This window comes from Bombina bombina, chromosome 7 (genome assembly GCF_027579735.1).
Source record: "Bombina bombina isolate aBomBom1 chromosome 7, aBomBom1.pri, whole genome shotgun sequence".
Taxonomy (NCBI): domain Eukaryota; kingdom Metazoa; phylum Chordata; class Amphibia; order Anura; family Bombinatoridae; genus Bombina; species Bombina bombina.
In genome coordinates, this window is record NC_069505.1 from 456,192,876 (window position 1) to 456,264,964 (window position 72,089).

At 40.2% G+C, this 72,089-nt stretch overlaps 1 protein-coding gene across 1 annotated transcript; it reads right to left on the reverse strand.

The window, feature by feature from the left end:
* Positions 1-17,031: 17,031 nt before the first annotated feature.
* LOC128666712 (transcriptional regulator Myc-A-like) lies at positions 17,032-51,963 on the reverse strand. The gene is made up of 3 exons (XM_053721454.1): positions 51,288-51,963; positions 17,678-17,999; positions 17,032-17,308 (listed from the first exon to the last, which is right to left on the reverse strand). The coding sequence occupies exons 1-3, from the start codon at positions 51,961-51,963 to the stop codon at positions 17,032-17,034; spliced, it is 1,275 nt and encodes a 424-aa protein (XP_053577429.1).
* Between the last annotated feature and the right edge of the window lie 20,126 nt (positions 51,964-72,089).

Genomic DNA, 72,089 nt, shown 5'->3' on the forward strand with positions numbered 1-72,089 from the left:
TTAATTGTAACTTAGGTTAGGATTTATTTTACAGGTAATTTTGTAATTATTTTAACTAGGTAGCTATTAAATAGTAAATAACTATTTAATAGCTATTGTACCTAGTTAAAATAAATACAAAGTTGCCTGTAAAATAAATATAAATCCTAAAATAGCTACAATATAATTATTCGTTATATTGTAGCTATATTAGGGTTTATTTTACAGGTAAGTATTTAGTTTTAAATAGGAAGACTTTAGTTAATAATATTTAATTTATTTCGTTAGATTAAAATTATATTTAACTTAGGGGGGGTGTTAGGGTTAGACTTAGCGTTAGGGGTTAATACATTTTATTAGAGTAGCGGCGAGGTCCGGTCGGCAGATTAGGGGTTAATACTTGAAGTTAGGTGTCGGCGATGTTAGGGAGGGCAGATTAGGGGTTCATAATATTTATTATAGGGTTTGCGAGGCGGGAGTGCGGCGGTTTAGGGGTTAATACATTTATTATACTGGCGGCAAGGTCCGGTTGGCAGATTAGGGGTTAATAAGTGTAGGTAGGTAGCGGCGACGTTGGGGGCAGCAGATTAGGGGTTAATAAATATAATATAGGGGTCGGCGATGTTAGGGGCAGCAGATTAGGGGTACATAGGTATAATGTAGGTTGCGGCGGTGTACAGAGCGGCAGATTAGGGGTTAATAATATAATGCAGGGGTCAGTGATAGTGGGGGCGGCAGATTAGGGGTTAATAAGTGTAAGGTTAGGGGTGTTTAGACTCGGGGTACATGTTAGGGTGTTAGGTGCAGACTTAGAAAGTGTTTCCCCATAGGAAACAATGGGGCTGCGTTAGGAGCTTAACACTGCTTTTTTGCAGGTGTTAGGTTTTTTTTCAGCCCAAACTGCCCCATTGTTTCCTATGGGGGAATCGTGCACGAGCACGTTTTTCAAGCTAGCCGCTACCGTAAACAACGCTGGTATTGAGAGTTGAAGTGGCGGTAAATATGCCTGTACGCTCCTTTTTTGAAACCTAATGCAGCCCTTCAGAGAACTCTAAATACCAGCGTTGTTTAGAAGCAGCGTTAGAAAAAAAAAACATGCGTAGCTAACGCACCCCTTTGGACGCAAAACTCTAAATCTAGGCGATAAATATTAAGGTTTGAGGTTTATTAACATTTTGGATTGTCTGAGAGCACTATAGTTGTTCAATAATGAAATGAATCCTCAAAATTACAACTTACCTAATAATTGTGCACACTGTGTATATGAATGTGCCAGTATGAGTGTATACACTGTCATACATACAAATACACTAGCACACACATACAGGCCCATGCATATACACAATCATACATACAAATGCACTAGCACACACACATACACGCACATGCATATAGACAGTCATGCATACAAATGCACTAGCACACACATACAGGCACATGCATATACACAGTCATACATACAAATGCACTAGCACACACACATATACACACACATACATACAAATGCACTAGCACACACATATACACACACATACAGGCACATGCATATACACAGTCATATATACAAATGCACTAGCACACACATATACAGTCATACATACAAATGCACTAGCACACACATATACACAGTCATACATACAAATGCACTAGCACACACATACTGGCACATTCATATACACAGTCATACATACAAATGCACTAGCACACACATACAGGCACATGCATATACACAGCCATACATAAAAATACACTAGCACACACACAAATACTGGCACATGCATATACACAGTCATACATACAAATACATTAGCATACACACACATACAGGCACATGCATATACACAGTCATACATACAAATGCACTAGCACAGACATATATACACACATACAGGCACATGCATATACAGTTATATATACACATGCACTAGCACAGATACACACTCATACTGGCACATTCATATACACAGTCATACATACAAATGCACTAGCACACACACACACATGTATATACACAGTCATACATACAAATACACTAGCACACACACAAATACACACATGCTGGCACATGCATATACACGGACATACATACAAATACACTAGCACACACACATACTGGCACATGCATATACAGTCATACATACAAATACATTAGCATACACACATACTGGCACATGCATATACACAGTCATACATACAAATACATTAGCATACACACATACTGGCACATGCATATACAGTCATACATACAAATGCATTAGCACACACACATATACACACATACTGGTACATGCATATACAGTCATATATATACAAATGCACTAGCACACACATATATACACACATACAGGCACATGCATATACAGTCATATATACAAATGCACTAGCACAGATATACACTCATACTGGCACATTCATATACACAGTCATACATACAAATACACTAGCACACACACAAAACAAAATTTATGCTTACCTGATAAATGTATTTCTCTTTTGGTGTATCCAGCCCACGGATCATCCATTACTTGTGGGATATTCTCCTTCCCAACAGGAAGTGCAAGAGGATCACCCACAGCAGAGCTGTCTATATAGCTCCTCCCCTAACTGCCACCTACCAGTCATTCGACCGAAGACAAGCAAGAGAAAGGATTAACTATAGGGTGCAGTGGTGACTGTAGTTTAAAAATAAAAAACACCTGCCTTAAAATGACAGGGCGGGCCGTGGACTGGATACACCACAAGAGAAATAAATTTATCAGGTAAACATAACTTTTGTTTTCTCTTGTAAGGTGTATCCAGTCCACGGATCATCCATTACTTGTGGGATACCAATACCAAAGCTATAGGACACGGATGAAGGGAGGTGACAAGGCAGGCGCTTAAACGGAAGGAACCACTGCCTGTAAGACCTTTCTCCCAAAAATAGCCTCCGAAGAAGCAAAAGTATCAAATTTATAGAATTTAGAAAAAGTATGAAGCGAAGACCAAGTCGCCGCCTTACAAATCTGTTCAACAGAAGCCTCATTCTTAAAAGCCCATGTGGAAGCTACCGCTCTAGTAGAATGAGCTGTAATTCTTTCAGGAGGCTGCTGGCCAGCAGTCTCATAAGCTAAGCGGATTATACTTCTTAGCCAAAAAGATAGAGAAGTTGCCGAAGCCTTTTGGCCTCTCCTCTGTCCAGAGTAGACAACAAACAATCTTTAGTAGCTTGTAAATAAAACTTTAAAGCGCGAACCACGTCAAGATTGTGTAATAGATGTTCCTTCTTTGAAGAAGGATTAGGACACAGTGACGGAACAACAATCTCCTGATTGATATTTTTATTAGATACCACCTTAGGCAGAAAACCAGGTTTGGTACGTAACACTACCTTATCTGCATGGAAAATGAGATAAGGGGAATCACATTGTAAAGCAGATAACTCCAAAACTCTTCGAGCCGAGGAGATGGCTACTAAAAACAGAACTAAATTTAAACTCCATGGCGGAGCAACAAGTTTAAAAACAGGCTTAATTCTAACCAGAGCCTGACAAAACGCCTGAACATCTGGAACCTCAGCCAGACGTTTGTGGAAAAAAATACACAGAGCAGAAATCTGTCCCTTTAAGGAACTAGCTGATAAACCCTTCTCCAATCCTTCTTGGAGAAAAGATAATATCCTAGGAATCCTGACTTTACTCCATGAGCAACCCTTGGATTCACACCAATGAAGATATTTACACCATATCTTATGATAGATTTTCCTGGTGACAGGCTTTCGCGCCTGTATTAAGGTATCAATGACCGTCTCGGAGAAACCACGCTTTGATAAAATCAAGCGTTCAATCTCCAAGCAGTCAGACGCAGAAAAATTAGATTTGGATGTTTGAAAGGACCCTGAAGTAGAAGGTCCTGTCTCAGAGGCAGAGTCCATGGTGGAGAGGATGACATGTCCACCAGATCTGCATACCAAGTCCTGCGAGGCCACGAAGGTGCTATCAAAATCACTGAAGCTCTCTCCTGTTTGATCTTGGCAATCAGACGAGGGAGCAGAGGAAACAGTGGATCACTCCCATAACTAGGAGGTCTTGAACACAATGTAAGAATGCCTCTCTCTTTATCTGGTCTGCAGATAATTGTGAGAGGTGAAATCTTCCTTTTGGGGAAGAAGCTTTGAAGTCCAGAAGATATCCCTGGGACACAATTTCCAATGCCCAGGGATCCTGGACATCTCTTGCCCAAGCCTGGGCAAAGAGAGAAAGTCTGCCCCCTACTAGATCCGTTACCGGATCGGGGGCTGATCTTTCATGCTGTCTTAGAGGCAGCAGCAGGCTTCTTGGCCTGCTTACCTTTGTTCCAGGCCTGGTTAGGTCTCCAGACCGGCTTGGACTGGGCAAAATTTCCCTCTTGTTTTGTATTAGAGGAAGTTGATGCCGCGCTCGTCTTAAAGTTTCGAAAGGCACGAAAATTAGTTTGTTTGGTCCTTAAGTTATTAGACCTATCCTGAGGAAGGGCATGACCTTTTCCTCCAGTAATATCAGAAATGATCTCCTTCAATCCAGGCCCGAATAGGGTCTGCCCCTTGAAGGGAATGTGGAGAAGCTTAGACTTTGAAGTAACGTCAGCTGACCAGGATTTAAGCCATAGCGCCCTACGCGCCTGTATAGCAAAACCTGAGTTCTTAGCCGTTAGTTTTGTTAAATGAACAACGGCGTCAGAAACAAATGAATTGGCTAGCTTAAGCGCTTTAAGCTTGTCAAGTATATCATCCAATGGAGTTTCTACCTGTAAGGCCTCTTCCAGAGACTCAAACCAGAAGGCCGCAGCAGCAGTGACCGGGGCAATGCATGCAAGAGGCTGGAGAATAAAACCTTGTTGAATAAACATTTTCTTAAGGTAACTCTCTAACTTTTTATCCATTGGATCTAGGAAAGCACAACTGTCCTCGACGGGAATAGTTGTATGCTTAGCTAGGGTAGAAACTGCTCCCTCCACCTTAGGGACCGTCTGCCATAAGTCCTGTGTAGCGGCATCTATTGGAAACATTTTCTTAAAAATAGGATGGGGAGAGAACGGTACACCTGGTCTATCCCATTCCTTAGTAATAATTTCTGAAAACCTTTTAGGTATTGGAAAAACATCAGTGTAAACAGGCACTGCATAGTATTTATCCAATCTACACAATTTCTCTGGCACTATAATGGTGTCACAGTCATCCAGAGTAGCTAAAACCTCCCTGAGCAACACGCGGAGGTGTTCAAGCTTAAATTTAAATGTAGACATATCAGAATCAGGTTGAAGCATCTTCCCTGAGTCAGAAAAATCACCCACAGAAAGAAGCTTTCCTGCCTCAGCTTCTGCATATTGTGAGGGGATATCAGACATAGCTACTAAAGCGTCAGAGAGCTCTGTATTTTTTCTAGTCGCAGAGCTGTCTCGCTTTCCTTGTAACCCTGGTAGTTTGGACAATACCGCTGTAAGGGTATGATCCATAACTGCCGCCATGTCTTGTAAAGTAAACGCCATGGGCGCGCTAGATGTACTTGGCGCCACTTGAGCGGGAGTCAAAGGTTCTGACACGTGGGGCGAGTTAGTCGGCATAACTTCCCCCTTGTCAATTTCCTCTGGTGATAAATCTTTTAAAGACAGAATATGATCTTTATAACTTAAAGTAAAATCAGTACATTTGGTACACATTCTAAGAGGGGGTTCCACAATGGCTTCTAAACATAATGAACAAGGAGTTTCCTCTATGTCAGACATGTTTAAACAGACTAGCAATGAGACCAGCAAGCTTGGAAAACACTTTGATAAATGTAAACAAGCAAAAAATAAAAACGGTACTGTGCCTTTAAGAGAAACAAATTTTGTCAGAAATTGAAAAACAGTGATAAAAAGCAGTAAATCTTACGAAATTTTTACAGTGTCTATAATAGACTAACAGAGCATTGCACCCACTTGCAAATGGATGATTAACCCCTTAGTTTCAAAACCGGATCAAAAAAACGATATAAACGTTTTTTTAACAGTCACAACAAACTGCCACAGCTCTGCTGTGGCCCTACCTGCCCATACAACGACTTTTGAAGGCACAAAAACCCTTTGTAGAGGTCCTAAGTGTTCAGGGGACTCCTTCAGGGAAGCTGGAAGTCTCAAGCTGCAAAAACTACTGCACGATTTAGGCCTGAAATTAGGCCCCTCCCAACCTGTACTCACAGTGAGAGGGCCATAAAAACTATCCCTAGGCAAAATCTAGCCAACCATGTGGAAAAAACTGGGCCCCAAAAGTTTTATCACCAATATGTAGAAAAAAAAAAACGTTTAAACACTACCAACAAACGTTATCTTATTTTCAGTAATGTGAGAAAGTAATAAGAATATTACCTTTTACAGCAAGCATGATACTAGTCGTTATTAAATCACTGTAATCAGGCTTACCTTAAATAAATCCGGTATTAACAGCATTTTCTAGCATATTCATTTCTCTAGAAAAATTTAAACTGCACATACCTCATAGCAGGAGACCCTGCACGCCATTCCCCCAGCTGAAGTTACCTCATCTCTTCAGTTATGTGTGAGAACAGCTATGGATCTTAGTTACAACCTGCTAAGATCATCAAAAACCACAGGCAGACTCTTCTTCAACTTTCTGCCTGAGGCTAAAACAATACAACTCCGGTACCATTTGAAAATAATAAACTTTTGATTGAAGATAAACTACATAAATTCACCACATCTCTCTAGCTACTTCCTATCTTGTCGAGAGCTGCAAGAGAATGACTGGTAGGTGGCAGTTAGGGGAGGAGCTATATAGACAGCTCTGCTGTGGGTGATCCTCTTGCAGCTTCCTGTTGGGAAGGAGAATATCCCACAAGTAATGGATGATCCGTGGGCTGGATACACCTTACAAGAGAAATACACACATACTGGCACATGCACACACACAGTCATACATACAAATGCACCAGCACAACGCATTGACCAATTTATAGTCTCACACACACACATATGTGTGTGTATATATATATATATATATATATACAGTATATACAGACACACACATTAACCCATTCAGTCTCACACACACATATTTGTGTATATGTATATATATATATATGCATTAACCCATTCATAGTCACATACACATCTTTACACACATTAACACATTCATGGCTACACACATTTATTAACTCATATTATTATTATCAGTTATTTGTAGTGCGCCAACAGGTTCCGCAGCACATTAAGCCATTGATGGCCACGTACCCATCTATAAAATACATTAAAGGGATATAAAAGTGCTCTTCTGTAATATATATATATGTGTGTGTGTGTGAAATCAAAGTAAACAAGTGACTTGTTTTCTTGCAAAATGAGCAGTTAGCAACTCTCAGAGTAGCCACTACCTATAGAAAAGGAAGGCAGCTGCCATGATGATAACTTAAAGGGACAGTCAAGTCCAAAAAAAAACTTTCATGATTTAAATAGGGCATGCAATTTTAAACAACTTCCCAATTTACTTTTATCACCAATTTTGCTTTGTTCTGTTGTATTCTTAGTTGAAAGCTAAACCTAGGAGGTTCATATGCTAATTTCTTAGACCTTGAAGACTGCCTCCAATCTGAATACATTTTGACCACTATAGGGCATTAGTTCACGTTTCATATAGATAACATTGAGCTCATGCACGTAAAGTGACCTAGGAGTGAGCACTGATTGGCTAAACTGCATGTCTGTCAAAAGAACTGAAATAAGGGGGCAGTCAGCAGAGGCTTAGATACAAGATAATTACAGAGGTAAAACGTGTATTATTATAACTGTGTTGGATATGCAAAACTGGGGAATGGGTAATAAAGGGATTATCTTTCTTTTTAAACAACAAAAATTCTGGTGTTGACTGTCCCTTTAAGTCCTAAGCTGTCTTTTCATCACATGATATTTGCCACCAAACTCCTCTACTGAGCGTGGATAAGAAACTTTTTAGTTTCTAGTCCATGTGTCTGCTAGTGCACGTATCTGCTAGTGCACCTGTCTATTAGTGCACGTATCTGCTAGTGCATGTGTCTGTTAGTGCACGTGTATCCTCTGAAGCCAGCTCAGCTCTGGTAACAATATTTAGAATATCATTCAAAAATTTTTTTTGTTCTTTACCACATCTTCTGATCGGTAGTTTAAGGTAATGACTACAGCTGTAAATAATAATTATAATGTTAGCAAGAATAAGAATATTATTAAAAAAAGCAGTAGTAGTCAATGTTTTTAAATGGACTTAAGGAAGAGGTGGTATTTGTACCTACTTTTTACCACCTTATCTGATAGGCAGATCAAGGTAATGACTATGGGGCATATTTATCAATCTCCGTATGGAGCTTGATGCCCCTTGAATACGATCGTATTGATTGAAACCCCCTGCTAACGGCTGATTGGCCGAGAATCTGCAGGGGGCGGTATTGCACCAGCAGTTAACTGCTGGTGCAATGATAAATACTGAGAGTGTATGCTGTCGGCATTTATCGATGTGCGGCGGACATGATACGCTACACTCGCACATTGATAAATATGCCCCATCTGCTGTAAATAATAATCACCTAGATTACGAGTTTTACGTTATAAGTCAAATAGCAGCGTTGTGGCCCATAAGGCATCTTTTTCCCTAACGCAGCCATAACAAGTCTTGTCGGTATAGGTGTAACGCAAGCCTTTTAGCCTGTACCACAACGTCAGTACCGCACTCTTAAAAATGATGTTTTTTAATGGGATTCCCATAGCGCCGGTATTATGAGTTTTGCGGTGAGGCTAAAAAGCGAGAGTTACAGCCTAGAATGACAAGATCCGTACCGCCATCTAAAGTCAGTAGTTATGAGTGTTATGCTACAAAGCTGTAACATAAAACACATAACTAAAGTGTTAAAAAGTACACTAACACCCATAAACTACCTATAAACCCCTAAACCGAGGCCCTCCCGCATCGCAAACACTATTTTAAATGTATTAACCACTAATCTACTGCTCCAGACATCACCAACACAATTTTTTTTATTAACCCCTATTTCGCCGCTCCCCGACATAGTTACCACTATACTAAAGTTATTAACCCCTAAACCGCCGTCCTCCTGCATCACAAACACTATTTAAATATAATTAACAGCTAATCTGCCGTCTGCCCACATCGCCCCCGCTATACTAGTTATAAAGCTCTAAACCGCAAGCCACTATAATAAATCTATTAACCCCTAAACCGAAAGCCCCCACAACGAAATATACTAAATAAAACTATTAACCCCTAAACTGAAAGCCCCCCACATCGCATTAAACTAATTTAAACTAGTAACCCCTAAACCTAACGCCACCCTAACTTTATATTAAAATTACAATTTACCTATCTTAAATTAAAATGTACCTGTCATCTTAAAAAAAAACAAGTTTAAACTAACAATTAAACTAATATTTAACTACCAATTAAATTAAACTAAACTACACATTAAAAAACATTACAAACTATCTAATTACAAAAAAAAATTACTAAGTTACAAAAAATAAAAAACAAAATTATCAAAAATAAAAAAGAATTACACCTAATCTAATAGCACTAAAAAAAATCCCACCCAAAATAAAAAAAACCCTAGCCTACAATAATATACCAATGGCCCTTAAAAGGGCCTTTTGTGGGGCATTGCCCCTAAGATATCAGCTTTTACCTGTAAAACCCCCCCCACAAAGACCCCCCACCAACAGTAAAACCCACCACCCAACCAACCCCTCAAAATAAAAAACCTAATTCTAAAAAACCTAAGCTACCCATTGCCCTAAAAAGGGCATTTGTATATGCATTGCCCTTAAAAGGGCATTTAGCTCTTTTACTGCCCAGACCCTAAACTAAAAAATAAAACCCACCCAATAAACCCTTAAAAAAGTCTAACACTAAGCCCCTGACGATCCACTTACAGTTTTTGAAGTCCCGCTTGAAAGATCTTCATCCCGGCGAAGTCTTCATCCAGGCGGCCTCTTCAAGCTTCATCCCAGCGGCGACGTCCTGATGTAAGTGGCGAGTAGTCTTCATCCAGGTGACCTCTTCAATCTTCATCCAGGCGGCATCTTCTATCTTGATCCCGTTGGAACGGGTCCATCCTGAAGACATCCGGTGCGGAGCATCCTCTTCATACAGTCGCCGCCGTACACTGGATCTTCAATGCAAGGTACGCGATTCAAGATGGCATCCCTTGCATTCCTATTGGCTAAAATATTTGAATCAGCCAATGGGAATTAGGGCTGCTAAAATCCTATTGGCTATTCAAATCAGCAAATAGGATTTAAGCAGCTCTCATTCTATTGGCTAATTCGAATTAACCAATAGAATGAGAGCTGCTTAAATCCTATTGGCTGATTCGCCAGATGTCTTCAGGATGGACCCGCTCCGTGCCTCCGGGATCAAGATAGAAGATGCAGCCTGGATGAAGATTGAAGAGGCCGTCTGGATGAAGACTTCTCACCGCTTACATCAGGACGTCGCCGCCGGGATGAAGATTGAAGAGGCCGTCTGGATGAAGAATCATTCAAGCGGGACTTCAAAAACTGTAAGTGGATCGTCAGGGGCTTAGTGTTAGACTTTTTTTTAAAGGTTTATTGGGTGGGTTTTATTTTTTAGTTTAGGGTCTGGGCAGTAAAAGAGTTAAATGCCATTTTAAGGGCAATGCCCATACAAATGCCCATTTCAGGGCAATGGGTATCTTAGGTTTTTTAGATAGTTTTTTTGTAATTTTTTTCACTAAAAGAGCTGATATCTTTAGGGCAATGCCCTACAAAAGGCCCTTTTAAGGGTCATTGGTATTTTATTCTAGATTAGGTTTTTTATTTTGGGGTGTTTTTTTTATGGGTATTAGAATAGGAATATTTTTTTTATTTTTGATATTTTGTTTAATGTATATTAGTTTTTTTTTTAGCAAAAACTTAGGGCAATGCCCTACAAAAGGCCCTTTTAAGGACCCCCCCAAAAGGCCCTTTTGAGGGCCCTTGGTAGTTTGTGGGGTGGGGGTTTGTATAGTGTAGGGATGTTTGTATTTTTTGGGAGCAAAAGAGCTGTTTATCTCAGGGCAATGCCTTACAAAAGGCCCTTTAAGGGCCCCCCAAAAGGACCTTTTAAGGGTCCTTGGTAGTTTATTCTAGATTAGGATTTTTTTTATTTTGGGGCGGTTTTGTTTTTTTTAAAGGGTATTAGAATAGGAATAATATTTATTTTTTGGATAATTTTTTTTTTGTAATGTTAGGTTTTTTTATTTTTTGAGATTTTAGTGTTTTTTATTTTTTGTAATGTTTTTTTAATGGTTTTAGTGTAAGGTAGCTTAGGTTTTATTTTACAGGTAAATTTGTATTTATTTTAACTAGGTAGTTAGTAAATAGTTAATAAATATTTACTAACTAGTCTACCTAGTTAAAATAAATACAAACTTACCTGTGAAATAAAAATAAAACATAAGCTAGCTACAATATAACTATTACATTAGGGTTAGGGGTTAATAATTTAATTTAGGTTGTTGCGATGTGGGGGGCTGGCGGTTTAGGGGTTAATAGTTTTATTTAGTGGCAGTGATGTGGGAGGCCAAATGTTTAGGGGTTAATAGCTTTATTTAAGTGGTGGCGATATCGGGAGCGGCAGAATAGGGGTTAATAACTAATATAGTTGCAGCGATGTTGGGGTGTGGCAGATAAAGGGTTAATAATTTTAGTAAAATCCTTTAAAAATGATGAACAATACAAATATCAATTATTCAATAATTTTTATTAAGTATAACTCACTGATTAGTGCTTTTTTAGTACAACAATAAAATATCCCTTTAACTTTCATATTGTCGCGGGGCGTGTCTAGGCAGCTGCCATGTTTGGTCGCAATATCTGCGGCTCTTAGTACGATCTCTATAACCCGCCGGTTACCGAGCCTACCCTGATTGCTATCTAAATATAACCTCCAGATTCACTTGGCTTACGGTCTCCTGAGTCGAACGATATAAAACATTCAGGATTTATGAATACTAGTCCCAGATCTGGACCGTTGAGACCTCAGGTGGCGGTCTTACCACGAGGTTTTAACACCCCCCCCCCCAGTCTATGGGGTATAGCAGTCAGATTTAGACTGCCCTTTCTGCATTTTAAGGGGGAACCTTCGATTGTTAAAAGGTGCTGGCTTAAATGACTTTCTGCAGCTAACATTTCTGACTTCTAGTGAACAAATGGAAGCGGTTATTAGATGGGAAGCTCAGATGCACAGGCTCCTATGAGACCATTTCAGAAGTTTGGAGAGAGACCTATGTGCTTTACTCTGTTACAGGCAGCCACAGATCGAGCAATCTCAGACTCTACCTAAACACCCGCTAAGAGTTCAGGAGCGCAACCTGGTCACGGGGCTGCCCCTCTGGCTGTAACACAGACCCCAGTGACAATGGTTTACGGAAAATTGTTGCCTACCTGCACTCCTATCTTGGCTGACCCTAGGAACCCTGGAGATCAAACCTATAGCACGGAGCTACTTGCGCCCCCAGCTCAGCCTCAGCCTGCTCCGAGTAATCTTGAGGCAGCCGCCGCAAAGAAAACTGAGGTATGTGCTTTTATGAGTGATGGTGGGGTGGCAAATGGAGCCTCTGAGGGGAAACAGGACCGGACACTGCTATTAGTGCCGAACGGCACTGTCCTAGGATTCTCTGACCCACTTTCCTCCATAACTGGCCAACACCATCAATCCTTGCTTCCTGATACTACCATTTTTAAAACAGTGACACAGAATGATTGCGGGCCAACTTCCACTCCTCAAGTTAAGCCTGGCTCCCGACAACCTGCGTTCTCTGGACCTCAGACAACACACCACTTCCCTATAGCACTTAGGGGGAAAAGGGCTGATCGGCACGGTATGGGTTGAGTGCGAGGAAAGAAACCATGCACGGCACAACACTGGGACTGCCTCACTTCAATTAATCTACCTGCTCTAGCCTGGAGGACAGCTATTCTTTCGCTATAGACCTCTTAATGACTACTATCTCTTCTCTTCTGATACCGGAGAGATAACGAGTGGAGAACATTTTGGCACATAACCCAATGAGTGCTTCTCAGGAACAGTAACATAGTTCAGATGAGACGCGAGTGCTAACGCTCAAGACTCGTAGCTGGACATTTGTAAGTGAACTTCCATTACTGTTTAGGACAGATCATGATGGGAGCGAATAAACTTTTAGGCTCATGCAGACTCCATATCTGAGTTGTTTCTATACAAGCCGAACCTGTAATGGGGTGTTGACGCAATATCTTATAAGGAATCGTAGTTATTAGTTTGTAACCAGGTGCCTACATGGCTCTTTAGCTAGCTTAGAATCTTTACTTTTACTGTTTGCGGTTCAGTATGCCAATCTATATCTATAATTCAGTTTCCTATTCATGATGACTGTATATCTGAGATATAAATAATGGTTATAGGAAACCCACGTTAATAATTCTATTTTTTGCTTAACGTTATGTATTCTCTGTCATCTGCATGTCCATTATTTCAGTCATCCTATTTTTTGAGTTTTAAAATGTTCATGTTAACTTACAATGCTGGATCTATTATGGTTAGCAGTTAAGGTGTGTTGTGCTTAGTATATTTATACCTAGACGTCCCATTAGGCCAGCTAGACCTTTTGGTTTTCACTGGCTGTTCATGTCTGAGTACTATAAATGCTTCACCTTAGTTTATATACACATAAGACATACTGTTCTACCTTGTCCTGTACTTGTCTTGTTATTTGACTAGGATTTTGTGAAGAGCAGAGTTGAACCCATTTTGCTCAAATATATATTAACTTTACTAAGAATAGACAATGGCCACTTTATTAGTTAGTGTGCAGTCCTGACCTCCAACACTCCCCTATGTCCCTAAAATTACTTTTCTCTCTCTCTCTCTATATATATATATAGACATAGGGAAGCTTCTATACATTAGAATAGTTGTGCCGATAGCTTCCCACTTACTACCTTTGAGATAGTCTTCTGCTATTTTATGAAGTTGCCACCCTCTCCTTGTGACATCCACATTCAAGCCTTACCCTAGTTGTTTAAGTTAAGGTCAATAGTTGCAATGGTTCCCACATCAGTGTCCTTTTCAAAGCATTCATTTATTATTATTTCATTACCAATTCACTTCATTAATTATATCAGTTGCTAATTTTTTTATCATTATTCTGGTCCAAAAGTGACCACTTCAGATACTAATTTTCCTCCGCTTGATCATTTAAGTCTTGTGTAGGTCCAAGAGTGATCTATTGTGACCAGTGAGGAAACTATTTAAGGAAAATATATAAAACTGAGGTTCCAGAAGTTTACCTGTTTCTGTTATTTATGAAGATTTCACGTATTAACTTTGTTTTTTGTTTTATTGCAATTTTTATCTTATGTACTGTGGTAATCTGTATATATTTCCTTTGTATAACCTCAATAAAAATATATAAAAAACAAAACAAAAAAAAAACAACTTTCATATTGTCTTTAGGTTGTAGCAGGAGAGGGGGAAATTTAACACTTAACACTTTGTTGTCCCTCGTAGCAGAGATTATATTGTAACATACTTATGAGTGTTTTTATTTAAATAAAAAGATAGAGTGATACTACCCCTGGTGCCTGATAAAAACTACTTTTTATATTTGGAGATATGATCCTGTCCACAAGACGTGTGGGAAAGCTATTGTTTTTTATGTTCATTTTAGTATAAATTAAGTGGTCTTTGGCATAAAGACAGCTTTAAAGGGACAGTAAATGACCCTTAACAATTATGTAACATACGGATAGCCAGAGTACATTTAGTGTAATTGTGCAATGGGGTTCCCTGTTTAATCACAGCACGCCTGATCGCGCTGTTTAACTAAATGTAGCGATCTCCTGTGTTGGGTAAAGCAGCCGCTAGCTTTAAACAGTGCAGGAGGGCGCTACATTTAGTTGACCGCACAATTGGATGAGCCGTGATTAAACAATAAACCCCACTGCGCCATTTAAATAAATGCCTTTGTCCTTACGCTATTATTACATAACTGTTAAAGGACGTTTACTGTCCCTTTAAAGTGAATGTCAATTTTGATGCTAAAGTGCCCGGTTTTTAAAAATTCGGTTAAAAACAGGGGCACTTTAATTCATCAATATGTACATTTCACTCCTGTTGTGAAAAAAACTTACCTTTTAATCTTCACAGCAGCTCCAGCTTCCTCCGCTCGTCGCAAGCCATTTCTGTTGTCAGAAATGATGGATAGGTCATCCTCCAATCACGGCTTCCCCCCCGGGGAATCAGTGTCTGATTCAATGCCATGATTGGAGGAAGCCGGATTCCTCATGGAAGAGGCTTTGTGACGGGTGGAGGAAGTTGGAGCTGCTGTGACGATTAAAAGGTAAGTTTTTTTTTCTCAACAGGAGTGAAATGTAAATTTTGATGAATTGAAGTGCCCCTGTTTTTAATAAAAAAATTAAAATCCAGGCACTTTAGCATCAAAATTGACATTCACTTAAAGGCTGTCTTTTCACCAAAGCCGCTAAATTCATATTAAAATAAACAGAGAAAAAAACTCTCACACACGGTCATATCTCCAAATATGAAAAGTCGTTTTTATCAGGCCTGTGATGTGTTTTTAAATAAAACTACAGCACTAAAGAGAAAGGTAATACTTGTAAGGTAAGAAAACTTTTATATCTGGTACAGCTATCCTTATATTACATAACTGTGCACATAATGAGAGCTATATAACATATACACATATGCTCATGGTAACATTATTTATATGCACGGTAGAGAAATGTAAATTTAGTTCTTAATCACAAGCTATTCAGGTATTAGACAAGAGACTTATTCTCTGAAGCTTATCCTATACAGCATATTGTTACTATTTATTATGTCCACTTCTCAATAAGGTAAAATTCTAGATAAGTAAAAAAGTCTGGTAATGAACACTGAAATAAGTAATAAATGATCCATGGCAGGAGGTGAATGTGATCTGCGTGTGTTACTATGATTGTTAGAAAAGTGAATACAATTTCTGTAAAGATGTATTAAAGATATTACACACAATACAAACAGTATATACTATATACTTGTAGCAAAAAACTTTAGGAACTTGTTTGTAAGAAAAATAAACATTTTAAAGGGACATAATACTCATATGTTAAATCACTTGAAAGTGATGCAGCATAACTGTAAAAAGCTGACAGAAAAATATCACCTGAACATCTCTATGTAAAAAACGAAGATATTTTACCTCACAACTTCCTCAGCTCACCAGAGTAAGTGCTGTGTAAAAATGTTATCTTTCAGTTACTGTCCAAAAAAGGAAGACAGCAGCCAATCAGCATCAGCAGTGCTGAGGTCATGAACTCTTTTACTGTGATCTCATGAGATTTCACTTAACTCTCATGAGATTTCATAGTAAACTTCCTTAAATTGAATAGGGAAATAACACGAGTGTGCATGAGGCTCACTCCCTTGCCTGTACCGGGACAGACATACTGATTTGCTGCTTAAAGTCCTTTATAATGTGTTGTGAATACTTATGACATTTAGAGGTAAAATATCTTCCTTTTTTACATAGAGATGTTCAGGTGATATTTTCTAGTCAGCTTTTACAGCTATGATGCATCACTTTCAAGTGTTTAAACATATGGGTATCATGGCCCTTTAAATACAAAGATTTATAAAACAAAGGAATTGGTGAAAACACTGAATAAAATGTCATCATCACGTATTTCCCACAGTATTGAGGCAGTTTAAGGTGCTGGCACAAAATATTGAGACAATGACAAGGTTGTGTAGTTTGGAATCCTTGTGTGTAATATTGTCCATTGTCTACAAAATTCCAAAGGTCTCCAACATGAGAAAAGAATGACATCATTAAGTCTTAAGGTCTCCAACATGAGAAAACAATCACATCTTTAAGTCTTAAGGACTCCAACATGAGACAACAATCACATCATTAATTCTTAAAGTCTCCAACATGAGACAACAATCACATCATTATGTCTTAAAGTCTCCAACACGAGACAACAATCACATCATAAGTCTTTTGGGTAAGTTCTAGTTTAAATACCAAATTTCCTTAGCTGATTCAGTTTTTGTTTTAGTTGTTTATTTCTCATTCTCAGTTTGTCTACTTCTCTTGAAAACCATCGCTCATCTTCCCGCTTTGACAGCCATCGCTCATCTTCCCGCTTTGACAGAATATATTCTGTTGCTTTTTTAAGGATTACAAGTGTTGATGCTTTCTCGTTGTGTGCTATTTCTGGTATCTGGTCACGGAGAGCAATGAAACTCAACCTAAGTTCTTTCCTTCTTTTTCTCTCCAAGACGTTGTGTGACCTTTTCTGACTTGGTGTCCTTGGGCTTTTGCATTTACTGTGGTTGCTGATCTTATCGAGTACTCTAGTATTGCTTTCTAACCTTGCGTTATGTGATCTTTTCTGGCCTAGTGTCCTTGAGCTTGTACATTTACTGTGGTTGCTCATCTGATCGAGGACTCTAGTCTTGCTTTCTAACCTTGTGTTATGTGACCTTTTCTGGCCTGGTGTCCTTGGGCTTGTGCATTTACTGTGGTTGCTGATCTTATCGAGTACTCTAGTATTGCTTTCTAACCTTGCGTTATGTGACCTTTTCTGGCCTGGTGTCCTTGAGCTTGTACATTTACTGTGGTTGCTCATATGATCGAGGACTCTAGTCTTGCTTTCTAACCTTGTGTTATATGACCTTTTCTGGCCTGGCGTCCTTGGGCTTGTGCATTTACTGTGGTTACTGACCTTATCAAGGACTCTAGTCTTGCTTTCTAACCGTGTCCTTTTTGAGGAAGGGTAATCGGCTTTGGTAGAGGGAGTTGCAGCATAATTGTGCTGATCATTGCATACGTGACATCTCTTTAAAGCCGGGCTGCGGTGAAGTTGGGATCGCTGTGAACAAGAGCTTAATTCAGCTTTCTTTGATGCCAATTGCCTTTTCTCTATGGTGACAACTCCAGTCTCGTCTTTATCTTCCTCATGGTCTGGTTCATCATCTTGTTCTGTTATAAGAAGTGATGGGTATTAGACATTTGTCTTTAGTTTATAAAACAAATAAAAACATAATTTATGCTTACCTGATAAATTTATTTCTCTTGTAGTGTATCCAGTCCACGGATCATCCATTACTTGTGGGATATTCTCCTTCCCAACAGGAAGTTGCAAGAGGATCACCCACAGCAGAGCTGCTATATAGCTCCTCCCCTCACTGCCATATCCAGTCATTTGACCGAAACAAGACGAGAAAGGAGAAACCATAGGGTGCAGTGGTGACTGTAGTTTAATTAAAATTTAGACCTGCCTTAAAAGGACAGGGCGGGCCGTGGACTGGATACACTACAAGAGAAATAAATTAATCAGGTAAGAATAAATTATGTTTTCTCTTGTTAAGTGTATCCAGTCCACGGATCATCCATTACTTGTGGGATACCAATACCAAAGCTAAAGTACACGGATGATGGGAGGGACAAGGCAGGAACTTAAACGGAAGGAACCACTGCCTGTAGAACCTTTCTCCCAAAAACAGCCTCCGAAGAAGCAAAAGTGTCAAATTTGTAAAATTTTGAAAAGGTGTGAAGCGAAGACCAAGTCGCAGCCTTGCAAATCTGTTCAACAGAGGCCTCATTTTTAAAGGCCCAGGTGGAAGCCACAGCTCTAGTAGAATGAGCTGTAATCCTTTCAGGGGGCTGCTGTCCAGCAGTCTCATAGGCTAAGCATATTATGCTCCGAAACCAAAAGGAGAGAGAGGTTGCCGAAGCTTTTTGACCTCTCCTCTGTCCAGAGTAAACGACAAACAGGGCAGATGTTTGGCGAAAATCTTTAGTAGCCTGTAAGTAAAACATCAAGGCACGGACTACGTCCAGATTATGCAAAAGACGTTCCTTCTTTGAAGAAGGATTAGGACACAATGATGGAACAACAATCTCTTGATTGATATTCCTGTTAGAAACCACCTTAGGTAAAAACCCAGGTTTGGTACGCAGAACTACCTTGTCTGAATGAAAAATCAGATAAGGAGAATCACAATGTAAGGCAGATAACTCAGAGACTCTTTGAGCCGAGGAAATAGCCATCAAAAACAGAACTTTCCAAGATAAAAGTTTAATATCAATGGAATGAAGGGGTTCAAACGGAACTCCCTGAAGAACTTTAAGAACCAAGTTTAAGCTCCACGGGGGAGCAACAGTTTTAAACACAGGCTTAATCCTAACCAAAGCCTGACAAAATGCCTGGACGTCTGGAACTTCTGCCAGACGCTTGTGCAAAAGAATAGACAGAGCAGAGATCTGTCCTTTTAAAGAACTAGCTGATAAGCCTTTGTCCAAACCCTCTTGGAGAAAGGACAATATCCTAGGAATCCTAACCTTACTCCATGAGTAACTCTTGGATTCACACTAATAAAGATATTTACGCCATATCTTATGGTAGATTTTCCTGGTGACAGGCTTCCGAGCCTGTATTAAGGTATCAATGACTGACTCGGAGAAGCCACGCCTTGATAGAATCAAGCGTTCAATCTCCATGCAGTCAGTCTCAGAGAAATTAGATTTGGATGATTGAAAGGACCTTGTATTAGAAGGTCCTGCCTCAGAGGCAGAGTCCATGGTGGAAGAGATGACATGTCCACTAGGTCTGCATACCAGGTCCTGCGTGGCCACGCAGGCGCTATCAGAATCACTGATGCTCTCTCCTGTTTGATTTTGGCAATCAGTCGAGGGAGCAGAGGAAACGGTGGAAACACATAGGCCAGGTTGAAGAACCAAGGAGCTGCTAGAGCATCTATCAGCATTGCTCTCGGGTCCCTGGACCTGGATCCGTAACAAGGAAGCTTGGCGTTCTGGCGAGACGCCATGAGATCCAGTTCTGGTTTGCCCAGTTGAGCAAACACCTCCGGATGGAGTTCCCACTCCCCCGGATGAAAAGTCTGACGACTTAGAAAATCCAGTATATGATAGTGATTGCCTATTCAGTCGGGCAGAACTATGCTCACCTTAAAAAACTATCCCAACGGTTTTGTGTACAATAGGTCAAAAGAATAGGTGGCGCAAGTGAATGCTGTTCTGACTAATAATGGTTCAAAATGTATTTCAGATTCCTTGTGTGTCTGATAATGTTCTCACCTTACATAGGCTGTATTGAAATTTCAAGTGTAAATGGTGTCTCTCCAGGACAATAAAGCTTCTAGATTCAAATTCTATAGTTTAAATATATATATATTTATTGAATAAAAGATTCTTGTTTCTTAAATGAACGATTCTTATATATGAGATCAAAATAATGATGATCTATTCACAAGTGATAATCAGTTGACAATTTAAAACATTTGGTAAAATATAAAATATGATAGTACAATATTAAAAACACTGGTGTTCTTCATAAACAAAAAACTATAAAAACTCAAATTGAGATAATATAAGCAAGCAGGTGTACTCAGAAGATAAAACCAAAAAATAAACAGAGGAGACTCATGTACCTCTAAGCGTATGACTATCAAAAAACATATATAAATGCATATATGAGTATATGAACCATATGTCTGGTATCCGTTAAACTAGCGTATATATATACTTCACAGATGTATAAGGGTTAAGCAAGTATTATACAGTTCCTTGTTGCTTAATGCTCTGGCAAAACATGGGGTGGTTATCCTTCCGTCAAAAATATATTTGAGCCAATGTATATTGAAACAAATGTGGCAAAATGTAGCCAGTAATATGTAGCAGCAGTGTTATTTCTTAGATTTCAGCGTCTCTGTTTTTTGATCAGAGGTAGGTTTACATACGGTTTTTAGCTTGGTGTAGCGATTCCTTCCTTAAAAACAGTGCACTGTTGACGTCTTCCCTCTGCTGTGCAGAAAAAGCCGGTGGAGTACTAAGTCCCTTAGCCTCCGTTTACCAGCTGTGTTGGTAGTTGTTTTCCTTAGATTCGTTGTTTACCCAGTAATGGGCCTTGATGATATTCTTATGAGCTCCGGTCACAACTTGCTTCTTTCTTTGTGAGTGTATAACCCAGACCCGGTCTTTATTTTCACCGGTCTCCTTGCTGTTATCACAGCTGACAAAGTTCTCCTCTGGAGCTGAGTTGTTTTGGCTCACTTCTTAATTTCAAGTGATCAGGTTTCTACGCGTTTCGGCGTTCTGCCTTTCTCAAGACTTGAGAAAGGCAGAACGCCGAAACGCGTAGAAACCTGATCACTTGAAATTAAGAAGTGAGCCAAAACAACTCAGCTCCAGAGGAGAACTTTGTCAGCTGTGATAACAGCAAGGAGACCGGTGAAAATAAAGACCGGGTCTGGGTTATACACTCACAAAGAAAGAAGCAAGTTGTGACCGGAGCTCATAAGAATATCATCAAGGCCCATTACTGGGTAAACAACGAATCTAAGGAAAACAACTACCAACACAGCTGGTAAACGGAGGCTAAGGGACTTAGTACTCCACCGGCTTTTTCTGCACAGCAGAGGGAAGACGTCAACAGTGCACTGTTTTTAAGGAAGGAATCGCTACACCAAGCTAAAAACCGTATGTAAACCTACCTCTGATCAAAAAACAGAGACGCTGAAATCTAAGAAATAACACTGCTGCTACATATTACTGGCTACATTTTGCCACATTTGTTTCAATATACATTGGCTCAAATATATTTTTGACGGAAGGATAACCACCCCATGTTTTGCCAGAGCATTAAGCAACAAGGAACTGTATAATACTTGCTTAACCCTTATACATCTGTGAAGTATATATATACGCTAGTTTAACGGATACCAGACATATGGTTCATATACTCATATATGCATTTATATATGTTTTTTGATAGTCATACGCTTAGAGGTACATGAGTCTCCTCTGTTTATTTTTTGGTTTTATCTTCTGAGTACACCTGCTTGCTTATATTATCTCAATTTGAGTTTTTATAGTTTTTTGTTTATGAAGAACACCGGTGTTTTTAATATTGTACTATCATATTTTATATTTTACCAAATGTTTTAAATTGTCAACTGATTATCACTTGTGAATAGATCATCATTATTTTGATCTCATATATAAGAATCGTTCATTTAAGAAACAAGAATCTTTTATTCAATAAATATATATATATTTAAACTATAGAATTTGAATCTAGAAGCTTTATTGTCCTGGAGAGACACCATTTACACTTGAAATTTCAATACAGCCTATGTAAGGTGAGAACATTATCAGACACACAAGGAATCTGAAATACATTTTGAACCATTATTAGTCAGAACAGCATTCACTTGCGCCACCTATTCTTTTGACTTAGAAAATCCGCCTCCCAGTTCTCTACGCCTGGGATGTGGATCGCTGAGAGGTGGCAAGAGTGAGACTCTGCCCAGCAAATTATCTTTGAGACTTCTAACATCGCTAGGGAACTCCTGGTTCCCCCTTGATGGTTGATGTAAGCCATAGTCGTGATGTTGTCCGACTGAAATCTGATGAACCTCAGTGTTGCTAACTGAGGCCAAGCTAGAAGAGCATTGAATAATGCTCTTAACTCCAGAATATTTATTGGGAGGAGTTTCTCCTCCTGAGTCCACGATCCCTGAGCCTTCAGGGAGTTCCAGACTGCGCCCCAACCTAGAAGGCTGGCATCTGTTGTTACAATCGTCCAATCTGGCCTGCGAAAGGTCATACCCTTGGACAGATGGACCCGAGAAAGCCACCAGAGAAGAGAATCTCTGGTCTCTTGATCCAGATTTAGTAGAGGGGACAAATCTGAGTAATCCCCATTCCACTGACTTAGCATGCATAATTGCAACGGTCTGAGATGCAGGCGCGCAAATGGCACTATGTCCATTGCCGCTATCATTAAGCCGATTACTTCCATGCACTGAGCCACTGACGGGCGTGGAATGGAATGAAGGACACGGCAAGCATTTAGAAGTTTTGATAACCTGGACTCCGTCAGGTAAATTTTCATCTCTACAGAATCTATAAGAGTCCCTAGGAAGGAGACTCTTGTGAGTGGTGATAGAGAACTCTTTTCCACGTTCACTTTCCACCCATGCGACCTCAGAAATGCCAGAACTATCTCTGTATGAGACTTGGCAATTTGAAAGCTTGACGCCTGTATCAGGATGTCGTCTAGATACGGAGCCACCGCTATGCCTCGCGGTCTTAGAACCGCCAGAAGTGAGCCCAGAACCTTTGTAAAAATTCTCGGGGCAGTGGCCAACCCGAAGGGAAGAGCTACAAATTGGTAATGCCTGTCTAGAAAGGCAAACCTCAGGAACCGATGATGATCTTTGTGAATCGGTATGTGAAGGTAGGCATCCTTTAAGTCCACTGTGGTTATGTACTGACCCTCTTGGATCATGGGTAGGATGGTCCGAATAGTTTCCATTTTGAATGATGGAACTCTGAGGAATTTGTTTAAGATCTTTAGATCCAAGATTGGTCTGAAGGTTCCCTCTTTCTTGGGAAGCATAAACAGATTTGAATAAAATCCCTGTCCTTGTTCCGTCCGTGGAACTGGATGGATCACTCCCATTACTAGGAGGTCTTGCACACAGCTTAGGAATGCCTCTTTATCTGGTTTGCTGATAACCTTGAAAGATGAAATCTCCCTTGTGGAGGAGAAGCTTTGACGTCCAGAAGATATCCCTGAGATATGATCTCCAATGCCCAGGGATCCTGAACATCTCTTGCCCACGCCTGGGCGAAGAGAGAAAGTCTGCCCCCCACTAGATCCGTTTCCGTATAGGGGGCCGTTCCTTCATGCTGTCTTGGGGGCAGCAGCAGGCTTTCTGGCCTGCTTGCCCTTGTTCCAGGACTGGTTAGGTTTCCAGGCCTGTCTGGAATGAGCAACAGTTCCCTCTTGTTTTGAAGCGGAGGAAGTTGATGCTGCTCCTGCCTTGAAATTTCGAAAGGCACGAAAATTAGACTGTTTGGCCTTTGATTTGGCCCTGTCCTGAGGAAGGGTATGACCCTTGCCTCCAGTAATGTCAGCAATAATTTCCTTCAAGCCAGGCCCGAATAAGGTCTGCCCCTTGAAAGGAATGTTGAGTAATTTAGACTTTGAAGTCACGTCAGCTGACCAGGATTTAAGCCATAGCGCCCTACGCGCCTGGATGGCGAATCCGGAATTCTTAGCCGTTAGTTTAGTCAAATGAACAATGGCATCAGAAACAAATGAGTTAGCTAGCTTAAGCGTTCTAAGCTTGTCAATAATTTCATTCAATGGAGCTGTCTGGATGGCCTCTTCCAGGGCCTCAAACCAGAATGCCGCCGCAGCAGTGACAGGCGCAATGCATGCAAGGGGCTGTAAAATAAAACCTTGTTGAATAAACATTTTCTTAAGGTAACCCTCCAATTTTTTATCCATTGGATCTGAAAAAGCACAACTGTCCTCAACCGGGATAGTGGTACGCTTTGCTAAAGTAGAAACTGCTCCCTCCACCTCAGGGACCGTCTGCCATAAGTCCCGTGTAGTGGCGTCTATTGGAAACATTTTTCTAAATATAGGAGGTGGGGAAAAGGGCACACCAGGTCTATCCCACTCCTTGCTAATAATTTCTGTAAGCCTTTTAGGTATAGGAAAAACGTCAGTACACACCGGCACCACATAGTATCCTACACAATTTCTCTGGAATTGCAACTGTGTTACAGTCATTCAGAGCAGCTAATACCTCCCCAAGCAATACACGGAGGTTCTCAAGCTTAAATTTAAAATTAGAAATCTCTGAATCAGATTTCCCCGAGTCAGAGATGTCACCCACAGACTGAAGCTCTCCGTCCTCATGTTCTGCATACTGTGACGCAGTATCAGACATGGCTCTAACAGCATTTGCGCGCTCTGTATCTCTCCTAACCCCAGAGCTATCGCGCTTGCCTCTTAATTCAGGCAATCTAGATAATACCTCTGACAGGGTATTATTCATGATTGCAGCCATGTCCTGCAAGGTAATCGCTATGGGCGTCCCTGATGTAATTGGCGCCATATTAGCGTGCGTCCCCTGAGCGGGAGGTGAAGGGTCTGACACGTGGGGAGAGTTAGTCGGCATAACTTCCCCCTCGACAGAACCCTCTGGTGATAATTCTTTTATAGATAAAGGCTGATCTTTACTGTTTAAGGTGAAATCAATACATTTAGTACACATTCTCCTATGGGGCTCCACCATGGCTTTCAAACATAATGAACAAGTAGGTTCCTCTGTGTCAGACATGTTTAAACAGACTAGCAATGAGACTAGCAAGCTTGGAAAACACTTTAAAACAAGTTTACAAGCAATATAAAAAACGTTACTGCGCCTTTAAGAAACACAAATTTTCCCAAATTTTGGAATAACAGTGAAAAAATGCAGTTACACTAACAAAATTTTTACAGTGTATGTAATAAGTTAGCAGAGCATTGCACCCACTTGCAAATGGATGATTAACCCCTTAATACCAAAAACGGAATAACAAATGACAAAAACGTTTTTTAAACAGTCACAACAACTGCCACAGCTCTACTGTGGCTTTTTACCTCCCTCAATACGACTTTTGAAGCCTTTTGAGCCCTTCAGAGAAGTCCTGGATCATGCAGGAAGAAGCTGGATGTCTGTGTCTGTAATTTTTGCTGTGCAAAAAAACGCCAAAATAGGCCCCTCCCACTCATATTACAACAGTGGGAAGCCTCAGGGAACTGTTTCTAGGCAAAATTCAAGCCAGCCATGTGGAAAAAACTAGGCCCCAATAAGTTTTATCACCAAACATATGTAAAAAACGATTAAACATGCCAGCAAGCGTTTTAAAATACACTTTTATAAGAGTATGTATCTCTATTAATAAGCCTGATACCAGTCGCTATCACTGCATTTAAGGCTTTACTTACATTACTTCGGTATCAGCAGCATTTTCTAGCAAATTCCATCCCTAGAAAAATATTTTAACTGCACATACCTTATTGCAGGAAAACCTGCACGCTATTCCCCCTCTGAAGTTACCTCACTCCTCAGAATATGTGAGAACAGCAAAGGATCTTAGTTACTTCTGCTAAGATCATAGAAAACGCAGGCAGATTCTTCTTCTAAATACTGCCTGAGATAAACAGTACACTCCGGTACCATTTAAAAATAACAAACTTTTGATTGAAGAAATAAACTAAGTATAAAACACCACAGTCCTCTTACGACCTCCATCTTAGTTGAGAGTTGCAAGAGAATGACTGGGTATGGCAGTGAGGGGAGGAGCTATATAGCAGCTCTGCTGTGGGTGATCCTCTTGCAACTTCCTGTTGGGAAGGAGAATATCCCACAAGTAATGGATGATCCGTGGACTGGATACACTTAATAAGAGAAATATAAATTTATGTCCTAGCAATCTCAGCTCTAGACATTCTGTAATTTAGTCACTTAGGGCTAGATCACAAGTGAGGCGCAAGCCGTTTTGCACTAGCGCAATCGTGTTTTTGTGAGCCATTTTAATTTAGCGGATATTACTAGTTGAGCGAAATCGCGATTGCTACTTCTATCCTTACTGCGATCTCAGAGCTGTGGTTAACTATTTTCCAAAACAAAAACGTTGCACAAAATACTTAAAAAATAATTCATAATAACAATGTCTCATAATAATTCTTAAAAAAATATTGCACAAAAAAGTTATAAGGGCTCAAAGATATGAAATCTCTGGTGTTAGAAAAAAAGGCAGGCAAATGTCTTTAACATTAAGACACATACAGATACATTTGTAAAGATGTATTTATATGTGTACTTATATATTAATGTATTTATATGTGTATATATGTATTTACAGTCATATATAGACATATCAATCCATTAATATATATGTACACATATATAAACATATATACATATATATATATATATATATATAAGTGCATTATAGCCCTTTGCTATTAAGCAGATAAAATCATGATAAAACATATTTATGTAATCATATTTAATAAAGATTTTAACAATGTATTTCCCGTAAATTTTTTACATTTGAAATGTGAATTTGCAATGTTGTTTGTACAATGGGTGTTTGCTTTTTTTACAACAATTTTTTTTTCTCTATTGACTTCTATGGGGAATGAGAAAATGTGATGGAGTTTGCGCGATCTCGGGTGTTAGTTTTTTTTTCACTTTTGATTCTCCAGTGATCTCTATGGGGGAATAGCTGCACGCACAAACGAAAACTGAAGTTAGGTTTTTTTGGAACCTGTAATATGAAAGCAACCTGACAAGCGCAAAAATGAAAATCCTAGCAGAGTTTTGCTTATGAAAAAAATAAAATACTGCGCCACTTATAATCTAGCCCTTGGTGTATGAAATACTTATATGACAGCTGTCAATACATTAATTTGTCACATTCAGTTCCTTGACCGCTTGGCTGCTGGTCTCACACCGCAGTAATTAATTCTTATCATGCTTTCTAAGACTATATATATATATATATATATAGGTGTGTACATATGTATTTACCTGTATATGTGTATGTACTGTATGTATTTATAGACACATAAAAATATACAGTATCTATACATATATAGACATATAAACACATAAATACATAAGTACACACTACCCAGAGGCAGAACTTCTTTTCATTTTCCGCAATGAGATTTTTTTTAGTGAAACATTTTCTGCAGTGTCTCTGAGGAGCCAGTGTTGCTGCGTTCTTTGCCCTTACTCAGAGCTCGCTTCCATTGAGCTGTTAAAAATGGAGCCGTAAGCTACTGAAGCTAAAAGTAATTTACGGCTCCATTTTAGTACCAGGTTTCTATTGAAAAGGTTTCCGCTTTGCGAGTGGTCGCTCTTTTCGTGTGGGTGTAAGTTAGCGTTGTGTTAACGCTTCCACCGGATTTCTAAAACATTAATAGGTTACTATGGTAACCCGACCTTACACTACACTCGATCGCATATACGGAGTCGCATACAAGTGCGTCATCATATATTTTACCCGTCGCTCGCTGTTAGAATAAAATCAAACACCTAACGCATGCGTGATATCTACCTCTCAACCGCAACCCCCCAACCGCAATAACTAATGTATTAACCCCTAATCCGCCAACCCCCATACCGCAAAGTATCTATCAAAGTTATTAACCCCTAAACCGCTATCCCCCACAACGCAAACTATCTATTTAAACTATTAACTCCTAATCCGCAACGCCCCACAATGCAAACTATCTATCTAGCTTGTTTCCATCGAGGCGTAATTCTGTTGGCGTGCACTCGCAAACCGATAAATATGCTGTCAGAAGCAATATCACTCACCGACTGCTTCCAACGGCCCCTTATAACCCAATTTCGGCAACCGGACTCCAGCTGCCGAAAAAATTATCATGTCCCATACAAAGTATAGAAAGCCGCTAATCTTTAAACTATACCTGGTTTCCAATGCCCGCGCAAACCTTAAATACACTGTCGGAGGCTGCCGACACATTAACAAAAATAACACCCAGCTCAACTAGGTGTAAAACACGAAAAAGGTGCTCTTTGAGACCTTTTTCCCATTGAAATCTAACCCGACATGTCAAAACACCTCTAACCGCCACTCCCCCAACATCACAACGTCTAAAAAATCTATTAACCTATAAACCGCCATGCCCCCACAACGCAAACTATCTATTTAAACTATTAACCCCTAATCCGCAATGCCCCACAACGCAAACTATCTATTTAAACTATTTATTAACCTAATAAATCTATACACACATATTAACATACACACATTGTGACGGAAGAGTGGGTGCCCAGGCTCACTGATGGGGGTTGGGCTCACATGGTTTCCCTTATTCTGTGTTTTGGGGCTGCCTCTCATGCATGTAAGTCAATCACAGTGGTGTATTGCTATTTGTACAAATTATGTCACTGTACAAAGAAAGATTTTCACAGTCTCTGCTTAGAAGACTGATTTACACATCTGAGCAGGCTGCTTCATAGCAGAGAGTTAATTACTCATGGCAGTAAATCTTCTAGGGACAAAAGTGGTATCTGGTCCATCTATTACCCTCAGATCTGGCATTTGTACATCCTCAGCCAGACTGACTACAATCTCAGCAGGTGATCAGGGGGTGGCACTGACAGCAGTTAACAGTGATGCCCCTGTGCGTGCTGGGTTACGATTGGTTGCTAAGATCATCGCTAGGGGGCGTGTTGTGAGCTGACAAGAGAGATGGGCAGTTTTCAAAACCACTTTGTGTGGGAAAAAAGAGAGAGTTATTCCAAGTTGCCTGAACTATACAGGGGTCGATTACCCAAGAGCTCTCTAAGGGACTATAACAAGACTGTGCAAGAGGACTATTTGTATTTACCTGGATTCTACTGTGGCTGATAGAACAAGGTAGTTTTTCTCCTGTACCTAAAGTGAGTGTGTTCTTTCTGTATTGTGTACTTCTGTGTGTTTGCCTATTTTAGTGAATAAAGTACAATTTATTTAATCATTCATTTTGCTCATTCAAATGATCCCAGTTAAACAACGGTATATAGTGCTGGTCTACTGTGACACACACACACACACACATACATACACACACATATTAACACATACACACACACATATTAACACACATACATATATAAATATACATACACAATCACACACACACACTCATACACACATATATATATATAAAAATATACATACACACTCACACACATACTGTCAGCCGCTCTGGAATCAATCCGGGATGTAACCCAACTGCTAGCGTGAATTGAAAGCACACGCTAGCACACTGAGAAATATCCAGGACGTGACCCACTCAGGAAGCAGATTAGAAGATAACAAAAATGAATATTGTTCCAGAATGCAGGAAAGCCACAAAGGATAAAACGTCCCTTTAAGTAGTACAAAGAACAAAAAGGAAATGCTCTTACTTTGAAGCTTCTGAAAAAGGTCCTCTTTAGCAGGCTTGTAAAACAAAGGAAAAGTTCTCTTTTGCAGCTTGTAAAAGTATAATGTCCCTTTAAGCAGGTTTATAACAAACAGAAAGGCAAAGTTCTCTTTTGCAGCTTGTAAAAGTAAATGTCCCTTTTAAGCAGGTGTATAACAAACAGAAAGGCAAAGTTCTCTTTTGCAGCTTGTAAAAGTATAATGTCCCTTTAAGCAGGTTTATAACAAACAGAAAGGCAAAGTTCTCTTTTGCAGCTTGTAAAAGTAAATGTCCCTTTTAAGCAGGTGTATAACAAACAGAAAGGCAAAGTTCTCTTTTGCAGCTTGTAAAAGTAAATGTCCCTTTTAAGCAGGTGTATAACAAACAGAAAGGCAAAGTTCTCTTTTGCAGCTTGTAAAAGTAAAATGTCCCTTTAAGCAGGTCTTGTTTAACAAAGAATAGGTTTAAAGGTAAAGGCCAAAGCAAGGTCAGGCAGGCAGAAGTCGGCATCCAAATATCAGCAAAAGGTATAGGCAAAAGACAGGGTCAGGCAAGCAGAAGTCGGCATCCAAGTGTCAGCAAAAGGGTAATAGCTACAGGCAAGGTCAGGCAGGCAGAAGTCAATGTCCAAATATCAGCAAGTAGGGATTAGGCAAGAGGCTTGGTCAGGCAGGCAGAAGTCGGTACACAGAAGAATAAAACTGATATGGTACTCACAATCCAGGGAAACAAACAAACGGGCCCAGATTCAGATCTCCCGCCGAGATTTAAAGGGCAGGAGCGTAACCGTCATCAGAGGGGTGTGAGAGAAAGCGTCATGTTGCTAAGCAACATGACGTCAGAGACACAGAGGAGTTCCGGGAGCCGCGGCGACACGGCGATGAACGGAAGCGCTCATGACAGCACCCCCTCCTCAAGGGCCCCTCCGGGGGACAGGACCAGGTCTATCAGGATGAGTCTTGTGGAAGGTCTTGACCAATATTGGAGCATTTACTTGATGAGCAGGTTCCCAAGAACGTTCCGTGACTGGATAACCCTTCCAATGAATGAGATAATACAATTTCTTGCCCCGCAATTTGGAATCTAGAATATGGCTGATCTCAAACTCAGGATGTCCATGCACCAATAACGGTGGAGGTTTAGAAAAAGGCTTAGAATACCTGTTAATCATCACAGGTTTTAAAAGAGAAACATGGAATACCGGATGGACTTTGAGAGACTTGGGTAAAGCTACCCGATAAGCAGTGGAACATACCTGACCCATTATTCGGAAAGGACCCACATATCGTGGTCCCAATTTGTTAGAAGGTTGTTTCAGGCGAAGAAATCGAGAGGAAATCCAAACTTTATCACCAGGGCGATATTTGGGAGCCTTTTTCCGTCGAAGATCCGAAAAGAACTTGTAACGTCTAGAAGTTACAGAAAGAATACGATGTATCTTCTGCCAATGTCGAGTTAATCTTCGGGCTGTAAGATCAGAAGCAGGATTCACTGTGGAGGAAGTATGCAAAGGGAACGTCCTAGGCTGATATCCGTAAGCTGCATGAAAAGGAGAAGTCTGAAGGGAGGAATTGTACCGGGCATTATGGGCCAATTCAGCCAAAGGAAGGTAAGAAGTCCAGTTAGAATGATAATGATCCACATAATGTCTAAGATATGTTTCAAGACACTGGTTTACTCTTTCAGTCTGACCATTCGATTGTGGGTGGTGAGAAGTAGAGAGAGATATAGTAGTACCAAAATGTTTACAAAGTGACCTCCAAAATCGAGAAACGAATTGTACCCCTCTATCTGAAACAATATCAAGAGGAAATCCATGGATTCTTACAATATGTAGAATAAAAAGTTCAGAGAGTCTTTTGGCAGATGGTAATCCTGGCAAGGGTACAAAATGAGCCGTCTTAGTGAACCTGTCGACCACCACCCAGATAGTATTGTTCCCAGTGGACAAGGGAAGATCGGTAATAAAGTCCATGGATACATGAGTCCAAGGCTGGTGAGGTATAGGCAATGGTTGGAGTAATCCTGAAGGAAGTTGGCGTGGAGTTTTGTTCATGGCACATTGTGTGCATACTGAGACGTAATCCTTCACATCTTGAGAGAGTGTAGGCCACCAGACATGTTGTTTGAGGTTTCGAGTGGTAATACTGATGCCAGGATGTCCAGAAAGGGGACTATCATGAGCCCAAAATAAAATCTTGGAACGAAGGCGTTCAGGAACAAAGAGTAAACCATTGGGAGGTTTACAGGACAAAGGAAGACGCTCTTGAGCGGACTGTAATTCTTGTAACCAAGAAGTTGTTAACTGGGCAATGACTTCATGAGGTTGGAGAATGGTACCAGACTCAGGAACTGGGGTATCTTGAAATTGTCTGGAAAGTGCGTCTGCTTTAATATTTTTTGAACCAGGTATGTAAGACAAATTATAGTGAAACCGAGAGAAGAATAAGGACCAGCGTGCTTGCCTGGAATTTAGTCGTTTGGCTGTTTGGAGATACAGAAGGTTCTTATGATCAGTAAGTATAGTAAATGGCAAAGAAGTACCTTCCAGCCAATGTCTCCATTCATCCAATGCCATCTTGATGGCAAGCAACTCTTTATTCCCTACGTCATAGTTAAATTCGGAAGGAGTGAATTTTTTAGAGAAAAAAGCAACAGGATGAATCCTTCCAGTCTCTGGTATTCGTTGAGACAGAACCGCTCCAGCAGCAACAGAGGAAGCATCCACCTCCAGAATAAATTGAAACTCAGGATTTGGATGACGAAGGATAGGAGCTGAGGAAAAAGCTTCTTTGAGAGATTCAAAAGCTTCTATAGCCTCAGACGGCCATACTTTACAGTTTTGTCCTTTTCTTGTGAGAGAAGTAAGAGGAGAAGTAATAGTAGCAAAATTCTTGATGAACTTTCTGTAATAATTGGCGAAGCCTAGGAAACGTTGTAAAGCCTTCAAAGAATCAGGTCTAGGCCAATCCAAAATGGCAGAAAGTTTAGTAGGGTCCATTTCGAATCCAGATGCCGATATTACATAACCCAGAAAGGGTATGATTTTTTGATGGAAAGAACATTTCTCCAGTTTAGCAAACAGATGGAATTCTCTTAGACGTTGAAGTACTTTCTTGACGTGGTGCACATGATCTTGGTGGTTCTGAGAAAAAATTAAGATGTCGTCCAGGTATATGATAACAAAAATATTCAAAAAATCACGAAAGATCTCATTTACAAAATGCTGGAAAACCGCCGGAGCATTGCATAGCCCAAAGGGCATGACCAAATATTCATAATGCCCAAATCGAGTGTTAAAGGCAGTCTTCCACTCATCTCCTTTGCGTATACGGATCAAGTTGTATGCACCACGTAGGTCGAGTTTGGTGAAAATGGTGGCTCCCTGAAGATAAGTAAAAAGTTCAGGAATAAGGGGCAGAGGATAACTGTTCTTGATGGTAATCTGATTCAATCCACGATAATCAATACAGGGTCTTAATCCGCCATCCTTTTTTCCCACAAAAAAGAAACCAGCCCCTACAGGGGAAGAGGAGGGTCGAATAAATCCTCTAGCCAGATTGTCTTTTATATATTCTTCCAGAGCCATGTTTTCTGGTTTAGAAAGTGGATATGTTTTGCCTCGAGGATAGGCAGCCCCAGGAAGGAGGTCAATGGGACAATCAAAAGGGCGATGAGGAGGAAGACGTTCCGCTTCTTTTTTGGAGAAGACATCCACAAAGTCATGGTAATGCATAGGTAAGGATTCCGGAGTTTCAACTGTGAGAGCAATAGTGAGTGGTAACTTAGTAATCTCTTGAAGACATTTAGTCTGGCATGTAGATCCCCAGGAAGTGAGTTCACCGAAAGTCCAAGAAAAAATGGGATTGTGAATCTGGAGCCAGGGTAATCCCAAGATAATGGGAAATTGCGGAGTGGGAATGACATCGAAACAAATTGTCTCAGAATGAAGTATTCCTACGGTGAGGATTAAGGGTTGAGTAGAAAACTGAATGTATCCAGAACCCAAAGGATCTCCACTGACCGTAGAGACTGAAATGGAATACTCCTTCTTTAGTAAGGGTATAGAATGAGTAGAAACAAATGTAGAGTCAATGAACACACCTCCAGCACCAGAATCAATTAGGGCTTGGGTATAGATCTTCTTTTGTCCAATTAGAAGAGTTACTGGAACAAAGAGTTTCTTGTATAGGGAATGACCACTATTTTGGCTTAACTCAGTTCCCTGGACTAGAGTTAAGCCCTGGCTTTTACTGGCCTAGTAGGACAATCCCTTAATAAATGTCCTTTAAGGCCACAGTACAGACATAAGCCAAGAGTCCGTCTTCTTAAGCGTTCAGTCTCAGTTAATTTTATACTTCCTACTTCCATGGGTTCAGCCTGATCAGTAGTAGGAGAGGCTGGAGTGACTGGACTAGAAAAACGAGGAGCTAAACGAAAAGGAGTTCGAGTGGCAGTCCTCTGTGTTCTATCCTTTTCTTGTTGGCGTTCACGAAACCTGGCGTCGAGACAGATACAGAGATTTATTAAGGCTTCTAAGGACTCTGGAAGTTCACGATACACCAATTCATCCTTGAGACGCTCAGAAAGTCCTTTACGGAAAGCGGCTCTGAGTGCTCCCTGATTCCAAGTGGTTTCAGAGGCAAGGGTGCGGAACTCAATTGCATATTGAGAGACTGGTTGATTTCCTTGACGTAAATCCAGGAGAGTTGCTTCAGCAGCGGATGACCTTCCAGGTTTATCGAATACGTTTGAGAATGTAGATAGAAATGTATCAACATCCAACAGTATAGGATCATTCTTTTCTAGCAAAGGTGACACCCAAGCCAAGGCTTTTCCTTTCATTAAGGAAATAAGAAACGTGATTCTAGAAGAGGCAGTAGCAAAGAGAGTAGGGCTATTTCGGAAATGAAGACGGCATTGATTCAAAAAGCCTCTACATTCTTCAGGATTCCCATCATATTTATCCGGAAGAGGAATCCTGGGACTTAGTTGTACCTGAGACTGATTGTTAGGAATCGGAGGAGGTAATGCCTCAATCGGATTTGGATTGGGATTAGGATTGGGAGGTGCGGTAGCAACCAAATTTTGTAATAGAGCAGTAATTTGATCAAGTTTAGTGTCCAGAGACTGCAAGTGAGTGGCATGAGAACCCAAGAGCTGTCCCTGGTGAGCCACGGCCATAGATAATTCAGTGGGGTCCATTTTTATGGCCCGTTTGTAATGTCAGCCGCTCTGGAATCAATCCGGGATGTAACCCAACTGCTAGCGTGAATTGAAAGCACACGCTAGCACACTGAGAAATATCCAGGACGTGACCCACTCAGGAAGCAGATTAGAAGATAACAAAAATGAATATTGTTCCAGAATGCAGGAAAGCCACAAAGGATAAAACGTCCCTTTAAGTAGTACAAAGAACAAAAAGGAAATGCTCTTACTTTGAAGCTTCTGAAAAAGGTCCTCTTTAGCAGGCTTGTAAAACAAAGGAAAAGTTCTCTTTTGCAGCTTGTAAAAGTATAATGTCCCTTTAAGCAGGTTTATAACAAACAGAAAGGCAAAGTTCTCTTTTGCAGCTTGTAAAAGTAAATGTCCCTTTTAAGCAGGTGTATAACAAACAGAAAGGCAAAGTTCTCTTTTGCAGCTTGTAAAAGTATAATGTCCCTTTAAGCAGGTTTATAACAAACAGAAAGGCAAAGTTCTCTTTTGCAGCTTGTAAAAGTAAATGTCCCTTTTAAGCAGGTGTATAACAAACAGAAAGGCAAAGTTCTCTTTTGCAGCTTGTAAAAGTAAATGTCCCTTTTAAGCAGGTGTATAACAAACAGAAAGGCAAAGTTCTCTTTTGCAGCTTGTAAAAGTAAAATGTCCCTTTAAGCAGGTCTTGTTTAACAAAGAATAGGTTTAAAGGTAAAGGCCAAAGCAAGGTCAGGCAGGCAGAAGTCGGCATCCAAATATCAGCAAAAGGTATAGGCAAAAGACAGGGTCAGGCAAGCAGAAGTCGGCATCCAAGTGTCAGCAAAAGGGTAATAGCTACAGGCAAGGTCAGGCAGGCAGAAGTCAATGTCCAAATATCAGCAAGTAGGGATTAGGCAAGAGGCTTGGTCAGGCAGGCAGAAGTCGGTACACAGAAGAATAAAACTGATATGGTACTCACAATCCAGGGAAACAAACAAACGGGCCCAGATTCAGATCTCCCGCCGAGATTTAAAGGGCAGGAGCGTAACCGTCATCAGAGGGGTGTGAGAGAAAGCGTCATGTTGCTAAGCAACATGACGTCAGAGACACAGAGGAGTTCCGGGAGCCGCGGCGACACGGCGATGAACGGAAGCGCTCATGACACATACATACACACACATACAAACACACACACATATACACACACACACATAGATACACATATTAATGCACACATACATACACACACACACACACACATATTAACACACACAAACATACACACACACATATATTAACAAACACATATTAACACACACACATATTAATACACACACATATTATTACACACACACTAACACACACACACGTATACACACACATTAACACACACACACATACACACATATTAACACACACACACTTACATACACACACACATACACACATATTAACCAAAAGAAAGAATCAAAAGAAAACAAAACAATAGTGTATAACCTCAGCTCACGCCCTCTCACTACTGACAATATTAGTGTACTCAACAAAGGCTTATCCTTTGTACCTACCCCCAAGTGTGATTTATTTGATTTGTGTGTGGATATGGGACATTTTCAAAGACAACTTAAACTTAGAGATTTCTTTAAGGATAAAGGTGAGTATGCACATACACCTTTTAAGGCTGCAAGCACCTTTGAACCTCCCAATACACACTCATCTATTAAAACATTTCACCACATCTGTACTTCCTCCATCTCAGAGCTACACCAGTCCCTACGACGTTATAGGGACAATCTGACTAAAGCTGAAAGGCTAGCTATTAAGTCTCTGTCGACTGACAGTGGTATAGTGATTAGGCCTGCGGACAAGGGAGGAGCCACCGTAATTTTGGATTACTCCCAATATAAAATTGAGGCTATGAGACAATTACTTGATACCACTACCTACCGTAAACTTCACATGAATCCCACCTGAATGTACAAAAAAGAAATTGATGAATTTCTTAATTTGGCCTATCAGGCTAGTGTCATTGATGAGGACGCACAAGGTTACCTTACTGTGGATTACCCGATCTGCCTGATCCTGTACTTACTTCCCAATATCCACAAGTCATTGGATAACCCCCCGAATTGGCAGACCAATTGTGTCGGCAAGGGGGGTCATTGTTACAGCTATGTGGAGCTCTTAGCTAAAGGTAGAGTCAGCAGGAAAACTAAAAATGGAGATAGGAAATGACATATATAAAAACAATAAGTTTTATATTCTGTTTTATATACTATTTTACTTAAAGGGAATTTTTAGAAGTTTTAAAGATTTTAGGTTGTATGTACCATTGTAAGTTAGGATTTAGAACATTGTATGTTTAGGAGTCTGAATAAACCTATTGTTTTTATATATAAGTCATTTCCTATCTCCATTTTTAGTTTTCCTGCTGACTCTACCTTTAGCTAAGAACCCCTCTGGGGGTTGTTTAAGCGCTCCTCATAGCCAAATATTGTTTCCTATTTGAGATCTGGTTGAGAGATCTTGCAACTAGGAGCTTGTGTAGTAGCATTTTTGGTGCTGGTGAGACCCTTTTACGGTCATTGTTACAGCCGTTGGCTGAATTTGTATATTTCTATTTACAGCCTGTGGTTCAGAATACCCAAGCGCACCTTAAAGATTCATTTGAATTGATCAACTTGTTGAGAAACATTGATGGTATTAACCCCACTGACATTTTGGTAACCATGGACGTAGTGAGCTTGTATACGGTCATTCCCCATGCACATGGGATAGCCATGATTAGACAAGCCCTCATTAACAACACCCACTATGTGGGCCCCCCTATTGAGTTCTTACTACATCTCATAGAATTTTGTTTGGAAAAAACTTTTTTCGTTTTGAAGAGTCTTACTATCTTCAAACCATGGGCACGGCGATGGGGTCTAATATGGCCCCATCCTACGCCAACATTTACATGGCTATGTACGAGCATCAATACATTTTGCCGAAACAGTTGCCACTTAAATTTTACCGTCAGTATATAGACGATGTGTTTTTGATCTGGAGTAGTACTCCTGACTCTCTGTCTGATTGGGTGAATGATCTCAATAAACTTGACTCGACTATTCGGTTCAAAATGGAACAAAGCACTGACTGCATACATTTCCTTGACTTGGAGATTTTTAAAGTGAGACGGAGGGTGTAAATACACTACATACTACCCTATACAAGAAAGAGACTGATAGGAACTCCATACTCCATTACAGCAGCTTTCATCCTAGGTTTCAAAAAGATGGGGTGAGTTCCTCGCAGCTCCTGTGGGTGGTTCGCAATAATACGGATGACACACGCAAAGTATCACAACTTGAAGAGATGTCCCAAAGATTTCTCAAACGGGGGTATCCGTTGTCTCTGATTGAACAACAACGTCAGAAAGCCAGCGAATGGACACAGGATGCAGTGATCGCCAGAAAGACTACTACTGAGACCCGTGATCAGTTGAATTTCCTCACCACTTATACTCCTGGGTCTGAATTAATGAGTGCCACCATCAAGAAAAATTGGCTGATGCTGTCCAAGGATTCCAGTCTACCATTTCCAGATGCTCCAACACCACGGATGGTGTATAAGAGGGCTAGCAATTTACGAGATTTGCTAGTACTTAATGATCCAGTGCATTGTTATGCAAGACAAGGTTGGCTACCCAAGGGTAAGCCGGGATGTTACAGGTGTGGCAACTGTGTGACATGCAATAGCCTCATCATTGGGAATTCATTCCAACACCCTCACACCAATAAGCGGTTTAAGATTAACCACAGGCTAACATGTACGTCTGACTTTGTCATTTACGCCTTTATCTGTCCGTGCTCCATGTATTATATTGGAAAGACGTGACATCCTTCAGGGAAAGATTTGCTAACCATAAGTCTGCTATAAGGCAGGCTCTTGACAAGGGACTAGAAAGCAAAGACAGGCGCAGCCCAATTCAAGTGTAGTATTCTTTAATTCAGTGTAAGTGCACACATACAAATGGCTACTTACAAGAGGCACAAATAAAATCTGCATATAAAGGTATCTTTACATCCAAACTGTGTTATGATATAACATACAGCTATGAAACAAACTCTACGCGTTTCGTCTGAGGACGCCCAGACTTTCTCAAGAGATGAAAAATTAGAAGTGTTGCAACACGCTATTACAGTGGACACCTGCAACACGCTATTACAGTGGATCTACTTCCTGCTCAACAGAGCAACCGGCTTTTTTACAGCTCACAGACTTAACCCAGGAACGTAAGCGCCCCTCTGCTTTTCAGTTTCTCTGTTTTTCTACACTAACTTTTTCCTAGTCCTTTGGGGCTGCTACATCTCCCTGGGAGTATACCTCTAAATGCCAAGTGACTGAACTTTATGTACAATAATGCAAAGCTTTAACAAGCTCACCTGCCAATCAGTATCACCACACTCTGACTGGCTGGTAACTAATCATGCAATTAATGGTCCCTTTTATAAAGCCGGTAGGCACCATGCTTGCAACACTTCTAATTTTTCATCTCTTGAGAAAGTCTGGGCGTCCTCAGACGAAACGCGTAGAGTTTGTTTCATAGCTGTATGTTATATCATAACACAGTTTGGATGTAAAGATACCTTTATATGCAGATTTTATTTGTGCCTCTTGTAAGTAGCCATTTGTATGTGTGCACTTACACTGAATTAAAGAATACTACACTTGAATTGGGCTGCGCCTGTCTTTGCTTTCTTTTCACAGACTACTACCTGCTGGAGGTGTTTGGAGAATACACCCCCCTTTGTCTCAGGCAGCGCTCATCACTACAGTGACACAGGAAGCAGACTATCACTGACACCTGCAACACGCTATTACAGTGGATCTACTTCCTGCTCAACAGAGCAACCGGCTTTTTTACAGCTCACAGACTTAACCCAGGAACGTAAGCGCCCCTCTGCTTTTCAGTTTCTCTGTTTTTCTTGACAAGGGACGTTCGGACCAGCCGGTGGCACGTCATTTTCTAAATGCTGGACACCCAATTGCATCACTTCGCACCATCCAGATTGATCATGTACCCCGCTCTAACAGGGGGGTGACAGAGGACAGAGACTACTACAACTGGAAGCACGTTGGATATTCAACCTTGACACGGTTACCCCCTGTGGACTAAACAAAAACATTGACTTTGGCTGCTGCTATAAGACCAGATGAATTTTTTTATCTGTGTCTGTTTGTTATATGATGTGTCTTTTTCTTACTCCCCTTCTAACAATGTGGCCGGTATTGGTCCCTTTGCATAGTTGATATGTATTAAGTAATACACACTATGTTCTTGCATATATCGTTTTTGATATGCTGGGGTGTCATCTATTTTTGTGGGTCTGTCACCTTGATACCTCTGAGTATAGAGGGTGCTACCCGCGCTTCTAGATTTATATTAATTGGTTTAATTGAGCCCCTGTAACTATGTTCTCCTTATTTACACTGTTATTGTTTTGGGTGCTTATGGTTGCTGTCATGTTGGCCCCTGTCAGTATTCGCCGCTTGTGGTACCGCTCACATCTCCCGTGTTTGCTTGCATTACTCAGTGATGCGCTTTGCTCGTTGTCTCATTTGTTTATGCATGACATGCTTGGGGTGGAGCCGGCTGACCCGTTTCCAGGTGATGCATCTTGTCTCTGCAGCTGTTTGCAGTTGCTCATTACTTGTGGGTGTTTACCACTCGGGCGTCCTGATTGGCTATGACTTAAAGGAGGTGGGTATTTAAGGGTGGAGGGTAGCTGTATGTGTTATGTCTGTCCTGGCTTAGGTTTACCATTGACAAAAGCCCATGTGAGGGCTGAAACGTTTGGTTATTTACACATTAAACGGATTAAAAATTCCTGCTGTGTGAAGTTTTTGCTGGATACGGAACCCATCCGTTTGGATCCTTCACCACTTGCTACTATATATATATATATATATATATATACACACACATATGTATTTATGTCTGTAAATACACATGTAAACACATATAGATATATACTGTATATATAGATATTATGGGGCTCGCCAGAAACAACAGTTATGAAGCAGCGGTCACAAAGACCGCTGCTCCGTAACCTGTCCGCCTGCTCTGTGCAGGCGGACAGACATCGACGCAAATCAACCCGATCTAGTACGATCGGGTTGATTGACACCCCCCTGCTGGCGGCCGATTGGCCGTGAGTCAGCAGGGGGCGGCGTTGCACCAGCAGCTCTTGTGAGCTGCTGGTGAAATGCTGAATACGGCGAGCGTATTGCTCGCCGTATTCAGCGAAGTCTGGCAGACTTGATCCGCACTGTCGGATCAGGTCCGCCAGACTTTGATAACTAGAGGCCATAGTCTTAGAAAGCATGAAAATAATTCATTACTGCTGTATGAAACTAGCAGCCGAGCGTTTAAGGAACTGAATGTGACAAATTCATGTCTGTACAGCTGAAAGGGCATTTCATACACCAAGGGCTAGATTATAAGTGACACTTTTTTTTTTTGTGTAAGCGAAAACTCAGCTAGGATTTTAATTTTTGCGCTTGTCAGGTTGTATTACAAGTTTTAAAGTTTTAAAAAAATAATAATTTTGCGCTAGCATAAACACGAATAGTGCGAAAAACCTAACTTGAGTTTTTGCGTGCGCGTGCATGTATTCCCCCATAGAGATCAATAGAGAAAAAAGTCTAACACCAGAGATCGCACAAACTCCATCGCATTTTCGCATTCCCCATAGAAGTCGATGGAAAAAAAAATTGTTGGAAAAACAAACACCCATCACGCATACAACATAGCCTATTCACATTAGCTAATGTCAAATATTTACAGTAAATACATTGTTAAAATCTTTATTTAATATGTTTTATCATATTTGTATCTGCTTAAAGGGACAGTCAACTCAATTTTTTATTGTTTTAAAATCTAGATAATCCCTTTATTACTCATTCCCCGGTTTTGCACAGAAAACACTGTTATATTAATACCCTCTTTACCTCTGTGATTACCTTGTATCTAAGCATCTTCTGACAGCCCCCTGATCACATAACTTTATCTATTGACTTGCATTTAAGCCAATTAGTGCTGTGTTTTTATCCACTGGCGTCAGCACAATGTTATCTATATGCTCACATGAACTAGCAATCTCCTGTTGTGAAAAGCTAATACAAAAGCATGTGATCATGGGGCTGTGTTTAGGGACTTAGAAATAGGCAGAATGTAGAGGTTTAAATGTTATAAAGTATATTAATATAACCAATGGGTAGTAAAGGCGTTATCTATCTTTTTATACAATAACAACTTTTGTGTTGACTGTCCCTTTATTGGCAAAGGGATATAATGCACTTATTAGAGCTGCAACAACTAATCAATATAATCGATTATGAAAATAGTTGTCAACGAATCTCATAATCGATTAGTTGGTTTGCGATTAGTTGGTCTGTGCACAGCACCATCTGCTTCACTCCAATAAGCTCCTGCACATGGTATTTTAGTTTATAGTTATGTTCTTAGCCTAAAGGACGTCAACAGATGTTTACTTTTCCCTTTCTTCCAGGCAGTATAAGTTTTTTTAAAGTTTACAACTACTCCTGGCTTATGCGCAACCCACAGACAGTAGGAGTCATCATACGGATTGTTTATATTAATCAAGTGATTTGGGACTAGGCTTCGCATGATATAGTGCCGAGCTTGTTATTTACGCCTAGATTGATGGGAGTTATTTGAAGTGATGTGCACTATTAGCTGATTGCATGCTGTATAGATAAATGTGCAAGGCTTTGTCCTGTTATTGATACATAGGCCTCTATTTATCATAGGTCTTGCGGACCTGATCTGACAGTGCGGATCAGGTCCGCAAACCCTCGCTAAATGCGGAGAGCAATACGCTCTCTGCATTTAACATTACACCAGCATCTCACAAGAGCTGCTGGTGCAACGCCACCCCCTGCTGACTCGCGGCCAATCGGCCGCCAGCAGGGGGGTGTCAATCAACCCGATCGTACTCGATCGAGTTAATTTCCGACGATTCCTGTCCGCCTGCTCAGAGCAGGCGGACAGGGTTATGGAACAGCGGTCTTTAGACCGCTGCTTCATAACTTGTGTTTCTGGCGAGTCTGAAACACGGCATTTCAAGCTCACAAAGATAAATATCCCACCTTTGCAAAACTCTACTTATATATCTCAGGCACCTCAACACCATCTAAGCGTCTCTTCTCTGCTACAGGCAAAATAGCTTGCAAAAAAAGATTCAGCCACAGCCAGAAGCATGTAGACATGTTAACATTTTTGCATTTCAATGCAAAGTTTCCAAAAAAATGAATAACAGAATGTTATAAACAATAAAAAGTTCTACCTCTTTTAAAAAAAGTTTGTGGTTTTGTTTTGCTTAATTATAAAAATGTGCTCTGCTGCTTACAAATTGAACAAACAGTTGTGTTAATGTAAAGTTTTAGTCTGAAGTTTTATATTTGTAACACTAAGTTTGAATATTTTATTTTAAATACAGGAAAAAATTATTGATTGTTTTTTTTATCCGATTAGTCAAATAAAAATCGATTATGGAAATAATCGTTAGTTGCAGCCCTAGCACTTATATATATATATGTGTGTGTAAATATATATTAATGTTTTTATATATGTATTTATGACTGTAAATACATATACTGTATACACACATAAATATATTATATGTACACATATATACAAACATATAAAAGAAAATTTATGCTTACCTGATAAATGTATTTCTTTTTTGACACGATGAGTCCATGGATCATCATAATTACTAATGGGATATTCACCTCCTGGTCAGCAGGAGGAGGCAAAGAGCACCCCAGCAGAGCTGTTAAATAGCTCCTCCCTTCCCTCCCACTTCAGGCATTCAACCGAAGTTAGGAAGAGAAAGGAAAAGCCAAGGTGCAGAGGTGTCTGAAGTTTACAATAACCCACAACCTGTCTAAAAGAACAGGGCGGGCCGTGGACTCATCGTGTCAAAAAAGAAATAAATTTATCAGGTAAGCATAAATTTTCTTTTCTTTTTTAAGACACGATGAGTCCACGGATCATCATAATTACTAATGGGATTCAATACCCAAGCTAGAGTACACAGATGATACGGGAGGGACAAGACAGGTAACCTAAACGAAAGGCACCACTGCTTGAAGAACCTTTCTCTCAAAAGCGGTCTCAGCCAAAATAAAAGTATCAATTTTAAAGAACTTTGAAAAGAGTGAAAAGAGAGGACCAAGTTGCCTCCTTGCAAACCTGTTCCACAGAAACTTCCTTTGTGAATGGCCATGAGGAAGCAACAGACCTTATGGAATGAGCCGTAACTCTCTCTGGAGACTGCGGACCAGTAATGGCACTCGTTTTATCAACCTTGGAAGGATGAAGAGCTGAGTCGGCCCAGCCGGGACCTTTGGACAGGCTTTTGTAGTCAGGGCATGTAATCAACTGAGCTACCTCACTGGATATACTCTTCAGTCAAAAACAAAGAGAAGTAGTCGTAGCTTTCAGTCCCTTACGTTTTCCTGGGAAAACCACAAGAAAAGACTGACGAAAATCCTTAGACGCCTGCAGGAGAAAACTTTAAGGCACGGACCACGTCCAGATTGTACAGATTTGTTACTTCTGAGAAGAAGGATTAGGACACAAGGAAGGAACAACAATCTTCTGATTAATGTTCCGATCAGAAGTAACCGTAGGAAGAAATCCTAATGTAGTACATAAAACTACCTTATCTGAATGGAAAATAAGGTAAGAAGACTCATACTGCAATGCCGAGAGCTCTGACTCTCTACAAGCATAAGAAATAGCAACAAGAAATAAAACTTTCCAAGATAACAACGTAATATATAAGAAATGCATAGGCTCAAATGGAGCCCCTTGAAGAAGTTTAAGAACTAAATTCAGACTCCTTGGAGGAGTTAATGGATTGAACACAGGCCGGATCCTGACCAAAGCCTGACAAAATGATTGTACATCCGGAACATCTGACAGACGTTTGTGAAACAAAAAGGATAATGCAGAGATTTGACCCTTTAGGGAACTAGTCGATAAACCTTTCTCCAAACCTTCTTGGAGAAAAGACAAAATCCTAGGAATCCTAAGAGAAAATGACGCCATATCTTATGGTAAATCTTTCTAGTTACAGGCTTGCTAGCCTGAATCATGGTCTCTATGACCGAGACAGAAAAACCTTGCTTGGATAAAATTAAGCGTTCAATCTCCAAGCAGTCAGCTTCAGAGAAACTAGATTTTGGTGAAAGGCCCTTGAATTAAAAGGTCTTTTCTCAACGGAAGTCTCCAAGGTGGCAAAGATGTCCACCAGATCTGCATACCAAATCCTGCGAGGCCAAGCAGGAGCAATGAGGTTCACCGATGCCCTCTCCTGCTTGATCCGAGCAATGAACCGAGGAAGAAGCGCAAACGGAGGAAATAGGTATGCAAGGCTGAAGGATCAAGGAACCGCCAGAACATCTATCAGTTCCATCTGGGGATCCCTGGACCTTGACCCATATCTCGGGAGCTTGGCATTCTGTCAAAATGACATGAGATCCAATACATTGAAGATCGCTCTCAGCTCCAGATGTCTCTATGAAAAACAGACTCTGGTTGAGTCCAAACCCCCCCCTAAGCCCTTAGAGAGCCCTTCAGAAGTATTTGAGGAGACAAATCGGTATAATCTCCGATACATTGCCTGAGCATGCTTAACTGCAGGGGTCTGAGATGGGACCGAGCAAACGGGATGAGGATTTCCGCCACTATCAGCTCGATTAACTCCACACACTGAGCCACAGAAGTCCGAGGAGTGGACTGAATGATAAGATAATTATCGATAATTTCTGATTTTCTGATATCCTTTCAGAAAAAAACTTAATTGAAATGTAATCCATTAAATTTCCCAGAAGTTACCCTTGTGCATAGGACTGAGGAACACTTTTCCAAATATACCTTCCACCCGTGAAATCGCGGGAAGGATAACACCATGATCGTGTGAAATCTTACTTGCTGTAAGGATGGTGCCTGGACTAGGATGTCTTCCATATAGGGCTCCAAAAAAACATGGATTTGAACCTGCAACCTTGCAAGTCTGAATTCGGCATGCTATCCCCTAAGCTACAACAGAAGGGATCTGCAATGCCCCGAAACCAAAGCACCGCCAACAGCGATCCCAGAGCCTGAAAATTCTGAGAGCTGTTGCAAGACCGAAGGCAAACCTTAGAACTGAGACGATTCTTATGAATGGCACACGTCCCAAACTTAAAGTCAATGTTTAAATGTATTGGGTACTTGAAAAGCGCTACTAATCACCCGAAAGGGTCTCAAGGCGCTGCTCATATTATAGACCTTGAAAGGAGGAAAGGCTGAGCGGACCTCACCAGGGATCGAAACTGCAACCCTTGGGTTGCTACAGAGCTCATCCCCAATGCCCTAGCATGCTGAGCTATCTGTCCCCACTGTTGTCATAAATTGACCCTCATGGATCAAGGGAAAAAAAAACGAACGAATAGCTTCCATCTTGAAGGACAGAATACATAAAATCTTGATTAGACTCGTAAGATTCTCAAAAGTGGTCTGCAAGTATCCTCTTTTGTGGGAACCACAACCCGATTGGGATACGAAACCCAGACCCTGTACCTGCATTGGAACAGGAACAATCATTCCCAGGTCTGAGAGGTCTCCTACGTAAAGTAAGAACGCCTCACCCTTTGTGCAATCTGCAGATAATCTTAAAAGCAGAAAACCTGCCTCTGGGAGGAAAATTATTGAACTCTAATTGTATCCCTGGGACACTACTTTCTATTGTCCAGGAATTCTGAACATCTTGAACTCAAGCTTGAGCGAAACGTCTGCCCCATACAAAATATACGAACCCGGATCGGGGCATATCCACCATGCTGTCTTTGAGTCAACAGCAGACCATCTAGATCTTTTTTTTTTTTTATTCTCTGAATTTCAAGAGATTAATTCCCTCAAGCCAGGTCCCAACAAGGTCTTCCCCTTGTAAGGAATCACTAAAAACTTATACTTAGAGCATTCCGTAGAACAAGGCTCTAACCATAATGCTCTGTGATATGTAACAGAGAAACCTATGCTCCCTGTTTAATAACTTGAAAGCAAGAATTTGAAATAAAGGAAATAGCCAAGTTGAAAACTTTCTTCCTATCCAGGATTTTATCCAGGGGAGTCTCTGACTTAGGAACATCAGACAACGCATCAAACCATATGCTGTTGCACTAGTGATGGTAACAAAGTACCCAGCTGGATGCCATTGTAAGCCCTGGTATACATCCCTTTCCCAACTATCCTCTAAGGGTTTAGTAGTTTTCTTAGCTAAGCTGGAAACTACTCTTTAGCAGAGTCGGCTATGGGAAACATCCCTTTAAAATATAGGGAATGTGGCCTTAGAACCTACTGGATGTTTAGGTAGGTTACACCAGTAGTGTCGTTCAGGCAGCTAAAACCTCCCAAAGTAACAAATGGAGGTGTACAAACTACAAATAAAACTGAGAGAAAAACAATCTCAGGATTGAATAAAGATATTATTCATCTGAGTCTGATAATTCCCTCTCAGATAATCCTGAAGTATCTTCCTCCTTCAGTAACGAGGAACCATTCGGATAAAACCTGGCAACAGCGGCTGGATTCAAACTGCTAGCCCTACATCTGGTAGGTTGCTTGCTTACCCACCAAGCCACCGGAGATTTTGATCTACTGAATAAATCAATTTTCTCTAGAAATGTGTTCTACCTCTTGAGAAAAACATATAATGCATCGCAACTCCATGGAGTGTGAAAGGAAGCGCAGGGCACTGCATGTGGGCCATAAAATGTTGTGGGACACTATAGGAGAAATTTGTGGCATAGATTGACCAATGTCAACCGGCTCCTAAACAGCCATTGCCTTAGAAGGAGCATTATTTTTTGTGTGCCTTTGTTCCATCCTAAGTCACAAAGGATGAAATAAACAAACAACTGAAGTTCTTTTAATAAAATTGACAGATAAAAAAAAACGTTACTGTCTCTTTAAATTTCAAACTGACACTCTTTCTTTATGCATGCAGGATTGAAACAGAGTAGTAAACAAAATTGCAGGACCTACTGAAAAACCTCAGAAATTGTGCTGAGGAGCCCATCTGCCCAAAGTATAAATGTCATAAGACTCATTTAGCACCTCAGAGAATGCATTTCAAACTGTTTATTGTTCCATAGATAAACAATATACATAACAAGTCTGACACTGTACATTTCATAGTGCTTTGAAGAAATAACAACACTAAATACACTAAAAGGCTGTGTTAGATGCTCTGCCCTCCGATATAATAATGGAGGTGAAGAGCGCAATCCAACACAGTCCCGACATAGCTCCGCCCCTCGTGGGCGTGACAACACTCCATCTCCCGGCACCCTTATTGACTGTGCCCAGGGATAGAGGAAATGCAAGCCAAAAAACGGCACCAAAAGCAACTCCGCCCATCGTGGGCGTCACAGCAATCAGACTCCCGGTCACCATTAATATTTTATAGATAGGTCACCGGGAGCTAGATCAACCAGTACGCAATGTGACAAACTGGGGATGAGCATGCCACCGCATGTCAGACAGTTCCAGAGCCCAAAAGAGCGACCCAAACACTAGCACACAAAGTGACAAATTGGGGAGGAGCATGCCACCGCATCTCAGGCAGCTCCAGAGCCCAAAAGAGTGACCCAAACATTAGTACTCAATGTGAAAAATTGGAAACGAGTATGCTACCGCATGTCAGGTAGCTCCAGAGCCCAAAAGAGTGACCCAAACACTATTTTCTGAGACCATTATTACAGTGTCCCAAGTGATTGATTCCTTCCACATTAAATCTCTTTAGCCCCAGTGCCTGCCAAAAAAACTGTGCTGTCGTAGGATCCCCTACCCTATATAATACTAGGAGGTTAACGTCCTTATAAAAGAGATATATCTCAATCAAGTGCTCCACTTCCTCTGAGGTTCCCAGACCCAGAATAAAAAGTTGGCACTTACCTTTAAAATCTGCCCGAGCAGGGCAGCTCAGCAAGTTTAGGAGGTCTTTTCCCTCCCATAGCCCTGTGGAATAAATTAAGCCTGAGTTAAATGTGCTTAGGCTATCAGGATAAGGGCAGCATAAATGTATGGGAGGCGCAGTGAGAATTATGTCCCACAAGTTCCCATTGCTCTAAAGCCACCAAAAGCTCTACTGTAGAGACTGATATGGACTACGGCTACACCCTAGAATAAAGTAGCAGACTCTGGCACTACTTTAAAAATAATAAACTCTTGATTGAAGAATCTAATCTAACACCTCACTTTGCCACTTCCTATCACTAACGTAGGCCAAGAGAATGACTGGAGTGGGAGGGACAGGAGGAGCTATTTAACAGCTCTGCTGTGGTGCTCTTTGCCTCCTCCTGCTGACCAGGAGGTGAATATCCCATTAGTAATTATGATGATCCATGGACTCATTGTGTCTTAAAAAAGAAATACAAAAGAAATACACATACAAATACGTATTTAGCAATGTTTATTTATGTGCAGCCTTTTTTTTCTAATTCCCGAGACCTCATATCTTTGAGCCATTATAACTTTTTTGTAGTATATTGTTTTAAATCATTTTTATTAGACAGTGTTATTATAAATGTAAATGTACGTTGTAATTTATTTTTCATATGGTTTGTGACACTTTTTTGTTTTGTGAAACAGTTAACGAGAGCGGTACCAGGTTGCAGTAATTATTCTATCTTAAATTGCTCACTCATTCATGTTTACGAATGAGCAATAAACCTGACGCGCTCAAACCCCTTTTCGCTCTTGCACATAACTGTTAGCTCTAACAAGACAACCACGAGTGATTCTCAGAAGTACTCACCGGAGTCACTGCTGATGGGTGGAGTACTGCTATTGATGTTACTGCTGATGGGTGGAGTACTGCTATTGATGTTACTGCTGATGGGTGGAGTACTGCTACTGCTGATGGGTGGAGTACTGCTATTGATGTTACTGCTGATGGGTGGAGTACTGCTATTGCGGTCACTGCTGATGGATGGAGTACTGCTATTGCGGTCACTGATGATGGGTGGAGTACTGCTATTGTGGTCACTGCTGATGGGTGGAGTACTGCTATTGATGTCACTGCTGATAGGTGGAGTACTGCTATTGCGGTCACTGCTGATGGGTGGAGTACTGCTATTGATGTCACTGCTGATGGGTGTAGTACTGCTATTGCAGTCACTGCTGATGGGTGGAGTACTGCTATTGCGGTCACTGCTGATGGGTGGAGTACTGCTATTGATGTTACTGCTGATGGGTGGAGTACTGCTATTGCGGTCACTGCTAATGGGTGGAGTACTGCTATTGCGGTCACTGCTGATGGGTGGAGTACTGCTATTGCGGTCACTGCTGATGGGTGGAGTACTGCTATTGATGTCACTGCTGATGGGTGGAGTACTGCTATTGCGGTCACTGCTGATGGGTGGAGTACTGCTATTGCGGTCACTGCTGATGGGTAGAGTACTGCTATTGCGGTCACTGCTGATGAATGGAGTACTGCTATTGATGTCACTGATGGGTGGAGTACTGCTACTGCTGATGGGTGGAGTACTGCTATTGATGTCACTGCTGATGAGTGGAGTACTGCTATTGCGGTCACTGCTGATGGGTGGAGTACTGCTATTGCGGTCACTGCTGATGGGTGGAGTACTGCTATTGCGGTCACTGCTGACGGGTGGAGTACTGCTATTGCGGTCACTGCTGATGGGTGGAGTACTGCTATTGCAGTCACTGCTGACGGGTGGAGTACTGCTATTGCGGTCACTGCTGATGGGTGGAGTACTGCTATTGCGGTCACTGCTGACGGGTGGAGTACTGCTATTGCGGTCACTGCTGATGGGTGGAGTACTGCTATTGCAGTCACTGCTGATGGGTGGAGTACTGCTATTGCGGTCACTGCTGACGGGTGGAGTACTGCTATTGCGGTCACTGCTGATGGGTGGAGTACTGCTATTGCAGTCACTGCTGACGGGTGGAGTACTGCTATTGCAGTCACTGCTGACGGGTGGAGTACTGCTATTGCGGTCACTGCTGACGGGTGGAGTACTGCTATTGCAGTCACTGCTGACGGGTGGAGTACTGCTATTGCAGTCACTGCTGACGGGTGGAGTACTGCTATTGCAGTCACTGCTGACGGGTGGAGTACTGCTATTGCAGTCACTGCTGACGGGTGGAGTACTGCTATTGCGGTCACTGCTGACTGGTGGAGTACTGCTATTGCAGTCAGTGCTGATGGGTGGAGTACTGCTATTGCGGTCACTGCTGATGGGTGGAGTACTGCTATTGCTGTCACTTCTGATGGGTGGAGTGTCCATGGTTAAATCTTTGACCAGGTGGGTTGGGTTGGCTTTTGAGATTGTTGCACTGACTGGACATGGAAAACCCACAGATGGATCAATACAGCCAGAACTAAGGTCCTGCAGGTGGCTATGACTGGACCTTACTGGACTCTCATGGCCAGAGTGAGTCTTCTGCAGGATCTGCTGCTGAGGCTGGTTGTGTGAAGACAAGGAGCCCTCCTTCCTGGATAGCTGGTAAGATGGCAGCTTTTCAGAGACCACTTTCTCCGACTTGGCTGCTGCAGAGAAGCCACTCCACATACAATCCTGTATAATTATGGAATTGGCAGAGGTCTCATCATCAGGCTCATGTATAAAGCTTGGATTCACCATATCCCCTCCAAGAAACTCAGTGACCATCTCTAACTGGTCTTCAGAGGATAAAACCAGGCTGGAAAGACTGGACCTGTGACTGGGAGAAACTGGTGGGGTGGTAAAGAGCTCAAACTTCTTCCAGATCTCTTCACTGGGGGCCGGAGGCTGTAATCTGCTGTGCTGCTGCTGTTCCTCCTCAAAGTAGAAATACGGCTGCATTGAGTCATAGTCATAGTTCTGACTCTGGGAAGATGAATCGAGAGCCATTGTCTCTGCTCACTCTCCCAAAGGTCTGAAAAAATAACATAGCATTAGTTAACAAAATGTGACATGTTACAGAAAAACAAAATGTGATGCTTACCTGATAAATTATTTTCTTTCCTGGCAGGGAGAATCCACAAATTCATTCATTACGGTTGGGAATTCAACACCTGGCCATCAGGAGAAAAAAACACCCCAGCCAAAGCTTATAAATATCCCTCCCACTTCCCCTACTCCCCCAGTCATTCAGCCGAGGAAAAAAAGGAAAAGCAGGAGAAACACCAGGGGTATAGAGGTGCCAGAAGATAAAGAGACAGAAGATAAAGAGACACGCAGACTTAAAATTAATAGGGTGGGTTTGTGGACAGGTAGAGTCCCCAAATTCATTCATTTCTGTTGGGAATCCAATACCAAAGCTAGAGAGGACACAGAATGAACAGGGAGGGAAAATAAGGCAGGCAAACTCACTACATCCAGATTGTGTAGCAAACGTTCCTACTAAGAGGAAGGATCGGGGCAAAAGGAAGGCACTACAATCTCTAAATTTATATGGCAATCAGAGACAAATGTAGTAAGAAAACCTAACTTAGTTCATAAAAACAGCCTTATCCGCATACAAAACGGAATAAGAGGATCACACTGTAAGGCAGATTCAGAAATCTCTGCGAGTAGAAGCAATAGCCAACAAAAATAAATCTTTCCAAGAGAAAAGTTTAAGGTCAACAGAATGCAATGGGGCCGATTTATTAAGGGCCCTGAATGCCCCTGTTTCCGCGCGAGCCTTCAGGGGCAGGGTGCGTCATTGCACAAGCAGTTCACCAAAACTGCTTGTGCAATGTTAAATGCAGACAGCGTATGATGTCGGCATTCAGCGATGTCGGGCGGACATGATCTGCTACAGCGGATCATGTTCGTCCAACTGTTAATAAATCGGCTCCATAGGCTCAAACTGAGCCTGTTGCATTACATGAAGAACAAAATTAAGGTGGCTCCAATGAGGAGCAACAAAATGTAAACACAGGGCTGACTTTAAACAGAGCCTGAACAAAGGACTGCACATCAGGAAAATTAGCTAGCTTCTTGTGCAGTAACACAGAGAGAGCAGAGATCTGATCCTTGAGAGAACAAGCTGACAAACCTTTCTCCAAACTATCCCGGAGAAAAAACAGAATCCAAGGAACCCTCACCCTGTGCCAAGGGAAACCTTGATCCACACACCAAGCCAGATAAGATATGCCACACCTTGTGGTAGATATGACGAGAATCGGTTTATAAACCTGGATCGGGGTATCAATGACCCATGCAGAAAGACCTCCTTTGGACAGCACTATGTGTTCGGTCTCCACGCAGTCAACCTCAGAGAACCTAGAATATGGTAAAGGAACGGACCCAGAAGCAGAAGGTCCGTCCCAAGAGGCAATCGCCACAGAGGAGGACATCCTTACTAAATCCCTAAACCAGGTCCTGAGGACCATGCTGGAGCAATCTGAATCACAGAGGCTCGTTCCTGATTGATTACCCTAGGAAGGAGCGTAAAACGGAGGAAACAGACAAATAAGAAAGAATTTCCATGGAACTGCTAACTCGTCCACCAACACTGCTTGAGGATCCCACGATCATGGCAGCTCGGTATTGAGACGAGAGGCCATGAGGTCTATCTCTGGAACCCCCCACCTGAGAGGTAACTTGGAGAACACCTCAGGGACGGTAGTCCATTCCCTGGGGTGGAAGGACTGTCTGCTCAAGAAATCTGCTTCCCAATTTTCTACCTCCAGGATGAGAATTGGCAATAATTGTGAGACTCCGCTCACTGAATTATACGAGACATCCCTCTCAATGCCAGGGAACTTTTCATTCCCCCTTGGAGAATGATATATGCCACAGAAGAAAAGTTGTCCGACTGCTAAAACGGATAGAACTAAGCTGAGGCCATGCCATCAGAGCATCGAAAACGGCACTCACTTCTAGAATATTCATTGGAAGGGAAGGACTCCTCCAGCGACCAGAATCCCTGATCCTTCAGGGGACCCCAGAACGCTCCCCAGCCATGAAGACTGGCATCCATAGTCACAATCTCCCAGGATGGACTCAAAAGGCACGTGCCTTAAGGCAGGAGATACAGACAGGGCCACTAAGAGAGAGAGTCCCTCGTCTAGTAGTCCAGGAAGATGCCCAGAGGTAGATCGAAATGTACGCTGATACAGCCTGAGTATACATAGTTATAGAGGTCGCAGAGGGAGCGAGCAAAATTAATAATATCCATGGTAGTTAGCATGAGCTCACTACCTCCATGTATTAAGCCGCTGAGGGACAAGCATAGAACTGAGATTTCCGTAATGGAAAATTGCATCACTGACGAATCGATAATCGCTCCCAGATAACACACTCAGGAGTTGGAAACCAGCTAGCTCTTACCCAGATTTATCTTCAACCCAAGGTCCCAAAGGAAACAAAGAAGAGAATCTGTGAAAGCTCCTGCTAACGGAAAAGATGGAGCTGAACCAATATAACGTCCAGGAAATGTGCCACTCCGATTCCTTGCATTCTGGCCTATGCTAGAAGAGTCCCTATGACCTTTGTGAAGATCCTTGGTGCAGAGCAAGACCAAAGGGCTGTGCTACAAACTGGAAAAGATTGTCCAGAAAGGAAACACAAAGGAACTGAAAGTTATCAATGAGGATCAGAATATGAAGGTATGCAATCTTCAGATCGATCGTGGTCAAGAATTGACCCTCCTGATTAATGGAAGAATGGATCGGATACACTCCATCTAAAGGACGGAACCTTCAGGAACCTATTGAGACACTTTAAGTTTAGAATGGGATGAAATGGTTCCTCCTCTTTGGGAAACACAAATTGGGTTGAATAAAATCCAAGGCCCCACTTTCGGGAGGGGGCACTGGAACAACCATTCCAATGGAAGTTAGGTCTTAAGCGCAACTACAAAAGAGCTGAACGCACCCTTCCCCCCAGACACTGAGGAGATAGATTAATAATGAATAGATCCCTACTCGGACCAACAGCCAGAGAGGTCTTCAAGAAAGAGCCGCGAAAACTGACAACTTAGCGAAAAGATGAAAATCTGCATAATTCACAAATAAGGAAATGGCCGTCCTGAAGGCCTTAATCCTATCCGGAATGTCCTCTAGAGAAATCTCAACTAGGACCATATCCAACAAGGAGTTACACATGTTTGCAGCAGGTTGAAAGAGAAGACCTATCCGAAGAAAATATCTCCTTAGGTACCTCGTCCTCTGTATGACCATGGGGTCTCTAAAGGAGGTACTGTCCTTAAGAAGGATAGTAGTACGCTGAGTCCATCCACCTTGGGCATGGTACTCCACAATTCCAGTTTTGAACAGGCACTGGAAACATCCTCCCAAAGTTAGAAGATTGAGAAAATGGATTCCAAGCTTCTCCCATTCCTTAGAAAAAATGTTCGCCCTGCTAACAGGGACAGGAAAAACCTCAGGGGTTCTGGTTCCAACATCATAAACCCTGTTTTAGGAGACGATAAAACCTCTTTGAGCAGGTTCTGCTGGCCTTTCCTCAGCGGGGTCAAAATCAGACAATACACTTTCAGAAGTTACTGAAGTGGGCTCATCCCCAGATGTTAGGATAGACTGACTAATGTAGGCTCTAAAGGCTTACTGAGTCCTGTATCTGAGGAAACATGTATAACCTTTCATTTTCCATTGCTTGAAACAGAAAAAGGCAGTCAGTGCAGCAGAAACCGCCAATAAAGGCTGTGCTAAATGTCCACTGGAAGGTAACCCACCCCAAACGACTGTGTTGAGCCGCAGGGTACTGCTTGTAAAAGCTTAGGAGACGGGGACTGAGGAAAAAGAGATGGCATGTCTTGGACCACTCTGAGAGGCTGAGAGGGGTACAAAATGGGTTTCATATCATTTTAAGCTCCAAACATGCATGTACAGCATGTCACATGCTGGGAATTGAACCAGAGTCTGCAAGTTTCTGGGCTATTGCTTTTCCTAAATTCCACTGGATAATTAGCTGATTAAAAATCTGGAGAGAATACTTCCAAAATGAAGTTGGTGTTTACACTGCAGTTATCCATGAATAAAATTTACCACAAAGGACCTGGCCTCCTTCCAAATAAGATATTTAATTTCAGAGAATGAAAGCAACTACTAACAAATCATCCTCACCTAATAGATGTAAGACAGCTGCATTTTTATTTAATCTTTGGTCACCAGAAATGCTAAAACACTATCGGTTAGATTTAGAGTTCTGCGGCCAAAAGGGTGCGTTAGCTACGCGTGTATTTTCCCCCCCGCACCTTTTAAATACCTCTGGTATTTAGAGTTCTCTGAAGGGCTGCGTTAGGCTCCAAAAAGGGAGCGTATAGCATAATTTACCGCCACTTCAACTCTAAATACCAGCGGTGCTTACGGACGCGGCCAGCTTCAAAAACGTGCTTGTGCACGATTCCCCCATAGGAAACAATGGGGCAGTTTGAGCTGGAAAAAAACCTAACACCTGCAAAAAAGCAGCGTTCAGCTCCTAACGCAGCCCCATTGTTTCCTATGGGGAAACACTTCCTAAGTCTGCACCTAACACCCTAACATGTACCCCGAGTCTAAACACCCCTAAGCTTACACTTATTAACCCCTAATCTGCTGCCCCCTGCATATTATTTTTAACCCCTAATCTGCCGCTCCGTACACTGCCGCAACCTACGTTATCCCTATGTACCCCTAATCTGCTGCCCCTAACACCGCCGACCCCTATATTATATTTATTAACCCCTAATCTGCCGCCCCCAACGTCGCCGCCACCTACCTACAATTATTAACCCCTAATCTGCCGACCGGACCTCACCGCTACTATAATAAAGTTATTAACCCCTAATCCGCCTCACTCCCGCCTAAAAAACCCTATAATAAATAGTGTTAACCCCTAATCTGCCCTCCCTAACATCGCAGACACCTAACTTCAAGTATTAACCCCTAATCTGCCGACCGGACCTCGCCGCTACTATAATAAATGTATTAACCCCTAAAGCTAAGTCTAACCCTAACCCTAACACCCCCCTAAGTTAAATATAATTTAAATCTAAAGAAATAAAATAAATATTATTAAATAAATTATTCCTATTTAAAGCTAAATACTTACCTGTAAAATAAACCCTAATATAGCTACAATATAAATAATAATTATATTGTAGCTATTTTAGGATTAATATTTATTTTACAGGCAACTTTGTATTTATTTTAACCAGGTACAATAGCTATTAAATAGTTAATAACTATTTAATAGTTACCTAGTTAAAATAATTACAAAATTACCTGTAAAATAAATCCTAACCTAAGTTACAATTAAACCTAACACTACACTATCAATAAATACATTTAATAAACTATCTACAATTATTTACAATTATATCAACTACACTAAATTACAACCCCCCCCCCCACTAAATTACAACCCCCCCCCACTAAATTACAAAAAATAAAAAGATTACAAGAATTTTAAACTAATTACACCTACTCTAAGCCCCCTAAAAAAATAACAAAGCCCCCCAAAATAAAAAAATGCCCTACCCTATTCTAAAATAAAAATTGTAAAGCTCTTTTACCTTACCAGCCCTTAAAAGGGCCTTTTGCGGGGCATGCCCCAAAGTAAACAGCTCTTTTGCCTGTAAAAAAAAACATACAATACCCCCCCCCCACATACCCCTAATCTAACCCAAACCCCCCTTAAATAAACCTAACACTAAGCCCCTGAAGATCTCCCTACCTTGTCTTCACCACGCCGGGTATCACCGATCCGTCCAGAAGAGGGTTCGAAGTCTTCATCCTATCCGGCAAGAAGAGCTCCTCCAGAGGGTCCAAAGTCTTCATCCTATCCGGGCAGAAGAGGACATCCGGACCGGCAGACATCTTCATCCAGGCGGCATCTTCTATCTTCTTCCATCTGGCGCGGAGCGGGACCATCTTCAAGCAGCCGACGCGGAGCCACCCTTCTTCACCGACAGACTAACGACGAATGAAGGTTCCTTTAAGGGACGTCATCCAAGATGGCGTCCCTCGAATTCCGATTGGCTGATAGGATTCTATCAGCCAATCGGAATTAAGGTAGGAAAAATCTGATTGGCTGATTGAATCAGCCAATCAGATTGAAGTTCAATCCGATTGGCTGATCCAATCAGACTGAGCTCGCATTCGCATCCAATCAGCCAATCAGATTGAGCTCGCATTCTATTGGCTGATCGGAACAGCCAATCGGATTGAACTTGAATCTGATTGGCTGATTGAATCAGCCAATCAGATTTTCCTACCTTAATTCCGATTGGCTGATAGAATACTATCAGCCAATCGGAATTCGAGGGACGCCATCTTGGATGACGTCCATTAAAGGAACCTTCATTCGTCGTTAGTCCGGTAAGTATTTAGCTTTAAATAGGAATAATTTATTTAATAAGATTTATTTTATTTCGTTAGATTTAAATTATATTTAATTTAGGGGGGTGTTAGGGTTAGACTTAGCTTTAGGGGTTAATACATTTATTAGAGTAGCGGCGAGGTCCGGTCGGCAGATTAGGGGTTAATAATTGTAGGTAGGTAGCGGCGACGTTGGGGGGGGGGGGGGATTAGGGGTTAATAAATATTATGTAGGGGTCGGTGATGTTAGGGGCAGCAGATTAGGGGTACATAGGGATAATGTAGGTGGCGGCGGTGTGCAATCGGCAGATTAGGGGTTAAAAAATTTTTTATTAGAGTGGGGGGACCTCAGTTTAGGGGTACATAGGTAGTTTATGGGTGTTAGTGTACTTTAGAGCACAGTTAAGAGCTTTATGAACCGGCGTTAGCCCAGAAAGCTCTTAACTCCTGGCTTTTCTCTGCGGCTGGAGTCTTGTCGTTAGAGTTCTAACGCTCACTTCAGCCAAGACTCTAAATACCGGCGTTAGAAAGATCCCATTGAAAAGATAGGATACGCAATTGGCGTAGGGGGATCTGCTGTATGAAAAAAAAGTCGCGGCTTGAAAGTGAGCGTTAGACCCTTTCATGACTGACTCTAAATACCAGCGGGCGGTAAAAACCAGCGTTAGGACCCCCTAACGCTGGTTTGGACGGCTAACGCAGAACTCTAAATCTAGGCGTATGTTAAATGAGAGTAGGTGGATATGATTCATTCTATGTTTAATGACGCTCCCAGGCAAAATGTTATCTTACCCCACTGAAGCAAAACCATCCTTCTGGGGTAACACTTAGAACACAGGAGGGCCGAGTAAAAACAATACCTGAGATTCAGATAATAGCTCCCAACAGGGCACCCACCACCTCCTGGGCTACTAGCCACAAATCCCCTCAGTCGCACAGACTGCAGGCCCCAATCGTAGTCAGAGAAGCAGGCCACGGGGAACAGCGTGGCCGATCACGTAGTAAGGACCTCCCCACAAAGCTGCAGCAGCTAAAAAGAAAAGCTTTGTGATCCCCGGTAACAGAAATAGCCCCATTTTGAGCAAATTATTACTGCAGCAGAGTCTTAACTATGCCATCCCCTTCGTAATAAATGCTAAACGCCCTCAAAGCCCCATATACTCTCAAGTCTCAAAAGGTCTCCATAGAGTCACGGCAATAAGGGTAGGATCTCAAACCCCTTCACTGCCAGTCGTGAAAATATCCCTGCTGATTAGAGGCATAATCCCCCAAGCTGCTCTAAGAAAAAAATAAATATCCCAAGAGAAGATATTTAATGGTACCCAGATCACTTACCTGAGGGAAAAGGTGCCAACCTGTCACCTGTAAAATCCACTGCCTTTGTAGATCCCCAATTAAGGAAGGCAGGAATAGAATATAAAAGGACATCTAGGAGCTAACGGTCACCAATACTCTTACTAAGAGGATTACATGGCTACATACAACCCCAGTCCTATCTTGCAGGGAAACTACCCATTAAAGGACTTCCAGAAATCTTCAGAGTACTTTCCTCGACAACCTCCAAGTTAACTAGGCAAAGAATAACTGGTGAGTAGGGGAAGTGGAAAGGATACTTTTAGCTTTGGCTGGGGTGTCTTTGACTCCTCCTGGTGGCCTGGTAATGAATGAATTTGTGGACTCTCCCTGCCTTTTGAAAGGAAAAAAGCTTAAAGGGACCGTCTAGACCAGGGGTGTCCAAACTTTGCTCTCCAGAGGTTTTGGAACTACATTTCCCATGATGCTCAGCTAGATAAAATGCTGGCTGAGCATTATCGGAAATGCTGGCTGAGCATCATCGGAAATGTAGTTCCAAAACCTCTGGAGAGCAAAGTTTGGACACCCCTGGTCTAGACCCAATACGTATTCTTTATTACTTATTGTTACATATCAGACACGCATCTTGTAAAGGGTTACACATCTCTAAGCTTGTAAGAAGTGCATGAAACGTTTAAATAATCAATGAAAACACTTAAAGATGGCACTCATAAATATGTGCACCTTGATACAATTGGACATTGTCTCAGAATTAAGGTGATGCGCTGATCCTCAGTACTTTTGATTTAAATAATTCTCATTTGTTAGCAGCCGAAAATGGCCACCAAGCTCCGCGCACTGCTTTCTTCTTGTCCAGTTAGCTATTTTCTTGTACGAGAGTTAAGCAGCGCACGTTTAATATTTCTCAGATAACTATTTCAAATTGCACATGCACAAATCAGTGTGTGCAAGGACGAAAACTTATTTAAAGGAACAGTTTAGTCAAAATTAAACTTGTAATTTTAAATAACTTTCCACTTTACTTTTATCATCGATTTGGCTTTGCTCTCTTGGTATTCTTTGTGGAAAGCTAAACCTAGGTTGGCTCATATGCTAATTTCTAAGCCATTGAACTGCCTATAAACTCAGTGCATTTTGACAGTTTTTGACAGTTAGACACTACTAGTTCATGTGTGTCATATACAGTATCTCACAAAAGTGAGTACACCCCTCACATTTTTGTAAATATTTTATTATATCTTTTCATGTGACAACACTGAAGAAATGACACTTTGCTACAATGTAAAGTAGTGAGTGTACAGCCCGTATAACAGTGTAAATTTGCTGTCCCCTCAAAATAACTCAACACACAGCCATTAATGTCTAAACTGTTGGCAACAAAAGTGAGTACACCCCTAAGTGGAAATGTCCAAATTGGGCCCAAAGTGTCAATATTTTGTGTGGCCACCATTATTTTCCAGCACTGCCTTAACCCTCTTGGGCATGGAGTTCACCAGAGCTTCACAGGTTGCCACTGGAGTCCTCTTCCACTCCTCCATGACGACATCACTGAGCTGGTGGATGTTAGAGACCTTGCGCTCTCCCAGTCCCACCTTCTGTTTGAGGATGCCCCACAGATGCTCAATAGGGTTTAGGTCTGGAGACACGCTTGTCCAGTCCATCACCTTTACCAAGGCAGTGGTCGTCTTGGAGGTGTGTTTGGAGTCGTTATGTTGGAATACTGCCCTGCGGCCCAGTCTCTGAAGGGAGGGGATCATGCTCTGCTTCAGTATGTCACAGTACATGTTGGCATTCATGGTTCCCACAATGAACTGTAGCTCCCCAGTGCCGGCAGCACTCATGCAGGCCCAGACCATGACACTCCCACCACCATGCTTGACTGTAGGCAAGAAACACTTGTCTTTGTACTCCTCACCTGGTTGCCGCCACACACGCTTGACACCATCTGAACCAAATAAGTTTATCTTGGTCTTATCGGATCACAGGGCATGGTTCTAGTAATCCATGTCCTTAGTCTGCTTGTCTTCAGCAAACTGTTTGCTGGCTTTCTTGTGCATCATCTTTAGAAGAGGATTCCTTCTGGGACGACAAAACAGCCGTGCAGATCAATTTGATGCAGTGTGCAGCGTATGGTCTGAGCACTGACAGGCTGACCCCCCACCCCTTTAACCTCTGCAGCAATGCTGGCAGCACTCATACATCTATTTCTTAAAGACAACCTCTGGATATGACGCTGAGCACGTGCACTCAACTTCTTTGGTCGACCATGGCGAGGCCTGTTCTGAGTGGAACCTGTCCAGTGAAACCACTGTATGGTCTTGCCCTCTGTGCTGCAGCTCAGTTTCAGGGTCTTGGCAATCTTCTTATAGCCTAGGCCATCTTTATGTAGAGCACCAATTCTTTTTTTCAGATCCTCAGAGAGTTCTTTGCCATGAGGTGCCATGTTGAACTTCGAGTGACCAGTATGAGAGAGTGTGAGAGCGAAAACACCAAATTTAACACACCTGCTCCCTATTCACACCTGAGACCTTGTAACACTAACGAGTCACATGGCACCGGGGATGGAAAATGGCTAATTGGGCCCAATTTGGACATTTCCACTTAGGGGTGTACTCACTTTTGTTGCCAATGGTTTAGACATTAATGGCTGTGTGTTGAGTTATTTTGAGGGGACAGCAAATTTACACTGTTATACAGGCTGTACACTTACTACTTTACATTGTAGCAAAGTGTCATTTCTTCAGTGTTGTCACATGAAAAGATAATACAATATATTTACAAAAATGTGAGGGGTGTACTCAATTTTGTGAGATACTGTAGATAGCATTGTGCTCACTCCAGTGGAGTTATTCAAGAGTTAGCATTGATTGACTAAAATGCAAGTCTGTCAAAAGAACTGAGATAAGGGGACAGTCTGTAGAGGCTTAGAATCAGGTAATCACAGTGGTAAATAGTATATTAATAAAGGGATTATCTATCTTTTAAAACAATAACAATTCTGGAGTAGACTGTCCCTTTAAGAGTCGATCGTAATTGAAGAAACTTAAAGTGATGGTAAATCCTAGAGTTTGGGAAACGCTAGGATTTACCATTGGAACAAATTAAGGGGACTTTCAGTCATGAAGTAAAAAATACTTCATGCTGAAAGTTTATTTTTTTGTTTGAAGTGTTCGCCGCACTGAGCTGCTCAGGCCGTCCACGGCAGAATGATTTTTGCTGTGAGGTGATCTTAACAAATAGTGTGCTAGCTATCCAGCTTGGCGCCAGTTGGATCGCACGGCTATTGGCTAAGAGGTGGAAAAGTCACCTCACAGCAAAATAGTGTTCTGGGGAGGGCAGCCTGGGAAACACAGTGCGGCAAACGCTTCAAACAAATAAAGGAACATTCAGCATGAAGTATTTTATACTTCATGACTGAAAGTCCCCTTTATTTGATCCAATGGTAAATCCTTGTGTTTCACAACCGCTAGGATTTACCATCAGTTTCAAATACCAAAATATACATGCAAGAGGTGGGCGGGTCTTGGCATTTTCAGCAAACAATGAATATTTAAATGTTTCATGCACATCTTGCAAGCTTATAGACGTGGGACCATTGCAGGAAGCTTCTCTGGTGTGTAACAATAAGTAATCAATTCGTTATCTGTAGAGCGCCAACAGATTCCGCAGCGCTAAGATCTGTCAGACCCAACTTAATTTTACCCCCTGGAGTTAAGTGTTGCAACCTACTGCAAAAGAGGTAAACATACTGCACAGGTAAAAGTCTGACAGATGTGCGATACCAAGTCACCAACCTGCAACTATAGGGGATAAAAACCTAGCAAACAGCCCCCAACCTCCCCTCCTGGCTCTGTGTCACAGCTATTAACTCAATTTTCAGTCAAATTCCTCCAAGGAAAACGGTGGCACTAACGCACAGTGTATATATGCATGGAGAAGACACAAGCAGCTGCTGCTTGTGCACACATGGGTCTGGGGTTCTACATACAGAGCTAACAGACGGCCAGATTACGAGTTTTGCGTTATGAGTGGCTCGCTAATAACTTGCAAGTTATTTCCACTGCTCACCTTTAGTTTAGTTTAGGCTAGGTTTTTTTTATTTTGGGGGGGCTTTTATATTTTGATAGGGCTATTAGATTAGGTGTAATTAGTTTAAATATTTGATAATTTCTTTTTTATTTTGTTTAATTTAGTGTTTATTATTTTTTGTAATTTAGATAAATGTATTTTTTAAATTTAATTTTAGTGTATTGTTAGGTTTAACTGTAAGACGGGTTAGGCTTTATTTTACAGGTAAATTTGTATTTATTTTAACTAGGTAGTTAGTATATAGTTAATAACTATTTACTAACTAGTATACCTAGTTAAAATAAATACAAACTTACCTGTGAAATAAAAATAAAACCTAAGATAGCTACAATGTAACTATTAGTTATATTGTAGCTAGCTTAGGTTTTATTTTACAGGTAAGTATTTATTTATTTTTAAATAGGAATAATTTGGGTAGTAATTGTAATTTTTTGGGGGCAGCAGATTAGGGGTTAATAACAGTAATGTAGGTTTCGGCGATGTTAGGGGCAGCAGATTAGGAGTTAATAATATTTAACTAGTGTTTACGATGCGGGAGTGCGGGGGTTTAGGGGTTAAAATGTTTATTATAATGGTGGCGATGTGCGGAGCGGCAGATTAGGGGTTAATAATTTAATTTTAGTGTTTGCGATGCGGGAGTGCCTCAGTTAATAGGTAGTTTATGGGTGTTAGTGTACTTTGTAACACTTTAGTTATGAGTTTTATGGTACAGCTCTGTAACTACTGACTTTCAGGTGGCGGTACAGATCTTGTAGTTAGTGGGGCATATGTATCAAGGTCCGAATGGAGCTTGATGCCCCGTGTTTCTGGCGAGCCTGCAGGCTCGCCAGAAACAGCAGTTATGAAGCAGCGGTCACAAAGACTGCTGCTCCATAACCTGTCCGCCTGCTCTGAGCAGGAAAACAACCCCCCCTGCTGGCGGCCCATTGGCTGCGAGTCTGCACGGGGCGGCGTTGCACCAGCAGCTCTTGTGAGCTGCTGGTGCAATGCTGAATACGGCGAGCGTATTGCTCGCCGTATTCAGCGAGGTCTGTTGGACCTGATCCGCACTGTCGGATCAGGTCCGACAGACCTTGATAACTTGGGGCCATAGGCTGTACTGCTCACTTTTTGTCCGGACAGGCAAACTTATAATACCGGCGCTATGGAAGTCCATTTGAAAAAGGAGTTTTTGAAAGGTGCGGTAGTTACGTTGCGTGAAGGCCAAAAAAGTGTGCGGTACAGCTGTACCTACAAGACTCGTAATAGCAGCGGTAGAGAAAAAGCAGCGTTATGAAGCTTTTTCACTCATAACGCAAAACTAATAATCTAGCCGAGAGTCTACAGATACATAAGCCCTGAGAGCAACTCCTTAAACTGTCAGCTATCACTCACTACATAAAGTTATATACACACATTACACACACACAGTTATATACACACATTACACACATACAGTTATACACACACACATTACCCACATATAGTTATATACATACATTACACACATACAGTTATACACACACACATTACCCACATATAGTTATATACACACACATTACCCACATATAGTTATATACATACATTACACACATACAGTTATACACACACACATTACCCACATATAGTTATATACACACACATTACCCACATATAGTTATATACATACATTACACACACACATTACCCACATATAGTTATATACATACATTACACACATACAGTTATACACACACACATTACCAACATATAGTTATATACACACACATTACCCACATATAGTTATATACACACATTACACACATACAGTTATACACACACACATTACCCACATATAGTTATATACACACACATTACCCACATATAGTTATATACATACATTACACACATACAGTTATACACACACATTACATACATACAGTTATACACACACATTACATACATACAGTTATACACACACATTACACACACACAGTTATATACACACACATTACACACATACAGTTATACACACACACATTACCCACATATAGTTATATACACACACATTACCCACATATAGTTATATACACACATTACACACATACAGTTATATACACACACATTACCCACATATAGTTATATACACACATTACACACATACAGTTATATACACACACATTACCCACATATAGTTATATACACACATTACACACATACAGTTATACACACACATTACCCACATATAGTTATATACACACACATTACCCACATATAGTTATATACACACATTACACACATACAGTTATATACACACACATGACCCACATATAGTTATATACACACATTACACACATACAGTTATATACACACACATTACCCACATATAGTTATATACACACATTACACACATACAGTTATATACACACACATTACCCACATATAGATATATACACACATTACACACATACAGTTATACACACACATACAGTTATATACACACACATTACCCACATATAGTTATATACACACATTACACACATACATTTATACACACACATACAGTTATATAAACACTACACACATATAGTTATATACACACATATAGTTATATACACACATTACACACATAGTTATACACATACAGTACACACATATACATTACACAAACACAGTTATACATATACATTACACACATACATTACGCACACACAGTTATATACACACATACAGTTATATACACACTACACACATACAGTTATACACACACATTACACACATATACATTACACACAGTTATACATATACATTACACACACACATTACACACATAGTTATACACACACACATTACACACATACAGTTATATACACATACATTACACACATACAGTTATATACACACATTACACACATACATTACACACACAGTTATACATATACATTACACACATACATTACACACATATAGTTATACACACACACACACACACACACACACACACAGTTATACACATACAGTTATACACATACATTACACACATATAGTTATATACGCATACATTACATACACACATTACACACATACAGCTACATTACACACACAGCTATACACATACATTACATACATACAGTTATACACATACATTACACACATACATTACACACACACAGTTATACACATAGATTACACACACACAGTTATACACATACATTACACACACACAGTTATACACATACATTACATACATACAGTTATACACATACATTACACACACACAGTTATACACATACATTACACACACACAGTTATACACATACATTACATACATACAGTTATACACATACAGTTATACACATACATTACATACATACAGTTATACATATACAGTTATACACATACAGTTACACATATACATTACACACATATAGTTATACACACACATTACACACATACAGTTATACACAAACATTACACACATATAGTTATACACATACATTACACACATATAGTTATACATATACATTACACACATATAGTTATACACACATACAGTTATACACATACAGTACACACATACAGTTATACACACACATTACACACAGATTACACACATACAGTTATACACACACATTACACACATACAGTTATACACACATACAGTTATACACAAATACAGTTATACACATATATTACACACATACAGTTATACACATATATTACACACATACAGTTATACATATACATTACACACATACAGTTATACACATACATTACACACATACATTTATACACATACAGTTATACACATATATTACACAAATACAGTTATACACATACAGTTATACATATACATTACACACATACAGTTATACACATATATTACACAAATAGTTATACACATATATTACACAAATACAGTTATACACATACAGTTATACATATACATTACACACATACAGTTATACACATATATTATACACATACAGTTATACACATATATTATACACATACAGTTATACACATATATTACACAAATACAGTTATACACATACAGTTATACACATACATTACACACACACAGTTATACACATATATTACACAAATACAGTTATACACATACATTACACACATACAGTTACACACACACAGTTATACACACACACAGTTATACACATATATTACACAAATACAGTTATACACATATATTACACACATACAGTTATACACACACACAGTTATACACATATATTACACACATACAGTTATACACATATATTACACACATACAGTTATACACACACACACAGTTATACACATATATTACACAAATACAGTTATACACATATATTACAAACATACAGTTATACACATACAGTACACACATACAGTTATACACACACACAGTTATACACATATATTACACAAATACAGTTATACACATATATTACACACATACAGTTATACACATACAGTACACACATACAGTTATACACACACACAGTTATACACATATATTACACAAATACAGTTATACACATATATTACACAAATACACTTATACACATATATTACACACATACAGTTATACACATACAGTACACACATACAGTTATACACACACACAGTTATACACATATATTACACAAATACAGTTATACACATATATTACACACATACAGTTATACACATACAGTACACACATACAGTTATACACACACACAGTTATACACATATATTACACAAATAGTTATACACATATATTACACAAATACAGTTATACACATATATTACACACATACAGTTATACACATACAGTACACACACACAGTTATACACATATATTACACAAATACAGTTATACACATATATTACACACATACAGTTATACACATACAGTACACACATACAGTTATACACACACACAGTTATACACATATATTACACAAATACAGTTATACACATATATTACACAAATACAGTTATACACATATATTACACACATACAGTTATACACATACAGTACACACATACAGTTATACACATATATTACACACATACAGTTAAACACATACAGTACACACATACAGTTATACACACACACAGTTATACTAATATATTACACAAATACAGTTATACACATATATTACACACATACAGTTATACACACACAGTACACACATACAGTTATACACACACACACAGTTATACACATATATTACACAAATACAGTTATACACATATATTACACACATACAGTTATACACATACAGTACACACATACAGTTATACACACACACAGTTATACACATATATTACACAAATACAGTTATACACATATATGACACAAATACCGTTATACACATATATTACACACATACAGTTATACACATACAGTACACACATACAGTTATACACACACACAGTTATACACATATATTACACAAATACAGTTATACACATATATTACACACATACAGTTATACACATGCAGTTATACACACAGTTATACACATATATTACACAAATACAGTTATACACATATATTACACACATACAGTTATACACATACAGTACACACATACAGTTATACACACACACAGTTATACACATATATTATACAAATACAGTTATACACATATATTACACAAATACAGTTATACACATATATTACACAAATACAGTTATACACACACATTACACACATACAGTTATACACACACACAGTTATACACATATATTACACAAATACAGTTATACACATATATTACACACATACAGTTATACACATACAGTACACACATACAGTTATACACACACACAGTTATACACATATATTACACAAATACAGTTATACACATATATTACACACATACAGTTATACACATACAGTACACACATACAGTTATACACACACACAGTTATACACATATATTACACACATACAGTTATACACATACAGTACACACACACAGTTATACACATATATTACACAAATACAGTTATACACATATATTACACACATACAGTTATACACATACAGTACACACATACAGTTATACACACACACAGTTATACACATATATTACACAAATACAGTTATACACATATATTACACACATACAGTTATACACATACAGTACACACATACAGTTATACACACACACAGTTATACACATATATTACACAAATACAGTTATACACATATATTACACACATACAGTTATACACATACATTACACACATACAGTTATACACACACACAGTACACACATACAGTTATACACACACACAGTTATACAAATATATTACACAAATACAGTTATACACATATATTACACACATACAGTTATACACACAGTACACACATACAGTTATACACACACACAGTTATACACATATATTACACAAATACAGTTATACACATATATTACACACATACAGTTATACACATACAGTACACACATACAGTTATACACACACACAGTTATACACATATATTACACAAATACAGTTATACACATATATTACACAAATACAGTTATACACATATATTACACACATACAGTTATACACATACAGTACACACATACAGTTATACACACACACAGTTATACACATATATTACACAAATACAGTTATACACATATATTACACACATACAGTTATACACATACAGTACACACATACAGTTATACACACACACAGTTATACACATATATTACACAAATACAGTTATACACATATATTACACACATACAGTTATACACATACAGTACACACATACAGTTATACACACACACAGTTATACACATATATTACACAAATACAGTTATACACATATATTACACAAATACAGTTATACACATATATTACACACATACAGTTATACACATACAGTACACACATACAGTTATACACACACACAGTTATACACATATATTACACAAATACAGTTATACACATATATTACACACATACAGTTATACACATACAGTACACACATACAGTTATACACACAGTTATACACATATATTACACAAATACAGTTATACACATATATTACACACATACAGTTATACACATACAGAACACACATACAGTTATACACACACACAGTTATACACATATATTACACAAATACAGTTATACACATATATTACACAAATACAGTTATACACATATATTACACACATACAGTTATACACACACATTACACACATACAGTTATACACACACATTACACAAATACAGTTATACACATACATTACACACATACAGTTATACACACACATTACACACATACAGTTATACACATATATTACACAAATACAGTTATACACACACATTACACAAATACAGTTATACACATACATTACACACATACAGTTATACACATATATTACACAAATACAGTTATACACATACATTACACACATACAGTACACACATACAGTTATACACACACACACAGTTATACACATATATTACACAAATACAGTTATACACATACATTACACACATACAGTTATACACACACATTACACACATACAGTTATACACATATATTACACAAATACAGTTATACACATACAGTTATACACATACAGTACACACATACAGTTATACACATATATTACACAAATACAGTTATACACATACAGTTATACACACACATTACACACATACAGTTATACACATATATTACACAAATACAGTTATACACACACATTACACACATACAGTTATACACATACAGTTATACACATATATTACACAAATACGGTTATACACATATATTACACACATACAGTTATACACATACAGTACACACATACAGTTATACACACACACAGTTATACACATATATTACACAAATACAGTTATACACATATATTACACACATACAGTTATACACATACAGTACACACATACAGTTATACACACACAGTTATACACATATATTACACAAATACAGTTATACACATATATTACACACATACAGTTATACACACACACAGTTATACACATACAGTTATACACACACACAGTTATACACATATATTACACAAATACAGTTATACACATATATTACACACATACAGTTATACACATACAGTACACACATACAGTTATACACACACACAGTTATACACATATATTACACAAATACAGTTATACACATATATTACACACATACAGTTATACACATACAGTACACACATACAGTTATACACACACACAGTTATACACATATATTACACACATACAGTTATACACATACAGTACACACATACAGTTATACACACACACAGTTATACACACACACACACAGTTATACACATATATTACACAAATACAGTTATA

Excerpts from the sequence above, each read along its gene's own strand:
- LOC128666712 (XM_053721454.1), bottom strand. The coding sequence starts at position 51,963 with ATGGCTCTCGATTCATCTTCCCAGAGTCAGAACTATGACTATGACTCA. Across the intron at positions 18,000-51,287 it reads CAGCAGTGACCGCAATAGCA|AACAAGATGATGAACCAGAC; the intron begins GTACTCCACCCA and ends TTCTTATAACAG. Across the intron at positions 17,309-17,677 it reads AAAAGGTCATATAACACAAG|GTCACACAACGTCTTGGAGA; the intron begins GTTAGAAAGCAA and ends AAGTCAGAAAAG.